Source organism: Paramormyrops kingsleyae, chromosome 12 (genome assembly GCF_048594095.1).
Source record: "Paramormyrops kingsleyae isolate MSU_618 chromosome 12, PKINGS_0.4, whole genome shotgun sequence".
Taxonomy (NCBI): Eukaryota; Metazoa; Chordata; class Actinopteri; order Osteoglossiformes; family Mormyridae; genus Paramormyrops; species Paramormyrops kingsleyae.
In genome coordinates this window covers 3097968-3170056 of record NC_132808.1, presented here as the reverse complement: position 1 = coordinate 3170056, position 72089 = coordinate 3097968, and the positions used below count along the sequence as shown (strand labels likewise).

Below are 72089 nucleotides of genomic sequence, written 5' to 3'. Positions count from 1 at the left end.
ATAGAACAAAAATACACATAAATATAATGCGGATTAAAGACACACACTTGGTACATGTTAATCATGATTTAGGAGAATGTTGTTTGGTATATGAGGACAAGTTTAACATAGCTGCTATTAAGTGTATAGAGACAATTGGATTAAAGGCAGACACACACAGCTGACATGTTAATCATGAATTAAGTGGTCAGGAATATTACTCTTTGTGCATGAGGCTCACATATTTAAGACATGATTATAATTTAACCCATGTATTTCTTGCATTCTACTTACCAAAGTTAATCTAAATACTGACAGCTGCTTTTCAAACCTACTCAAATATGTTTCCAATACATTTTTAGGTCAAGTATACTGGTTCAATCAACATAATTTTCAGTTATGTGTCAACAAATTTTTATCTTTGTCTTGTACTAAGGGTGATGCCCTCCTCTCAGTTTCCAATGAACTTGCCGGAAGTTCCATGACACCTGAAAGTATTGACCAGGTATGCATATGTGTGCTACATTATGAAGATTTAAACTATTTTTGTAGAGTACAGACTTCAGGTATGTAGTCTTATCATATGTGATCCAGTTCAACAGATTGTATAATATAATGCTAAAGAGAACTTGCACTGTGTCATTTCAGTTGACATTTAGTTAGAAATTTTATGTAGTTTACCTGTATGCATTTCTAGTTTAAGTACACAGGACCTGCTATAGGACAACACACTACGAAACACAATGTACTTAAAATGTGCTTAACTCTACCTTAATTTACCCCTGAAAACACACCAAACCCCTTAATTTGAATTAAGTGGGCGTTAATTTGTGAAACAGACCTCTTAATTTTACCTTAAAATTAGATTTAAGACATGACTGTGAAATCCCTTAATCTTAAATTTAAGGTGTTAATTCAGGGTGTTGTATTACTAAGGGGTAATTAAGGACACTATTAAGTAGAGTTAATTCTTAAAGTGTGAAACTATGCTTGTAAAGATTCAGGTGTAATACTCCAAGTTTCATATTTCATATTTTTGTGCTGACATTAAGTGTCATAATAAAGGTTATTTATATGGTTTATAATCTAAACTGATATGCATAATTATGAACTTTGATACAGTGCCAAATGGAGATTATTGTAAAATTACTGAAATATTGTATTAGAGTTATTTCTTTAAAAATAATGTCTTACTAGTCACTGGGTATAAAAGTTAGTAAATTGGGAAGGTTATATTTACACTACTTCACTTAGAAACCATTTTTAGTGCCATTTTTCCATCTACCAAGTGCTCCGCATATGTACGACTTTTGCAGCATTCTGTGTGTAAATAAATAGAAAGTAAATATTGAAGTATTATAAATACAACATCTGACACAAAATTGTCAGAGTGCAAAATTCTCCAAATTCAATGAATAGTTGATTGCATGATCCAGTCTATTTTTTATTTTCATTTTCATTCAGCAATGAAACTATAATTTTCATTTTAATGACCACCATTTCATTTTAAATGTCTGATTTTTCATGTAAATTTTATATGTCTGCATGCATTTCATATTATGTAGTAAATGTTCATTCATAAAACATGAGTGTCCTTTGAAGGTCATCACCATTTTCTTAGATTTTTTCTGAAATTTTTATTGCACATTTGATTTTGCAAAATAACACTGACTTCCAGCTTTAGACAGATGACAAATTGATTAAATGGTTAAGAACAGATGCTATTTGACTACAACCAATCATAATTAGGTGCTGATAACTGTAATTTTCCATCAACAATTCTTAAGTATACAGTGTACTATGAACAGTGTAATTGTCAGGTCCGGTGCACGAACGGGTAGCGGGGAAGGAGATTCGGGAGACGTGAATCCAAAAATGAGGTTTTATTTATAGAACGTGGAGCAGCACAAGACAAACGTCAATGACAGACCTGGGGAAACAGACTTGAACGCAGACTGAAATACACAAGATAAGCCGAAATAACAGGAAACAGGTGATCACAATTGGGGCAGTACAAGTGGATAATGAGGGGGCGTGGCACACACGAGGATCGTACGAGCAGGTCATGACAGTAATATATACAAAGCAGTAACAAATTCAAACATGACAAAATTGAAAATGAGCACATATTTGACTGCATACTGTACTTATATTTTCGAAACATTAGACAGTTAACCTATTTACAGACATGTGACTCCAGCCACTGTGGCTTCCCAGGGACAGGCACATTCAGGAAATAAATTTTGTCATCCTCAAATGCTACGAACAAAGGTGCTGACAATGATGACATTTGGATAAAATCCTGTCCCACCTTTTCCCTTTTGCAGAAGTACATGTGTACTTCTTCATCAATTTCTGGAGTTGGGAAAATGTCTACCACAGCAAATGTGTTATTTGTGTGTGCTACAAAATACTGAATTTCACCAAATGTTGCCTCTGAAACCTGCACATAGCAAGATTTCTTATTATATTTGGCCTTGTGCCGTGCTGCAGAGAACAGTAGAGGCTGATTGCAGCCCTTCTTCTGCACTCGGAAGGTCTTGTGGCACACCATGATTTCCATCTTCTCATTGCTGTCTGGCAGAAATTTGGTCAAGAGCATTAACTGATTTGGACTTGGATGTTGTTTTGTCCAGGTCTGGGTATTCAGGGATAGTCCATGATGATCCTCATTATGGACTGTTTCTGAACTGTAGGCAAACAATGTAAAGTCCAGGACCTAAAAATGAAAATAGATTTTTCCTACGTTTGTGCATATTCACATTTTTCCCAGTTACACCAAGCTACAATTTCATGGCTTGTAAAGTTGTACAGTGATTTGTCTGGTACACAATGGTGCTGAAAAAACACTAAGAGGGTTTACTACTAAGGCAACACTCACTATTATGAGTATATCTGTACTTTAAATCAATTAGGAATAAAATTATTTCTGCTAAATGAGCAAATGCATGAATAAAGCATGTTTTTCATATACTAGAATTATAACCTTAAGCTTACATATGACCTTCTTGCAAATACAAATACATATAATTTACCTGGCAAGTCCGCATTATTGTACTCGCCATGTCACGCTTATTGAGTGCACGCCTCACAACCCAGCTGTTTGCCCTCTCAAATGGAAACATCCATGTAGACACAAGAGGTCCATTCTCTCTTACTGATTGGGGCAGGTGTAGTAGGAGGTGGGTCGTGATGTTCTATTGTTAAAACACAAAAGACACAAAACACAAAAATTAAATGGCAAAATAGAGTAATATGACAATGACAAATAGGACCTTAGTACAACTAACAATATTAATATTATATCATATTGTTCAAAGCATTGTATTCACCTGAAATGAAAGAGGCCAATCCCTCTCCATGAGGGCACAAGCTAAAGGTACAATTTCATCAAGATTCTCAAGGTCCACTTCAGTAAATGATTCAGCATAGCAACACTGAATCGCTTTCAGCCACATGAAAAGGCTACGCCGCTGTTGTTGCTCAAGCATTCCTTTCAGGCACCATTGGAAAACCCCAGAAATCTGAAACTGAAAAGCAAGAAAAAGAAAACACTCCATAAAATGTTACTACAATTTACAACATGTTTTTGCCTTGGTAGCATCAATATTCTACATACAGTAGTTTTAAATTCAGTGTTGGCAGAGACATATCAAACCGCAAGAAACAGAAAAAAGGAGGTTATAAAATGTAAGAATTATGTTGCGGAAGTTACATACCTCATGGATAGCCGATGTGTTGGGCAGATTCTGGGAGAAGACTGGTCCAGCATTGAAACTCGACCCCACTGGAGCAATGACACCAGTTGCTCTTAGATTTGCCTCCTTAAGCTCCCTTTCTGTAAGAGCAAACCTTTGAGGTGGAATTACCCGGTGGACATGGTCTGCCATCTGCCAAGAACTAATAACCTTCTTTGAATCACACAGGAAGTCCTTGAGATGGGAGAATGACTGTTTGATGACATGCATACCATCTGGGTGCGATTGTCTGACCTCATTGTGATATGGCAGAGACTGCATTGGATATGGACCAAATACTCCTTCTTCTTTGGCTAACTGTGCCCTTTCAAGTTTCGTGGGTCCATTTTGATATTTAGCCCTTTGGAATACCCTCTCTTCATAGGTAGTGTTTCCAGGATGCTCTCTGGATTCTGACAGCATTGCAATCATCCCACATCTTGGATTGCACTCAGTGGTTGGGAACAGCTCCTTTTGAGATTGCAAAGGATGTGCTGTCTCCAAAAATCTCCGATTTCCAGGAAAGACTGTTTTCCCAAGGCACCTGCATTTGAATCCTTGTAATTTGCACCAAGGACATGCCCTTAGCCCCATTGGTCCAACGCAATGTAGCAGTTTGCATCTGCCCATGAAATCTGTAATGAACCGTACTATTGCCACACGTAGAGGAAAATATTCATGATGGAAGGCATCATATGTAAGTCTGCCATTTGAGGAGTGAAGCTCTTGCACTAGCACTTCCATATATGGGTCAAGGCTTGGAGGCTCTTTTTTTCCCTCTCCTTCTATTACCCCACACAACATCAGATGTCCCATTTCATTCCGCATACACGTGGGCAAATTGAAAATCTTTATGTACATGGGCCAGATGCTACACTCTTTCCCAATTGTTTTACAAGGATTTACTCCATCAGTTGCAAAACCAATTGCAATTCCTCTCTGGTCACCCTGAAACATTCCCCCAGAAGAAAACCACCTCCGCCACTCACATGTGTTTTGTATATCTATGATTACTTCAGGTTCTTCCAAACAGTGTGATTGTAGAAGTTCAGCTATTTTGGGGCTTGAATACAACCTAACTATACGAGGGATTACTGGCAGATAGCTGAATGTTTTTATTGGTAAATTCCGATCATTCAGTCGTTTGTTGCCACAAGCTGGACACTGTGCAAGGCATTTATCTTCATCCCTGAAGTAAACATAGTCACCCTTTGGGCAGACATGGTAGACAGAGAGGGGTATGAGGAAGGGATTAATGACTGAAATCATTTCACTATATGAGGAGGGCATCTTATTACCCACTGGCAACAAGAATGATTGCTCTGTGGCCAAAACTGAATTGAGTGCAGCCTTTGACATTCCAGGGTGCTCTACGAATGTCTTGAGGTGGCGACATACAGCTTGGAGGACAGTGGTACTGGATCCTTCATAAATGTTTGTTTTGTATGACCAGTGAGATGTTATAAGACTACAGTCATATGATGGGGTCACCTGGAAACAGTTTGAGGTGGAGCTCTGGGAGAAGTCTTCTGAGGTAAACTCCTGGGAGAGTTCTATTGAGTTGGCTACCTGAGAGACTTCTTCTGAAGTAGATACTGGGGAGAGCTCTTGTGAAATGGACACTTGGAAGACCTCTTTAGAACCAGACTCATGCGTGACCTCTTCAGAGTAACATGACTTAGAAACTTCTCCAGACAAAGACATGTGGAAATCCTGTTCAGACACTTGATTGGTAACTTCAGGGATGGAATCCTGTGAGTAAACCTCTTCTTCAGATGTTGAATGCTCCTCTGAGGATTCAGAATACTAGAAAAACATTAAACGAAAAAAAAAAGTGTTACACACAAATTCATTCCTTAATGTTGCAGATTTTTGCTGTTGTTAATGTTTAATTGATATTGGTAAATGTTATAATTTGGAAAATTATAGTTTTGCTAATTTTCTGTTTTTGATCAATATCTGGGTAGAATTTCCAAAAAGAGAAAAAAATCTAGCAAAAACTGAAAAGAGAAGAGACACAGGATCGGGGAAAGAGGACTTTAATCGGGAGAGGTATACAAGGCAAAACAGGACTTCAAACAACGCTAAGACGTTAAGACCAAGAATTTGAATTGTCTATACATACTGTGATGTGGACTTAAATACACAGGACTTAATAAAACAACAAGAAACAGCTGATAACATCGGGGTTTCACATGAGGTTAACGAGGGGGGCGTGGTTAACGAGGGGGGCGTGGCACACAGGAGGATCGTCCAAGCCGGGCGTGACAATACTTACTTGATGTATTGTAAAGCCCATCTCATGTAGAACAGAAATGTAGTTAGCCAAGGATACAATCTGAAGATAAAAAGCAGCATGAATGCTTCTGTTTGTGTGATGCATGGCCAAAATGAAAAGTGTAAAAACTTATAAGAACATTTTTTTATCTTAGTAAAATCACAGATAAATTAGACTGTACGGATGAATCAGGTCATAAACCTACCTTTCTATTCTCTTTTTTAAAGTGAGCCTTTATTGTCCTGAAAAAATACATTCTTTTTCCTCCACAGACAGAACAAACACACTGGAGTCTTGACTTCTGGTGTCTCCTGTAAATTAAAATGTTTTTGTGGTCACATTTATGGCAATGTAGCTACTTAAAATTTAATTATATTAAATTTTTAACTATATTAATTATATTTTTGGAGATGTAGTGGCAAAAGTGGTAGTGCAATTTTGTGCAGGGTTTTCATTTTACAGAAATTGCTTGTAAGAGTAAATATATTAATTGGTTGTAGTTGTTATTATAGTATGTCCCCAACCATCACCTGGAATCATTTGCAGGTATCTCCAGATTTTAAAACCACCAGCTGGGATTCATACAGCTGCGGTCAGTTACAGATGTCATTACAGATGCTTTGTGGAACTGATCCGCCATAAAATTAAGAAATTTTTTGAAAAATTAAGATCCTAAGTCTTTTATTTCCTTTTGAGGAACTTGTTGGTCTTCTTCAAACCATATGTCAGTTGGACGTTTAAAATTAATAACAAAATAACATTTAAATCTGAGTTTAAAGTGGGGAAATTGGTTAACCAAAAATTCATGTTTACTAAAAACTAATATCAAGATCATGTTTAACATAAACAATAACATGGATATTGACTTGTATTAATTGTATTTTAGTACATTTAGTGGAAATAGAAAATTCATTCTTACCGTCGTTTTAATTTTGATGAGTCCATTTTTGGAGAGTGTCTTGCTTGTCTTACTGATGCAGACACAAAAGTACATAAGTCTTACATAAGTCTTGCAGAATCTCTAAGGTATCTGCTCCACAGCAACCGCAGTACCAATCAGTACCACTTTACAGATTTTATTGGTTGGCATCTGTGTCGTGATTAGTTGGAGATATTGTGCTATAGCAACAGCAGTAATATCTCCAACCAATCAAATCCCTTTGTGCCAACCAATGAAATCTGGTTATGCAAGAAGCAGCCAATCAATGTCTACGGAAATATACGGAGTAAGCCAGAAATGTTAAGTGTTGCTATCAGAAACGGCACCAAAGACACCAATAGGAATTAGACCCGCCCACTCAATCCTTCGTCAAAGCGGCGATGACACGAAGAGACGATGGAGAGGTATGTTCACTCATTTCCACGGTCCACTAAAAATTACAGAAAAACAAAACCAAGAATTTGAATTGTCTATAACTATCAATATATGGCCATAGTTTATGAATTAAGATATGAAGTTTACTTACATGGAGCTACATGCTAAAGTTAATTAGCAACCCTGACTTACTTGAATTAGTAAATCTCTGTGGTAATTTTCCTTCCAAGAGCTTTTTATTAACCCCAAACATGACTTAAACCCTTTCAATATCCTTCATTTTGTTTTTAAGTAAGGTCTAAATATTAAAATTATTTTTGAACATTTGCCTGAAGTGCCGATTTTGCCCGCCCATTTCCATAACTTTCACTGGTGTCGCGCGGCTGTAGGATCGCCTCGCAAATGTGTATGTGGAGCCGTACATTTACCTTAGGTCAGGGGTCGGCAACCTTTTTAAAGCAGAGTCATTTTTTCCTAAATATCTGAACCAATATTTACAATGAGCCGCAATGGTTAGAGAAGGGGGTTTGAGATACGATTTTTTTTATGTGATAGGGGCACATATGCATTTAACACAAAAACACAAGTTCAAGTTCAAGTACTTACAAAAAATAAAGAAAACCAGTTTCGGGGGGCATGTCAGTTTTAAATCACTCGGACGCGTAACAGCGCAAAGGTGACTAATATTACAACATTGTTCAGTTCTGTAGCGATAGTCTTCACCCTCATCCCTTCTTTCGTTCGGCTCTGCAGTAGTCTGCCCTTCACTCTCCTTCACTACTGCTGTGCTGACGAGCAGTGCAAATGTAATCACAACTGATCAGCTGGCTATTATATGTAAATCGGAGAAAATATAATATTTTTTTACGAAGATCTGGGAAGGCGTGGTGACGATTTACTACAAAAAAGTATTTGAAAGAATTAGGAATCCCAATAAATGTTGAAGCGTACATCCAATCTCCAGGTGCTTAAGAAAACTCCGGAAAGCATGCTATTTAACCAGAGAAGTAATCTCGTTTTGGTGAATGACTTTGAGGAAGATGTAAATTATGCAGTTAAGAAGCGGACTGTCTCATTCACATATAGTTAAAGAAATATCTAAATGAAAAATAATATTAACCCATATATAATACTGTCGTAAATAAATTATTTATCATAATTATGTTAAGACATAAAAATGCGAATGCCGCTATCATTCTGAGAAGAGCCACAGTGACGTGGTCAAAGAGCTGTATGTGGCTCGCGAGCCGCAGGTTGCAGACTCCTGCCCTAGGTTGTCCGACATGTTGGTTTTTCGGCGCACAAAGTGGGCATGTCGGAAAGTATGCAAACGTGCAGCGTTGCGCATTTGTAATGTAGCGTCGTGCTCCCTGACCATCGCGTGAATCGACCCAGGGCGTGAATTACAGAGTGGCTGACGGGAGACCTTTTATTTCAGGAACCTTACATAAAATAAGATGTGAACAAATTACAAGAGAGCTCCCCTGTAATCCAAACCATGGCCTTCAAACTACTTGATAAAATATTGTTAGCTAGCACTAGTATTCTTTTTAAAAAATGGTTTGTGTGTTCACAGCAACCAGATTTATGCAGGAATGTCAGCGGAGGAACTCTGCCAAAACATTGGCAGAATGAACCAAGAGCTGGCTCATGAACTATATGGTAATGTTAAATTGATAGCTCCTACCAGTGTTGTGTTTAGGATAAATATGCTAAATTTGGTGATGCAGTCTTCTCAGTTGCCCCTTTGTCCGCCTTACTTACTGTTGCTTTGCCTGCTAAATGCTCACTCTGCGTGCCTTAATTATATTATGGTGCTTTATTATTAATTTATTCATGATCATTGTTATTTTTTCAATCTCTGTGTGGCCATAATGTTTTGGGTCTTATAGTTACAATCATGTGGATTAATCTATTTTCTCTGTGTTTTACCATGAAGAACAAGGCGTGACAGGGGATGATTTTGTGGATATTGGGGAGCAAGATGTTTACATTTTGTTCCCCAAAAACTTCAGGCTGCGGAAATCTCTAATTTCCATTTTAAAACTAAAGGCAAGTAAACGGTTTGATAGCAAGCACTGTATTTTTTTCCTTGTGGTTTCACAGACTTACTGCTGTCAAGTCATGGTTACAGAATATATCATATTTAGTTTCATGATCTTTCCCTCAAGCAATCTGGAGTGGAAGCAGAAGACTTCCTTAAAAATAAGAAGGGGAAATCAGCAGCAACAACCGAACAAAAGAGATTCAGTGTAAGTATTACACAGTCCTGGAAATAGAAAATAAAGTGGACAGAGCTGTTAGAATACAGACAGTGCAGGTAGAAATAGAATCAGTAGAATAAGTGGTTATCACATCAGAAATACTACTACCATTTATTCTGCTGATTCTATTTCTACCTGTACTCCTCTGTATTCTAACATTTTTGGTGCAAAACTGATATCTTTCTTATTTCTACACATCACCAGGCTGTTGTAAGGTCATCCCTGGGTGCATCGAAAATGTGGACCACTGCCTGCAAGGGAGCTGAAATTGATTGGGACCCTGTCATAAGCAAAGTTTGTACCTCATAAATTTGTTTAAAATCAATGTGTCTAATCAAATAGTTTCATTTCTGTATCTTACTTATATACCACATAAAGCACAATGAGTGCTTAAAATTTCGATTCACAAGATAAAACATCAAATAAAGTGTTTTAACAGAATATTTCATGTAATTTCAAGGTCACAGCAGAGTTGCCCTGCCTCATCGGCAAAGAACAAGAAATTCGTCAAAAAGCATTAAAAATGCTCCAAAACAGGAGGGAGTACCTCCGAAGGTCAGGAAAGGTAATACATACTGTACATGGGTAACTTGCAAGCAAGTTAAAATTATTCAAGCCTCTTACAATCCGATTAAATCATCAATCCAGCATACAGACCTAGTCAGCCAAGGCTGAAAAATTTTCCTGTTCATGTTCTTCTTCACTTCTCATGTCATGGCATAACTTCATTTCTATTGATTGCATTGTCTAGAAGACAGGGAGGACTTCAACTTCACTTGAACAGTATGTAGCTTTTTCTGTATTTGTATCTTATGATTGTGTAAGATAGTAATACATTTCATAATTTAGCTTCTTAAATATTCTGCAGTTCGACAGCCCAACTGATATTTTTGCAATCTTAAACCTATCAGGATCAATACAGTATATGTGCATACATATTTTATGTGTTTACAGGCATGTAAGACTACTGAAAAAAGATGGGAGAACAGTAGCCCTTGGCAAAGTTGTTGGAGGTAAAATGTGTTTTTACATTTTCCCAATCCTGTTGCTTGATTCACTGTACTGCACAGTTTCAGGTTTTGAACTTAATTTTGAATAATGTTTCAAACTGCTACATACCTGAAATGTTTGTGGTTTCTTGTAGAAAGAACAGAAGCACTTGAGGTATGCCTCCAGGACATCACACCTCCATTTAAGCACCTTTACAAAGTAAGTAATTTCCTTGAAATATCATCAAAGTATATTTTTTTTCTGGGCAGCTCTTAGACTGGGTTTCCATGGGACATTATAAGGATTAGAAGTAATTAAACCAATTTGGTGAAAATTATGGTCTTACATAGCATTAAAAATAGTTTAATTGACAAATAAGAGTCCTCACACCTGGGTTTGAACAGCTGACCTACAGGTTATCCCAAAAATCTGCATACACACCGGCCCTTTGCGGGTAAGATTGGCTACCTCTGCTCTATACCATTGTGAGTCCAAATCACAAGTACTCACCCAGCATTTACTGACACAAGTTGATGTAAATGTAACGAGTGGGACTTTAGGACCCAGGAGTGAGTGAGTAGAGTGTATATATGACGGTAATTCCGGTCGGTCAAAGGCGTTTCGATTCAGCTGTAGGCAGGGGCAGTTGGAGGGAGTGAAGCCGCGGCAGGTCTGTGTGGATCCGGGGTTAGTGTGCGGCTGGTGTGTGTGATTGACGCGGAGTTAATTCTGGTGTCGTTGCTGTACGGCGAAGGCCAACGTGGGCATTACATGCCTGGGTGGATCTCCAGTAGAGTGGGGGACTACATTGGGCTGCAGGTGCCGGAGGCCACATAAAGAAAAATAAACTGGTTTCAGGGAGCACATTTTAACATGGCCGCTATTCCATTTTTAGTAAATACCTTATGTATAGAACATTATGGATTTGCTGACACCTACAAAAACCCCGTAAGAACAAGCATAAGGCTATATAAACTTTTTGACTAGCTGTTTCATTTTAATTTCATACATCTTACTGACTGATCCGAAAGTTAATACATTTTGATGTACAAGTTGTAGTAATTGCATGTTTGGACAAGCTCTATCCTCCTAATATTTTTTCTTCTTTACCATTATAGGCAGGGGAAAAAGTGAAATGGAGGAAAAAATACATAGATGGGCTAAGTAAGCAGCAGAAGCAAGGAGCAGAAGACAAAGATAGAGGCGAGAAGACAGATGAGGAGAGAAAAGAAGTGGAAGAAGGAAGCAACAAATTTAAAGGAGGAAGAGGCTATGAATATGTTACTTATAGCCCACCAAAGGCTTTTCAACCCCAAGGAGGCAAGCGGCCTGTAAAAAAAAGAAAGCTTTTTTCGTTGTAATTCATTTATGCATAATAATAAACAATATTTTATCATATTGGTTTGTCATTTATTATGCTTTATTTTTTACCTAAACATTTCAGCACACAATTAAAATTAAGTGATATTTTTATAAGGATATTTTAAGTGCTTAAGAACTTAAAACTGTCTTAAATAACCCCTTAATTAATAAAAAATAATGGGCAAAATAAAGAATTTTAAGGGTTTACGGACCCTTATAATACTACTGAACTATCCCTTAATTTATTAGAATTAAGGGGAGATGTAAGTCATTTTAAGTAGTAAAGGAACCTTACAGTACTCTTAAACTGCCCCTTAATACTCAGAATTAAAGGGCAATGTTATGTTGAAACAATCTTAAATTGCCCCATAATTCATAAAAAATTAAGGGATGAAATAAGGATTTTTTAAATGTAAATTTAAGGGGCAAATTTGAAAAAGTAAGGGGAAAATTCAGTAGTTTTACACCTTAATTGGCCTTAATCTGTGCACTTTTTCCCTTAATTTCTCTTAATTTCACATATAGCAGTAATTAAGGTAATTTTAAGGGGTAAAAATTAAGGGGTTTGATTTCGTAGTGACAGGTTAACATAGTTATAGCTAAATGTGTGTACAGAAAATTTGGATTAAAGACACTTACACCTGGTGCATATTAGTCATCTAATATAGTTCCTTATATAACTGAATTCAGTCTGCCAATTGATCTGTGGTAATAATGGTTTAGGAGGATGTGGTATTGTATGATGACAGTTTAAGATGTGTATAGGCAATTGGATTAAAAGACAAGATTACATTATTACTTGCGCCTGTAGCCTACAGGATAGACTCTGGACCCCCCCCCCCTCAATCCTGAATAGGACAAGTGGTTTCAGAAAATGGATGGACATTATCTTGATTTTTTTTTTTATGTTTGTTCAGTTTGCATTCATACAGTCTAAGAAAGTAATTGAGTGGAAAGCTGATTGATACATAATTGTGCAAGATTGAAATTATAAAAAGCTGACTTGCCCTAAATTATTTTTTTTTCCCCCTCACCAGGAAAACAGCCATATGTCACACCACTCACCCAGGAGCACGTCAGAGTCTGTTAATTTGAACAGCTGTATTGGTTAGTATGTTTTATGTTCTCTCTCAAAGTGAAATGATTTGTAATAGAGTTTCAGATAGTAATACATTACTGTGCAAATGTTTTAGGCACTTTTTAAGAAAATTATTTTCTTTTTTTTGTTGCTTTAAAACTGTCTGTCAGTGTGTGTCATTAGCCATTTCAGAACCTCTCCTAAAATTACCCCAGCATTTGCAGGAACCATCCAATATCCCCTTGTTGTTTTTTTTTGACTGAACCACTACCCCACCTCGTACAGCTAATCAATACCTCAACTATGTTTTGAAACTATTTTAATTAATTTGAAAAATCAAGGACATTCTTGTGAGTCTTTGTTGTGATACTGTTAATTTTCATATGGTCTAATATTATGTTTTTTGTTCTGAGCCCATAAATCCTTAGTATTCCCGTAAATAGCTTCAAGCATTTCCTGTAACTGCCTAAGACTTTTGCACAGTACTACATGTTATACTTATGGTATAATTTAGTTTTAACTATAATAATTAAAACATAGCTTTAGTGCCATATGAGTGTACATTAAAGATAACGAGAATGTGTATGTATTTTAAATACATTGGTTTAAAAAAATAAATACACAAGGGATTGAATATCAGCAAGGGAGATGTAAGTCCAAAGAAGAAATTTAGACATGCTAATGGTCAGATTTTGTATTTATAATGCCATGAGCGGAGTCTTGTTTTAGAAATAAATTTTTAAAAAATTTAGCCGAAAGTTAAATGTAAAGAATGCTAATGTAAGCTTATGGCGATTTAATCATATTTTTTATGAAAATATAAATGTGATATTTATAATTTTACTAACATTTGTTTTCTTTAAGAAACATCATAGTTTGGAGTAAGAGTTTTGTCCATAATATAATTTTGTTTTCATCTTTATCAGATTGCAAGGAGCATTTTGTTGTTCAGGAGGAGATGTCAGGTTTGGAGAAGTGCTTCCTGTGTCATGGGCCATTTTCTATGGTGGCCCCTAGAGACAAAACACACACAAAAGAAAAAGCAGAAACAAAATGAAAATGTGCAGCAAATTAAAAAAACACACGCAAAAGAAAAAGTAGAAACAAAATGAAAATGCACAGCAAATTAAAAAAACACACGCAAAAGAAAAAGCAGAAACAAAATGAAAATGCGCAGCAAATTTAAAAAACACACGCAAAAAAAAGCAGAAACAAAATGAAAATGTGCTGCAAATTAAAAAAACACACGCAAAAGAAAAAGCAGAAACCAAATGAAAATGCGCAGCAAATTAAAAAAACACACGCAAGTGTGGTGGAGCACTTTCGTTTTGGGATTGTCTACTTGCTGCGCATTTTCATTTTGTTTCTGCTTTTTCTTTTGCGTGTGTTTTTTTAATTTGCTGTGCATTTTCATTTTGTTTCTACTTTTTCTTTTGCGTGTGTTTTTTTAATTTGCTGCGCATTTTAATTTTGTTTCTGCTTTTTCTTTTGCGTGTTTTGTCTCTAGGGGCCACCGTAATTTTCAGCATTAAAATGGAGAGGGTTGAGATGTAAAGGTTAGTACCAATCTACTTCCAATTTATTCATATGCTATTTGAATTGTAATATTTTTGATGCAGTCACTACAGAATAGTATTCATCATTAGAGACGGCTCACATTTGCAATTAAAAAAATAAAATCCTTGTTGTGTTGATAACCTTGCTTGTATTTTGTACTTTAACACAGTATTATAGGTGTTGATCCTAATCAGTGTTTTCATGTAATAAAAATTATATTTACCATTTTCATTGAAAACCATTATGGAACAGTGTGAAGGGGACATGGACCATATGAGAAACTGTTCCTTAAAAACTGTACTCTTGTAACAGTGATCATTATAACAGTGTGATAGTGAACATTTGTTATTTTTTTTAGGTTGCTCAAATGTGTGGCATTCATACTGCTTGCAAAGACAAACAGTAAGTAAATTCCATTCACAGCTACTGAGTAAATAACTGTGGGGGGAAAAAAAGTGTTTTGCAAGTGAATCAAATCTGACTCATTGTACTTGTATGTTGAATAGGGTATTTCTGATGAGGAAAGAAGAATACGTCGGGAGAAGAATACGTCCCAGGTTCAGCATCAGATTCTGAAACTGTAGTTCTGAACAAGTACCCGTTACTGAGGCAAACGCAAAATGTTACTCCGTCAATACTTCAGACCTAGCAGTTGATACAGCCACTGATTATTTGGACTGCCAGATTGGTAACTCTCCAGTTACCAATCAGAGCTAGATAAGATTTAAATAACTGTAAGCTATTAGTTGAGTTCTCCCCAAACGAGCTTGATGGGCTGAATGGCTTCCTCTCATTTGTAAATTTCTTATGTTTCTAATTGTTACTAAATGTACATGTTCTATGAAATGTGAATGTATTTAACTTAATTTCATAGAACATAAAAATGTAAATTTTATGTTTATTAGAATTTTCTTGCAATTGTTTAATTGCTTTTTAGTTTTTATAGCAGTACCAACATTTCTTTTCACTTTTATAATACCCTTCTCATCTCACTATGTGTCTGCAGCATTGGCCAGACTTCTGTGTATAAATGTATATATGTTTTTCAATGTGGAATTAAATAGTTTGTGCCTTCAACAGGGTCATTATAATACATTCTGTCTCTCTAACATTTTAACCTTGTAAAATAATCTTGTACCAGGTGAGTCCTTAAAAACCAGAATATAACTAGATGTGTGTATCATATGTAAACAGTTCTCATATTCCGAATTAACCACTATTCTTTGATGGTCTCATAAACCCCTCCAGTGTCAGATGCTGAATATAACAAGGAACACTACAAGAATATGGCAATATTAAGTGAGATGTATGTTATTCAGATCACATTAGATTTTTCATTGTAAGTTTCTAGTTGGTAGTATGCTTGGAAAGGTGTGTCCGTATAAACCAGGGATTTTTCAGGGTGTCCTCATATGTACTGTATACCTGTGTGTGTGTGTGTGTGGGGGGGGGGGGGTCTGTCTTTCTGTCTGTGTGGTTTATGGGGACATTTCACCTGAATACGTACCGACACTCTGAGGACATTTGGGTTTATGAGGACAAAGTCAATGTCCTCATAATTCTGACAGTGTGGATCCATCCTAATGACTCCAAGTTACCACCCCCTGCTTTTTTAGACAGTCCTGATAGACCCCCAAACCTGTTTTTCAGTGTATTCCAGTGTGTCCGGCTTCCCAGGTTTGGCACCCCTGTAGCCGGGTTATGTTACTGCAGAAAGATACACATTATCCGTTCACTTACACACAAATTTGGCGGGCTGGGTCCTCATTGGCTAAAATGAGCGCATGCGCAATTGTATGTCCTGTTAAACCACGTGTTAGTTGGTGCGCCATCCCTTCGTCTCCATTTGGATGAGGTCATTTCTAGAAGACCTACTAATGAAGATGCCGAAAATTGGTAAGAAATTGCATTTAATTCTTCATACAGCATTTCTATTTTATTATGTTCATATCTTAAGTTTAGTTCCTGTTACTGGTGCCATGTTTTGCTTTCTTGCTGGCTAATTAATCGCAGCATAGTTTAGTAAGACCTAACTAAAGAGCTGCGTATTTACTATGGACGAACATATGTATACTTCGGAAGATTATTATTAAGGCCACCTGAAAGGGAAAAAATAAAACGTGTTTAGATTAAAGTCGAAATAAATTAAGAGGTTATAATGGAAATAACCTCGAAAGCTACCTTATCTTGACTATATAATAATTAAAGTTTATTTTGATATCAAAACTTTCAAGTTTAATCTCAAAACGTATAGTACATTTTTTTTCCCCTTTTAAGGTGCCCCTAATGCTCTTTCGTAGTATTAAAAAAAATCTAAGTTTTATATACACGTATATAGCTTTAATGTCGCTGAAACAGCATTCTGGTTCCACTTGTTTACCACTTAGCTTGCCCATTACTTGTGTTTACATTTGTTTGCTAATTAGCCTAGCTAACATATTTCACATCAGACGCTTGTAAATCTAATGACGTGTAAAGGTAGCTGGAGGACTTGTGTGCTAGAATATTCTTTCATGCGTAATGACGTTTTAGATGTATGTCCACGGTCACTATTATTGACCGTGCCAGCTAGTTAAGTGGCTAGGATGATATGTTGTATAAACCAGCTATCTAAACAAGTGTAAACATTAGCTATACTGCCCAGTACCCCCTCTCTTTTCTCCCCTCCCCCTGTCCTGTACATGAGCATCAGCGACCCCTCTTGCTGATTTGGCTGGAGCAGTGTTGTGTGGCTTGGACCGAGCCACTTTTTTCCAAGTTTACAGAGCTGGGGCTGTATAGAAACACACTTATTTTTCAGCACACAGACAGAATGGACAGCTAGCAGACTGTGGAGAAATTTACTGAACTTGACAAAGTGTATCGGGTTAAAATTGCACACCCTGCCTTTAAGCCAGACTATTGCATTTTAATGGTGATCAGTTTAAATCTCTTGCATTCCTGCATTGATGTATTTCAATATGATGGTGTGACTGAGTCGGCCTTAACTGTTTTTTTGTTCTCTGTAGCTTGTTCTGGTGTCTGGCACAAATCTTGCCTTCCACACAAATTTAAAACAATTCCCAGTAAGTTATCTACGACCATGTACTTTTGGTTACTTGAAATTTCACATTTGAACGTATTCATGTGTTTTTTGTGCTGAATTGGATAATAAGAACAAAGGGTGCCACTTTACAGTAAGGCTACCCATATAAAGGGTTTATGAATGCTTTATAATCTGGTTATTTATTAGGTTGTAACACTTTGTAAATTATTAATAGACAATATTAAACGAGTTATAACACCAGGTTTCTTTTTATTAATGAGTTACTACCATTTACAAGTGGCAAAAGGGAGCCTTATTGTAAAGTGGTACATTCTTTGCCAACTACAGTCTTTGGAACCCTGAATTCTGCATAGTTGTTTTCTCTGCTAAGGCACATGATTCTGTTACAATCCTGTCTGATAGATCCTGGCTGACCCTGAATGTCTGCTTAATGTGCAGTAGGCCTGAGCAGTATAATAAGTATTGCTATCGTGTTACGAACATTTCACCTTGTCGTTACACTTATTATGATACTAATATATTAGCAATATACTTAAGCCCAAGTACAGTGAATGAAAACATACAATATTTGTTCCACAGTTCCATGAATACAAATGTTATGATATATTAACCGAGTGTCCTGTTTCACTGGGTCCTGCAAATTAATGTATATTGTATTGCGAGGGTACCTGAAATAATTTTAAGGCACCTGCACACTGCCAATTTTAGGGCTAGCGGAGTTTGTCAGGGTGTCGGTAGGTTCACCTCTTGTCTGTCTTACTGTTTCCTTTTTCCATTTCTACTTCAGGAGTTAAGTGGTGATTCCAGCTCTGCAGAAGACCCTCAAACTTCAGATTTAGATGAGGACTTTGTACCACACTCGGAATCAGACGATGATTCTAGCTCTTCAGAAGCCAAAGTCCTCAAGGTCCAAGTTCATCAGCCCCTCAGAGTAGAAGATGTAATGGGAATATCAGTATGTTCTGATGATTCTAGGAATCCTACCAAAGCTTCATCAGAGAATCAAAATCCAAGGCCAAATGAACGGTGCAGTCAATCACAAAAACTTTTGTTTACTGTAAGCAATAAAAAGAACTACTGCTATGTTTGTGGAAAACCCAAATCTAAAATTGCCCGCCACTTAGAAACTCACAAAACTGAACCTGAAATTGCTGAAGCCCTTTCATTCCCTATGCACTCAAAAGATCGAAAAAGATTATTAGAAACATTGAGGAACAGGGGAAATTACCAACATAATTCAGATGTTTTAAAAAGTGGGGAAGGATAAAAAAAGGTTATGTGGCAGTTTGGGCGGAGCTTTAAGCTCTCCCCCATCTATGACATCATAAGTGGGATGTGGGTGTATCCTTTGTTCTGATTGTTCGGGGAGAGGGGATTTTGGCCAAATGGTATCATACATGCTTATGCCATGTGTTGCCGATGGGGGGCCGTATGGTTTCGGGAGATAAGGGTTGTCGTTAAACTTTAATAGAATAAAAATACATTACATGTATTTTATTAATGTGTTGTTTTTAATTACGTTTTTAAGGAATAATAAAACATATAGCAGGATGAACGTAAGCTAGGGCAAAACATTAGTGTTACATTTAAAAAGAAAGAAAAGCAGGCGGAATTTAAACAAGTACAAACATGCCCGAGCGAAACACCGTATTTTAAACAAACGACACAAGTTCCAAACTTTAACTTTTAAAAAGAAAGAAAAGCAGACGGAATTTAAACAAGTAGAGACATGCCCCGAGCGAAACACTGTCAAGATAAAACACCGTATTTTAAGCACAAACGACACAAGTCCCAAACTTTTAACTTTTAAACAAACGAAACAAGCACAAAAGAGCAAATGCGAAACAAGCACAAACATTTTAGCACAAGTTTTTAAAAACGAGAAAAGCCGTAATCAGTTTAACAGTTTATTTCAATGTAAAAGAGAAAAAGCATTTTCACCAAACGCAAAGATCCATCGATAGCGGCTCTGGGTTCCGTCAGTGTAGCAAGGCGGCCATTATCCCGCAACGGAGTGAAGCCGGCATGCTGCCGACATGTTCAAAACTAGCGCGACAAATGAAGAATGGTGGGGGGAATCCGAAGCTTGCGCATGCGCCCTGACGCAGACACACGTTCAAATGGCGACCTAGATGCATTTACTTGTATTTTGTTAGTTTTACTTTAAACAAGATGCCCCGATTTTAGTTAAATACATTTAATCGCTGTAGGAGCTAGTGAACGGTATTTAGCAACATACCGTGTTAGAATAATGCAATGGGTATATTATTTTGTGGTTAAAGCCGGCATGCCACTAGTTTTAAACTAGAAATAATTCTCTTTAACATGAACGTGCTTTTTTTAATACAATGTTTAATACAATGTATGTGAACAGCCTAGACGATAAGTTTTAAGGAATGAATCTATGTGTTTTTAACATAAATTTAGAAGCATGGGTGTGGTACGGTCTCAGCACATACCGCAAGGTGGGGCTGTCTACTCTTCTTTTTTTGTTAACGGGGTTCACAGCAGGGGTCAGTGAAACAGCGGGAGGTCGCGCACCTGTTGACAACTAGCTTGAGATAGACCGGGTCCCAAAGTTATTGATCATTTATCGCAAATGGAAGGGGGTGATCAGGGTGTCATAAACCGTCGCTAATGTTTTTCCCAAAACCGTACATCAAACAAAGAATATTGATTGGTAAACCAGATGCCAAGTATATAAACATTTACGACAAAAATAATCAACGAATAACGCTGGTAATCCTTGTTAAAATGAGCGTACGGCATTACCCGACAGGGGTGGTTAAAAGCCGGCATGCCACTAGTTTTTAAACTAGAAATAATTCGGCAGAATCAAACAGGCCACAGGCTATGAAATAGACTGATCATCCATTCACAAGTTATTACATAGAGTTTAACTCCAGGGGCCTCATGTATAAATGGTGCTTACGCACAAAAATGTTGCGCACGCCCGTTTCCACGCTCACGTCGAGATGTATAAAACCTAAACTTGGCGTACCGCCACGCACATTCTCACGGCAACCCCAGACAAGGCGTACGCAAGTTTCTGCTTGATTTGGCAAAATGGTGGCACCTACTGCCAAAAGAGTGCTACTGCAGTTTCACTGTGTCAGACTCGCATTCATGACACAGTCTGCATGAAATACACCGAAATTAATTGGCCATCGGTCACCTGCATTGTTAGAGGACACTGCAAATGGAAGAGTCAGAAGAGAGCGCGTATTCAGGGATCACAGTGATTTCTTGGCTCATGATGATGACTGGCTACTAAGTCGATTCAGATTTCCAAGAGCTATCCTCTTGGAGCTGTGTGCTGAACTGGAGCCAGCTTTACGGAGGAAGACTGCAAGAAATTGCGCCTTACCGGTACCTGTACAAGTTCTCTCCACCCTCGGATTTTTAGCCACAGGTGCTTTTCAGCGTGAACTTGCGGACCGATCAGGCATTTCTCAGTCATCACTGAGTCGTGCCATGCCAGCTGTATGGGATGGCATAATCCGCTTGTCATCGAGATATATAAATTTTCCCTACACTGTGGGTGAACAGGCAAACATTAAAGCGCAATTCGCAGCGATGTCCGGTTTTCCAAATGTAGTCGAATTATCTCACTACATACTCACAATCGCCCCCTTGAACTACGCGTTTCAGCTCGCGCAATTTGGCCCGTACATTAATTTGGCCTTTAAGTTCAGAAACTAACACATCAATTGATGCATGTATTTTTACAGGCGCGGTGTGAGGGTGAAACATCGCGACTGCATTCGTGATGATATGTTTAAACCATGGTCTATACAGCTTTTTGAGCAGCTTTTCAAAATTGTTAAAGAAGTAAAACGGTTCAGGATCATAGAGACACGTGTGCTGAAGCTGGCTAGGGTGTTTCACAGAACAGCAGACACAGTTCGCCTTCAAGTCATCTTCAATAATCCGATCCAGAATAAAGGCAAGTGACCCTTTGATTATCATCATGGCAGAGTCGGTGATGCAGCCATCCACAGAATCTTCAGATAATGATGGAGCCGCAAAACGATCGCGGAAATCATCCAACATCGAAGCAGTAAGCTGCGATGTATCCATTAGGTCAGAGTCCACATGCGGAGGTTGTTGTGATCCCTGCCACAAACCCCAGGGTGGGGTAGAAGGGTGCGGTTGTGACTGGAACAGAACCCCATACGGGCCCCATGATGCGGTCTGCCGCGGGGTGTGTTGAGGAAGCTCTGGTGGCGGGGTATCCATTCGCTGACCAAAAGTATAGGGGGTCATGGATGGGGATCGCTGAGGGTTAAGTTGAGGAGAAGACTTGTTGCGCAGTATCGCCCCAAAAGTAAATTCAGATGGGGCACCGCAAATCGATCTGTTGATGGAGGCATGATGCTGAAAGTTCGCAAGCCATTGCGGTCTGGGGGTGTGTCTCGTCCAGGTGATGATACCCAATGAGATGAAAGAAGGCCGTGCTTAACCATTTTGAAAGCGTATTGGCAATTATAACATTTATAAAATAATGTTAAAATGACAGTGTATCATACCTCCAGTTTAGCTTCTCCATCTTCGGTTTGAAAAGTTGTTCGTGGTGTTCGTAGCTTCAAGCTTTCAAGCGGCGGTTGGTGTCTTGCTCTGATGTCTCTCGCACTTAATAAACCCTGGGCTGTTGCGGTTTATGGCTCTCGACAACGGGACAAATGTTCGGTGCCCCGGGGATTGTCTCGCTGTACCCATATTTGGAGTTTCCGCCGACGGGGGTGAACTTGCTTGCAATACCTCTCACTAGCTCCTACAGCTACTTAATTATAGTTACCTGAATGATTTACATCACACTCGCACTACTTAAAATTTTCGTTACAACAAAAGTGAAGTTAAGGTATACACTAATTTAAATTAACACATAATTATTAATTACTTATATGATATGTAGTGTCTATATATATATATATATATATATATATATATATATATATATATATATATATATATATATATAGATAGATAGATATATTTATGTGTATATATATACACTAACCTAAAGGATTATTAGGAAACCTGTTCAATTTCTCATTAATGCAATTATCTAATCAACCAATCACATGGCAGTTGCTTCAATGCATTTAGGGGTGTGGTCCTGGTCAAGACAATCTCCTGAACTCCAAACTGAATGTCAGAATGGGAAAGAAAGGTGATTTAAGCAATTTTGAGCGTGGCATGGTTGTTGGTGCCAGACGGGCCGGTCTGAGTATTTCACAATCTGCTCAGTTACTGGGATTTTCACGCACAACCATTTCTAGGGTTTACAAAGAATGGTGTGCAAAGGGAAAAACATCCAGTATGCGGCAGTCCTGTGGGCGAAAATGCCTTGTTGATGCTAGAGGTCAGAGGAGAATGGGCCGACTGATTCAAGCTGATAGAAGAGCAACTTTGACTGAAATAACCACTCGTTACAACCGAGGTATGCAGCAAAGCATTTGTGAAGCCACAACACACACAACCTTGAGGCGGATGGGCTACAACAGCAGAAGACCCCACCGGGTACCACTCATCTCCACTACAAATAGGAAAAAGAGGCTACAATTTGCACGAGCTCACCAAAATTGGACAGTTGAAGACTGGAAAAATGTTGCCTGGTCTGATGAGTCTCGATTTCTGTTGAGACATTCAAATGGTAGAGTCAGAATTTGGCATAAACAGAATGAGAACATGGATCCATCATGCCTTGTTACCACTGTGCAGGCTGGTGGTGGTGGTGTAATGGTGTGGGGGATGTTTTCTTGGCACACTTTAGGCCCCTTAGTGCCAATTGTGCATCGTTTAAATGCCACGGCCTACCTGAGCATTGTTCCTGACCATGTCCATCCCTTTATGACCACCATGTACCCATCCTCTGATGGCTACTTCCAGCAGGATAATGCACCGTTTCACAAAGCTCAAATCATTTCAAATTGGTTTCTTGAACATGACAATGAGTTCACTGTACTAAAATGGCCCCCACAATCATCAGATCTCAACCCAATAGAGCATCTTTGGGATGTGGTGGAACGGGAGCTTCGTGCCCTGGATGTGCATCACACAAATCTCCATCAACTGCAAGATGCTATCCTATCAATATGGGCCAACATTTCTAAAGAATGCTTTCAGCACCTTGTTGAATCAATGTCACGTAGAATTAAGGCAGTTCTGAAGGCGAAAGGGGGTCAAACACCGTATTAGTATGGTGTTCCTAATAATCCTTTAGGTGAGTGTATATATAATGTTTTTCACCTTTAAACATTAACCCTCTGGGGTCTAGGGGTAGGAAACACACTTTCACTGACTAGTGCATGATCATACATTTCTTCAAATATCATAAACAATTCATGTCAAATAAATTATTTCTTATATATTTGTTTTGCCATTACACTCATCTTTATTTTAATGTATATTGTGAATATGTCAGATTTTTGTTAAGCTTGTAAATTGACATCAAAGTATAGACATTGCAAAATGCAGTTTGGAACACTTGCAGAAACATTATAAAAGTACATAGTAAGCAATGCTGGCACTTTGTTTTGATCCCAGATATCTGATCACCAAAGTCTTGGCTACATGAAGATGACTAAATGGTGTAGTTGCAATATTCATTTGGATAAATAAATAAGAAAAACCTAAGTCATGTCACTATTTCTGGCTCCTTTCATTGAATATGTAGCAACTTTCATGTGTATGAATGAGCCATTGTCACCTGGCTACATCCCTCCGCCCCCTTTTATGGCGCTGAAGGGGATGTATCTGGATTGCATTTCACTGTTGCGCTGTTCATCAAATTACCATGCGAATGCAATTTGAATACGCACTAATGCGGCTATTTAGAATGTGAATAGCGATCTTCGGGTGACAGCGGTACTACACGCCCCTGATGCAAGTAAAACAAAGTAAGATGACATAGTTAACTTTTTTGCCGATTTAACCTAATTTTAAAAACTTTAATACTTCCGACAATGGACGTTTTGAAAAGAAGACCGATTACGGATTTAGCCAGCGTTTTTTTCATGATTCTACATTAAGATTTCAGCGAGATATAAACTGAAATAAACGCGAACAGTACGCGATGTCGCCGACGACAAAACAGTTAATGTTTTTTCTTTAGAATTTACAAGTATATTTCTGTCTGGTTTTTTGCAATGAGTTGCGTGAACGACTAAGTTAATGTGTTATGGTGCTTGGACACACATCGCTGTCCTATACTTTGACGACCCTGAAATTAAACTCTAAAGTACCGATAACAAAATACAACTAAATACGTCTTTTAAGCTATTACTAGTTTGATTAGCCATCCGTTGGTGAAATTAGCTAAATGTCGCTAAACGACCCGATGTATGGTGTTAGAGATCGACTTTATTTAAATTAGAAATATGTTATTTTATATTATTTACAAATAAGTCAGATTAACAAATACAGTTAATGCGCATTCTGTCAGGATTAAAAAGAAAAATAACGCCAGAGGGTAAACGGGGGCATTATAGTCAATCTGTAGTCTCGCTGCATAGTGGATGACTGCTAGCACTGTTGAATGTGGCCTATGTTTCATTAACTATCAAGCAGGCTGCATCTCAGTTACCATTGTCAACTTAACATGCTACTCCAACACGCATCTCAAATCAAGCTTGTAGATGATATAAGCTGGTACTGTGGGGTCATCTTGTAGGCTGTCTGACATTTACTGAAAAATGTCTTTATTAAAATAGCTAAGGCATTATTCTTTAAAGTTTATAATGTGATATTTGATGCGTGATGCTAAATGCAGCTTACTAGTTCCTATAAAATGTAATTAAATAACTATGCCCACCTTCTTTAAAATGGCAAAAATATATCCTGAATTCTTACACACTTGCCTGATTCCGCAGTTCCTCTAAAGGCCACTTCTTTAAATTTCAAAGCAAAATACCAAAATAACAGTTACTGCTAAACTGTTTTATTCCTTGTTTGAATCATCAGTGGCTATGCCCTGCTCATTTTCAAAGAGAGAGGCATGTCACCTCTTGATTAAACTTTTGTGAAGCAAAGCTAATTCTTGACCGTTCCCCGTACCTCCCCCCCCCAACCCATCCTTGACTCGTGCTAAAACTTCACACTTCTGCATGCCTGGGTTGCCTTGCAACGGCTATAGTGTGAATCAGTATCCTGTAATGTGTTGTAAAACAAAACTATCACATATAATTTCACCGCAAAACATGATGACAGTGTTTTTACCATTAGAAAATAATGCATTATTATATAAAATAGCACGTTGACAAGTACTGACTTATATCACACTCATACTAATTTAAACTTATGCTATAACAAAACGATCCTTATGCATTTTAAGAAAAACGTAAACTATATGTCTGGTGTTTTTTTTTTTTATATAAGGCGCGTGAAGTTGTGGCTGTTAGGAGCCCTGTAATACCCATTTTGTTAAGGCGTGCCTACTGTCGGCTTGAGAAAATTACAACTGTGTTTCGCCGGGGCTACCCTTGAGTTGCGCACTTGTGAGTGTACCCGTGGTTTTGCGGCACTTGTGGGTTGTTTGCCTTATTTCTGTAGTTAAGGCTGAATTTTTATACCGATTTAACAAAATACAGCTAAAGTTTTATATACCTTTAAACATGAACAAAAACAATTAATGTCTTAACTCCCTGGGGTCGGCGGTCCCGCCGGCGGGATCTGACAGAAATTTCGCAAAACCGTTTAAATAACTCCGTAAGTTTTTGTCATATACACATTTTAAAAATACCATCAGAAACCTTGTACGGTCTACTTTTCAAATATATATAGGTAGAAGCTAAATATATTTTTACAGCTTCGTGATACGAATAGAAAGAACAAGAGTGACTGACTTAAGCGTCTGCGTCTCGAAGCGGCTCTGATCACCCACCCACTTGCAAATCGCGCTATTCGCATGATAATCTGACAGTTAGTATTGGGTGAAGAAATATGTGAATACGCCCATTGTGACCAAAATAAACAAGAGCACATGTCTGGGTAGTGTTTACACTGATCGGCTACAATATAGCACACGTCTCTGCCGCTGAAGCTTTACGCCAGTGTTGCCACTTTCAGCAGCGAAGCTTATACCTGTGTTCATGGCTCAGTGGGCTAAGCCTGTGTGCCTGCACTCACGTGGTCGCCGATTCAAACGCAGCGTATTTAGAACGTGAATAGCGATCTTCAGCTGAGAGCGGTCCTACACGCTCCCGATACAAGTAAAACAAAGAAAGGTGACACGATTTGCTTTTTTGCCTATTTAGCCTAATTTTAAAAACTTTAATACTTCCGACAATGGAAGTTTTGAAAAGAAGACATAACGGATTTAGTCAGTGTTTTTTTCATGATTCTACATAATGATTTCAGCGAGACATAAACTGAAATACACGAGAAAGATACATGGTCGACGATGCCCTCGTCCCCAGAGCGTTAATAATAGTCACTGCATCATATTTATCGCTTTCTATATTTATATAGTCACAGTTTTTCATTTTTCATTCCATCTACCAATAAACTATGAAAGGGATTTTATTGTTGCTACTTTTCTTGCTTTTCAAACTACCTTTCCAAAGTGATGGGTGTGGGGTGCGGTGACATTCCAGACTGATGGGCCATTGACAGTATGCAAACTACTACAGGTGTGAGGACACCTATCTCATCAATATTCATTGTGAAGGCCACTGACTTTGAGAAAAAGAGTGTCACTCTAAAGTGCTAACACTTTAGTAATCAAACCACATAAAATTTCAGAATGTCACTTTCACCTATGTGTAGCCAACCCCTGTGTCTATAAGCTTCAGAGCTCAAACGTCTTACCTAGAGATGTCTATGTGATTTTTTACAATTTCTCAGCATGTCTGAAAATAGGTTTTTGAAAAGTATATGTTTAAAGTTGATTTTAACAAAAAATAGAATAATAACATTGTAAGAGGTCTCAGATTATTGGTGCTGAGTTTGTGCTGAATAAAAGCAAATGTACCAGTTTGGGATAAATGTTTTTTAGATAGGTGAAATATTTTAAAATGTCAAGGCATGTCAAACTACCCCGAAAGTGGAAAAGAGGCCTCAGACCCCAGGGGGTTAAAACCGCCAGACCCTCTTTCGTCTCTAGCTAGAAAAGATCGATGCGCCCAGAGCACCGTTACAAGCACGCTGATAAATGCTATTACCCTTAAAATGCATTTAAAATGATTCGTTAATAAACACCTGTAATATATTTTATTCTTTTAAAGACTGTTGGCCCGATTTGGGGCCTCCTTTAAAATGTACATGTGGTGAGCCAATTTGTACCCATTTATGAATGACAGCTAAAGTTTTTTATACCTTTAAACATTAACAAAATCAGTTAATATCTTTTCTTTAAATTTTACAAGTCTATTTCTTTCGCGATAAGTTGCGTGAACGCCTAAGTTGGTGTGCTTTGGGTCTGCATACACGTCGTTCTCCTGACAAATAATTACGCCTGATTTCACAGACCTGGAGTTAAACTCTATGTAATTTAGGGTGTTCACAATGGAGAACACAAGTAACTTACCACCAATTAATACGAATACTGCATCGTCTATGACCAATATATGTATAACTGAGGTTGATGTGATACTAAGCCTAGCTAAACTCAAAATAAATAAATCGCAGGGGCCTGATGGCATCTTACCTTTAGTCTTGAAAGAGATGAGGGATATTATTAGCCAACCTTTGACTTTAATATTCCAGAAATCGTTATCTGCGGGTGTGGTACCATCAGATTGGAAGCATGCTAATATAACACCCATATTCAAAAAAGGGGATAGAAGTAATCCAGCAAACTATAGGCCAATCAGTTTAACTAGCATTACTGGAAAAATAATGGAAGCTATAATTCAAGTGAAAATGGTAGATTACCTAGATGCAAATAACATTATAAAGGATAGCCAACATGGATTTAGGAGAGGTAGATCCTAAGACTCTTTCACTGTCGCCGCCTAGTGGTTCGGACGCATACGTCCGGATTTTCAATAACAAAAAAAAATGACGTTCAATAAAAGAAACAAATGTATCAAATCAACCAAAAACGGCTTGTTACACTACAAAAAACCTTTCAGGTAATATCTGTAGAAAGTTGCGCAATTTTTGTGCCATGGTTTTTTTGTAACAAGTAAAAATAAAATGACCATGGTAGCCATCTTTAAACGGGTCGAGTGTCAGGAAGTAAAATATAAGTGTTAATAAAATGAAAACTAAGCACTTCAAACTATTTCTTTCACGGCCAATACTTCATAAACCGTCACAGTATTAAGACAAAACACGCATTTTTCCATAAATATGACTGTAATGCTCTCAAATAGCTTGCTCACTCATCGCGGAAAAATGTCAGTTGGCATTCTGTACATTCGTGCAATGTTTTTCATCTTCGGAGTTTTAGAAGAAAACCAATGAATACCCTCGTTTGAAAGCTTGATCTCTTATGTACATAAATCAATCACTGTAATCCTTCATTGTCAAGTATTTTTTCAGATATATGCTCTGCTTCCCTGCTAGCACATTATTTTTTACGCACTGAACCTTTGCCCATGGTTATGTTTCACCATAATAAACTTTTTACATGAACATCAAATTACAGTGTCATTTGCTTCATCCAATAGAGGTGTGTCTAAGGTTTGCAAAATGGTATGGGATGTGCTGATTGGGCATTGTTTTTCGCGCTGGGGACATGAATGCGCAACTTATTCTCTGTAGGTGCAGTATTTGTGGGAGTGTCTCGATTACGCATTGCGCACGTAGTCTCCATGAGTTTACCCAGTTATTTTCGGACAACAACTTTTTTGACTGAAGAAAAATGGCTCGGATGACTTTCACTGTTGAGAAAGCACAGAAGATGATTTTGAAGAGTGGTTCGGGGGAAGAAAGTGTCGCTTTTATCCATTGATTCGATGGAGGAGGACGCTTTTTTGCGCGGAGAGGATGCAACGCTCGACATAAGTACATTTATTTACAGTTTACATTTTACTCTTTTATTCTATAGATTTTTATAATTCCGTGAGTCAGCAAATTACAATTAACATTTGCTTTGGTAACACTTGTATTGTGGTACATTGGGAAAAGTTCCGCATCGCCTTTGTCAAGCTTTGAAGTGTGCAAAGTAATGCAGCGCTTTTGGCTTTCACTTGGGCAAAGTTACGCGGGGCTTTGTTTGGGCAAAGTTATGCGGGGCACTTGTCGGCCTTGTTTGAGCAAAGTTATGTACAGTACTTGTCGGCTTTGTTTGGGCAACATTATGTACGGTACTTGTCGGCTTTGTTTGGGCAAAGTTATGCGGGGCACTTGTCGGCTTTGTTTGGGCAAAGTTATGCGGGGCACTTGTCGGGCTTTGTTTGGGCACAGTTATGTGGGGCACTTGTCGGGCTTTGTTTGGGCACAGTTATGCAGGGCACAGTTATGCAGGGTTAGGGTTAGAAACAAAATGTTTCTTATGACCCATAAGTGGTAATGCATTTAGAAAGAAAGACGCTATCCCAAAACACTGCTAGTTACACTGCGGCCATTTTGGATAGGTTTTGGATAAGTTTGGCACAAGTCGTGTGAATAAAATATAGATTTTCCTACAAATGTGTGGTGATGATGTGTGACAAATTGTTACTTATGACCTATAAGTGGTAATGCATTTAGAAAGAAAGTTGCTATTGCCACTATTGCCATTTTGGATAAGTTTCAGATTAGTTTAGGTTAGGTTTTGGATAGGAAAAGCTCCCAGTTGCACCATTTGCTCTTTCCTCCGTAAAACCTGTTGGGCTGCATCAAATGATATGAAATTGGGCACACATGTAGAAAACAAGTTTGGGAACCAGATTTTTTAAATTGGACCTATTCCATCATGTAGTTTTTGAAATATTTACAAAAATCCAAGACACAAAGACAGATTTTGTATTTTTCCAGCTGTTTTTGTTATATTCGCATGTCCATAAATTATACACAGGTTATTCATTTCGTTATTGAACAATCAATTGTAAAGGGGTCAACTTTGATTTTAGGTATCAGGCATGTGTCTGTGACTTTTATATCTGAAGTTATAAGGTAACTATTCCAAAGAGGGAAGAAATGCCCCCCCATGCAAGGGGCCCCTGGTGCACTCCATAGGGTTAACGAATCTGCTTGAGTTCTTTGAGGAAGCTACAAGTGAAATTGATCACAAAAAGGCCTATGATGTGATTTACTTAGATTTCCAGAAAGCCTTTGATGTTGTCCCCCACAAACGGCTCTTGTTAAAGCTTAAAGCTGCAGGAATTTTAGGAACTGTGGCAGCTTGGATCAAAAACTGGCTAACTGATAGGAAGCAGCGAGTAGTTATTAGAGGCACTATGTCACAGTGGGCCTCCGTTTATAGTGGGGTACCGCAGGGTTCAATTTTGGGACCACTATTGTTCCTAATTTACATTAATGATATTGACACGAATACATACAGTAAACTGGTTAAATTTGCAGACGACACTAAGGTGGGCGGGGTAGCAGATACTAATCTAGCAGCAGAGAGGCTTCAACGGGATCTGGATTTAATTAGCGAATGGGCTGATACTTGGCAGATGAAATTTAACACAGATAAATGTAAGGTAATCCATGCAGGGAGCAGAAATATACAGTACAGATATTTTATGGGTTACACTGAAATAAAGGTAGCTGATTACGAGAAAGATCTCGGTATGTATGTTGATGCTTCCATGTCCCACTCTCGCCAATGTGGGGAAGCAATAAAAAAGGCGAACAGAATGTTGGGTTATATCTCTAGATGTGTGGAGTTTAAGTCAAGGGAGGTGATGTTACACTTATATAATTCCTTGGTAAGACCCCACCTAGAATACCGTGTGCAGGTTTGGTCACCATACCTCAAGAAGGACATTGCTGCCTTAGAAAAGGTGCAACAAAGAGCTACGAGAATGATTCCTGGTCTTAGAGGAATGTCTTACGAGGAGAGGTTAGCGGAACTGAATCTGTTCAGCCTTGAGCAAAGGAGACTAAGGGGAATATAATATATATATAAGAATATGATTCAGGTCTATAAGATTCTAACGGGTCTGGATGCTGTTCAGCCAAATGACTATTTCAATATTAGTCTAAATACTAGAACTCGTGGCCATAAGTGGAAGTTAGCGGGAGAACATTTTAAAACAAATTTGAGGAAGCACTTCTTTACACAGCGTGTAGTCAGAGTATGGAATAGTCTTCCTGCTATTGTAGTGGAAGCTAAAACCATGGGTTCCTTTAAATCAGAGCTAGATAAGATTTTAACAACTCTGAGCTATTAGCTAAGTTCTCCCCAAACGAGCTTGATGGGCCGAATGGCCTCCTCTCGTTTGTAAATTTCTTATGTTCTTATGTTCTTAATAACTTGTGAATGGATGATCAGTCTTTCTCATAGCCTGTGGTCTGTTTGATTCTGCCGAATTATTTCTAGTTTAAAAACTAGTGGCATGCCGGCTTTTAACCACCCCTGTCGGGTAATGCCGTACGCTCATTTTAACAAGGATTACCAGCGTTATTCGTTGATTCTTTTTGTCGTAAATGTTTATATACTTGGCATCTGGTTTACCAATCAATATTCTTTGTTTGATGTACGGTTTCGGGAAAAACATTAGCGACGGTTTATGACACCCTGATCACCCCCTTCCATTTGCGATAAATGATCAATAACCTTGGGACCTGGTGTATCTCAAGCCAGTTGTCAACAGGTGCGCGACCTCCCGCTGTTTCACTGACCCCTGCTGTGAACCCCGTTAACAAAAAATGAAGAGTAGACAGCCCCACCTTGTGTGCTGAGACCGTGCCACACCAATGCTTCTAAATTTATGTTAAAAACACATAGATTCATTCCCTAAAACTTATCGTCTAGGCTGTTCACATACATTGTATTAAACATTGTATTAAAAAAAGCACGTTCATGTTAAAGAGAATTATTTCTAGTTTAAAACTAGTGGCATGCTGGCTTTAACCACAAAATAATATACCCATTGCATTATTCTAACACGGTATGTTGCTAAATACCGTTGTTGCTAAATACTGTTCGTCAGGGCGCATGCGCAAGCTTCGGATTCCCCACACCATTCTTCATTTGTCGCGCTAGTTTTGAACAGGTCGGCAGCATGCCGGCTTCGCTCCGTTGCGGGACAATGGCCGCCTTGCTACACTGACGGAAATAATATTTTACGTTGAAATAAACTGTTAAACTGATTATGGCTTTTCTCGCTTTTAAAAACTTGTGCTAAAATGTTTGTGCTTGTTTCGCATTTGCTCTTTTGTGCTTGTTTCGTTTGTTTAAAAGTTAAAAGTTTGGGACTTGTGTCGTTTGTGCTTAAAATACGGTGTTTTATCTTGACAGTGTTTCGTTCGGGGCATGTCTCTACTTGTTTAAATTCCGTCTGCTTTTCTTTCTTTCTTTTTAAAAGTTAAAGTTTGGGACTTGTGTCGTTTGTTTAAAATACGGTGTTTCGCTCGGGCATGTTTGTACTTGTTTAAATTCCGCCTGCTTTTCTTTCTTTCTTTTTAAATGTAACACTAAAGTTTTGCCCTAGCTTACGTTCATCCTGCTATATGTTTTATTATTCCTTAAAAACATAATTAAAAATAACACATTATTAAATTACATGTAATGTATTTTTATTCTATTAAAGTTTAACGACAACCTTTATCTCCCCAAACCATACGGCCCCCTATTGGCAACACGTGGCATAAGCATGTATGATACCATTTGGCCAAAACCCCCTCCCCCCCAACCAATCAGAACAAAGGATACGCCACATCCTGCTTATGACGTCGCAGATGGGGGAGAGCTTTAACTCTTTACCTGTCCCCGCCTAGTGGTTCGGACGCATACGTCCTAATTTTCAATAACAAAAAAATTACGTTCAATAAAAGAAACAAATGATCAAATCAACCAAAAACGGCTTGTTACACTACAAAAAACCTTTCAGATAATATCTGTAGAAAGTTGCGCAATTTTTGTGCCATGGTTTTTTTGTAACAAGTAAAAATAAAATGACCATGGTAGCCATCTTTAAACGGGTCGAGTGTCAGGAAGTAAAATATAAGTGTTAATAAAATTAAAACTAAGCACTTCAAACTATTTCTTTCACGGCCAATAATTCATAAACCGTCACAGCATTAAGACAAAACACGCATTTCTCCATAAATATGACTGTAATGCTCTCAAATAGCTTGCTCACTCATCGCAGAAAAATGTCAGTCGGCATTCTGTACGTTCGTGCAATGTTTTTTATCTTCGGAATTTTAGAAGAAAACCAATGAATAAAATGACAAAGTTACCCTCGTTTGAAAGCTTGATCTCTTATGTACATAAATCAATCACTGTAATCCTTCATTGTCAAGTATTTTTTCAGATATATGCTCTGCTTCCCTGCTAGCACATTATTTTTTACGCACTGAACCTTTGCCCATGGTTATGTTTCACCATAATAAACTTTTTACATGAACATCAAATTACAGTGTCATTTGCTTCATCCAATAGAGGTGTGTCTAAGGTTTGCAAAATGTTATGGGATGTGCTGATTGGGCATTGTTTTTCGCGCTGGTGACATGAATGCGCAACTTATTCTCTGTAGGTGCAGTATTTGTGGGAGTGTCTCGATTACGCATTGCGCACGTAGTCTCCATGAGTTTACCCAGTTATTTTCGGACAACAACTTTTTTGACTGAAGAAAAATGGCTCGGATGACTTTCACTGTTGAGAAAGCACAGAAGATGATTTTGAAGAGTGGTTCGGGGGAAGAAAGTGTCGCTTTTATCCATTGATTCGATGGAGGAGGACGCTTTTTTGCGCGGAGAGGATGCAACGCTCGACATAAGTACATTTATTTACAGTTTACTCTTTTATTCTATAGATTTTTATAATTCCGTGATTCAGTAAATTACAATTAACATTTGCTTTGGTAACACTTGTATTGTGGTACATTGGGAAAAGTTCCGCATCGCCTTTGTCAAGCTTTGAAGTGTGCAAAGTAATGCAGCGCTTTTGGCTTTCACTTGGGCAAAGTTACGCGGGGCTTTGTTTGGGCAAAGTTATGCGGGGCACTTGTCGGCCTTGTTTGAGCAAAGTTATGTACAGTACTTGTCGGCTTTGTTTGGGCAACATTATGTACGGTACTTGTCGGCTTTGTTTGGGCAAAGTTATGTGGGGCACTTGTCGGCTTTGTTTGGGCAAAGTTATGCGGGGCACTTGTCGGGCTTTTTTTGGGCACAGTTATGCGGGGCACTTGTCGGGCAGTTATGCAGGGTTAGGGTTAGAAACAAAATGTTTCTTATGACCCATAAGTGGTAATGCATTTAGAAAGAAAGACGCTATCCCAAAACACTGCTAGTTACACTGCGGCCATTTTGGATAGGTTTTGGATATGTTTGGCACAAGTCGTGTGAATCAAATATAGATTTTCCTACAAATGTGTGGTGATGTTGTGTGACAAAATGTTACTTATGACCCATAAGTGGTAATGCATTTAGAAAGAAAGATGCTACCCCAAAAAACACTGCTAGTTACACTGTGGCAAGTTTGGATATGTTTTGGATAGGTTTGGCACAAGTCGTGTGAATAAAATATAGATTTTCCTACAAATGTGTGGTGATGATGTGTGACAAATTGTTACTTATGACCTATAAGTGGTAATGCATTTAGAAAGAAAGTTGCTACCCCGAAAAACACTGCTAGTTACACTATTGCCATTTTGGATAGGTTTCAGATTAGTTTAGGTTAGGTTTTGGATAGGAAAGGCTCCCAGTTGCACCATTTGCTCTTTCCTCCGTAAGACCTGTTGGGCTGCATCAAATGATATGAAATTGGGCACACATGTAGAAAACAAGTTTGGGAACCAGATTTTTAAAATTGGACCTATTCCATCATGTAGTTTTTGAAATATTTACAAAAATCCAAGACACAAAGACAGATTTTGTATTTTTCCAGCTGTTTTTGTTATATTCGCATGTCCATAAATTATACACAGGTTATTCATTTCATTATTGAACTTCCTACAATCAATTGTAAAGGGGTCAACTTTGATTTTAGGTATCAGGCATGTGTCTGTGACTTTTATATCTGAAGTTATAAGGTAATTATTCCAAAGAGGGAAGAAATGCCCCCCCATGCAAGGGGCCCCTGGTTCACTCCATAGGGTTAAGCTCCGCCCAATCTGCCACATAACCTTTTTTAAGGATCCCTTAAAGTGAAAAGGAAAACGAATGCTTAACAAGGACTTAAATTTGTGCACTGTGTTTACTGTAAAGCAATGTTTGTTCGAAAAGATCTGTGGAGACACAATCGTAGATGCCCCTCTAAGCCTGGGCAAGTAGGTGAAGAGATTGGCAGAACCAGGGTTTTGGGACTGGCTATCTCTACGGGTGTGTGGAAACTTCTTAATCCAATGAAACCTGATGAAATTACATCGCTTGTACGGAATGACTTTTGTGTCCTTCAACTTGCACAGTCATTCTACAATAAACATGGGCATGATTCTGCAAAATACGAGTATATAAGACAAAAGCTCAGGGAAATTGGCAGACTTTTGCTAGTTTTGCATAGTGAGTCATCAATATATAGCATAGAAGAAGCTGTTAAACCTGCAAATTTTCACAAAGTTGTTCAGGCAGTACATAAAGTATCAGGGTATAATGAAGAACACCATTGCTACAAAACACCCAGCCTTGCTTTGAAATTAGGCCATTCATTACAAAAATTGTGTGATATTATCCACTGTAGGGCACTTATGGTAGAAGATAATGAAAGAATGAAATCCACTGAAGCTTTTAAGAAACTCTGCTCGTGAAAATGGAGTGAATTAGTCTCTCACACTGCACTGACCACTCTTAGTGCAATGAAGTTTAATAAGCCATCTACCTTACCGTTTATGCAAGATGTCCAGCTGCTCCATGAACACCTTGAAAAAACATCTCGGAATGCCTTTAGCAGTTTAACGGAAAACGTATGCCCCACGCATTATGCTGTGCTTGCCAAAAGCACACTGGCACAAATAATCGTGTTTAACAGGAGGAGGTCTGGAGAAGTGTCTAAAATGCATCTTAAACATTTTTATGAAAGAGAGACCTTCACAAAGATGTTGCCATGGGGTTAACAAAATTTGAGCAAAAACTCTGTAATCATTTTAGCCAAATTGAGATAATGGGGAAAAGGGGGCGAAAGGTTGCGGTACTGCTTACACCAAGCATGGTGGAGGCATTGACATTACTTGTCAGCAAGAGAAGCGAGTGTGGTGTTGATGGTGCCAATGTCTTCTTGTTTGGAAGACCCAAATGTTTGAGTCACTACAGCGGACAAGACAGTTTGAGGATTCATGCAGGTCTCTGCGGAGCAAAAAATCCACAATTCCTCAGGTCCACACAGCTCAGAAAACACGTTGCTACATTGTCCCAAATTTTAAATTTGAAAAAAAAATGAACTTGATCAACTTGCTGACCACGATATTCGGGTACACCGAGACTACTACAGGCTTCCAGAAGCCACCACCCAGCTGGCCAAAATCTCAAAACTTCTTTTGGCTATGGAGAAAGGATGTCTTCCTGAACTCCAGGGAAAATCACTGGCTGACATTGAAATTAAAAAACAAGGTACATGCCTTCAATTTTAATTGGTAGAATCTGAACAGAGATTGAGATGGTGTAGTGGTGTAGTCTAATGTGTTGCTTGTAACTTTCCAGATCACATACAGCTGAGTAACCCCGAAGATGAATGTCGTGATAGTGATGGCGTTGAATCATCTGATTCCACTGAGTCAGCAGATGTCACAATAAATAATGAAGCTGAAGTCAGTACATCCATGGAGCGCATCACTGATGATGGAGGTCGGAATTCCTATCATTTATGTCAGTCCATTATTGTCAGAACCCTCGATATACCATATTAAATGTCTTTTCACAGGTCTTAGCTAGAATTTATTGACTAATAAGTATAAACCTAAATGATACAGATGTCCTATAAAGTGTGCTTTAAGCATTGGGGGACAATGCACCCCATATAACTTTTTTATGTGTTTTTATATGTATTGATTAGTAATTACATTGTGTCCACTGTGTCCTTTGGGTAATGTCTGGAAAAGTTCCTGGGTGGCAGTGCATGTTTGAAACACAGTACAAACACTAGGTGTAACGAACGTCAGGAGTGACAAAGGCCAAAGAAACAAACAAAAGCACATCTACCGAGTATCACCACAAGCTGAGCTACCTAAGCGAACACAAAGAAAATGGTGAAACGAAACAATGCCTAAATCTACCTCCCTGACCAAACAAACAATAATCCCCACGTTAACGAATAAACAAAAAGGCAGACCCTCCCTACACACCTAGTGAACACGAAACACAAAGCCAAAGCAAAGGTATCAAAAGGGAAGAACCGAGAGGCGAAGTCGAAAAACAGGCGAAAGTCCAAAACCAAGCAAGCAGTCAAAAACCAAGGCGAAAGTACAAATAAGGGCGAGGCGAAAATCGAATGTCAAGGGCAAAACAGTCATACACAATCAATCAAACAAAGTAAAGCGAACGGAGAGCGAGCTAGCAGGCGAGAAGCAAGTAGCGGGCAGACGAAGGGACGAAGCGGCAATCTCTTCAGCCGATGAACTGGAAACTGCTCCGAGGGCAAGGGAGGCGGGGTCAGGTCCAGAGGGCGGAGTGGAGAGAGCAGTTGACCAATCGGCAGCAAGAGGGCAGGAGGTCCGAGCAACTTACGGGCATCCTCCTACACTTACGGCACAAATTCCTTACGGCACGTAACCCGAACTTACGGCACGTAACAGAGCGAACATGGAGAATTACTTAGAGCACTATGAACAGGAGATCCCCAGGCAATTTGAAGGAGCTTGAATTTATAAAGTGAGATAAAGTTGGGATGATGGTAATAACTCCCAGAGACAGTCTATATGCAAGATTTTATTAATTTAATTTAAAGGAACATGTAACCTCATAGTTTGTCAAATGCAAGTTAAGGATAACTCAACTAAAATATTTATTAATCTTATAATGAATGCACAATAGCTATCAATCTTAAGGATTATTTTCTTTTACTGTTTATATTTTGATGTATATTTATGGAATTCCATGTGTTCTCTGGCAGTTTCTCTTGGTGGTGCTGAAAGGATTGAGACTCCGAAACGGATGACCAAAATTAAGTGGTCAAAAGCAGAGTTGCTGCCGTCATGAAGTACTTAAAAAGGCATATTGAAACTGGAAAGCTTGCAACCAAAGCTGAATGTGAACAGTGCAAGGTGGCTGAACACCCCCTTTTGGAAAACCGGTCTCTGCAAAATATCAGGGATTTCGTAAGAAACAGGGGGTTAACTGTAAAAAGGCGTACTCAAAAGTTAAATTAAACACTCCCATTCGCTTACCTTGTTATGCAGTGGGGCATTTTATTTTTTAATACTTATGCAAGTCTAAAAATTGTTAGAAAATATACCTTAAAAAAGGATGATATACCTTCAGGATGGCTCTTGGATTTTATGTGTAGTATGACATCAATGTCCTCTTAAATCATTTAGGTCCTAACATATATATGTGGGGGGAAAAATGTTTGAAAATTAAACTTTGTAAGTGAATATACTTTACTGTACTGGAAAAAGTGAGTTTTGCAAGATGCCTGTGTGGTACATATTTGTTAGTAACCATGCCCATCTTGAGTGCAGTCATGTGTCAGGTCAGTGTGACGTGAACGTTGCCATGCTGTGCTACCTTAAATACCACGGTAGACTATTTTATTTATTTTTATTTATTTTTTGTGAGATTTGTACATGCAGAAATTTCAGACCTCATCCTTTTTAAGTTCTGTACTTTTTGTTTTTAATTTAACTTGCTTTAAAAAATATTTATATATATGTAAGTTACATATTAGGATGAGACTTTGTTTCAAACTTTTAGTGATTATACCTTTGTATTAAAAAAATACAGTGTGTTCTGCAAGATGCCTGTGTGGTACATATTTGTTCTTATTAACCGTGTCTGTCTTCAGAGTGCAGTAGTTTGTCAGGCCCATGTTTAGTGTATAAATGCAAATGTAGTATGACATCACAGTGTCCTCATAAACCATTCAAGTCCTAATAAACCCTCTTTTAGTAGTTTTGCAGATGTCCTGACATACAACTACAAACTCAGGTTATAGTGTATTGTGTTCTGTAGGTGATAGATGTAAAATAAAGTCAGCTCTATGTAGTGGTGAATTGTAGAAACATTTTAATCTATCCCTCGTTGTTTTCTGACAATAGGAAAGGGTAGTACTCATAAACCACTGTGGAGACCGGTTTGGAATAAAAGTCCCTATTAACCACAAAATCCAGTATGTGTGTGTGTGTGTTAACTCTATGGAGGGAACCAGGGGCCCCTTGCATGGGGGGGCATTTCTTCCCTCTTTGGAATAATTACCTTATAACTTCAGATATAAAAGTCACAGACACATGCCTGATACCTAAAATCAAAGTTGACCCCTTTACTATTGATTGTAGGAAGTTCAATAACGAAATGAATAACCTGTATATAATTTATGGACATGCGAATATAACAAAAACAGCTGGAAAAATACAAAAACCTGTCTTTGTGTCTTGGATTTTTGTAAATATTTCAAAAACTACATGATGGAATAGGTCCAATTTTAAAAATCTGGTTCCCAAACTTGTTTTCTACATGTGTGCCCAATTTCATATCATTTGATGCAGCCCAACAGGTTTTACGGAGGAAAGAGCAAATGGTGCAACTGGGAGCCTTTCCTATCCAAAACCTAACCTAAACTAATCTGAAACTTATCCAAAATGGCAATAGTGTAACTAGCAGTGTTTTTTGGGGTAGCAACTTTCTTTCTAAATGCATTACCACTTATAGGTCATAAGTAACAATTTGTCACACATCATCACCACACATTTGTAGGAAAATCTATATTTTATTCACACGACTTGTGCCAAACTTATCCAAAACCTATCCAAAACCTATCCAAACTGGCCACAGTGTAACTAGCAGTGTTTTTTGGGGTAGCGTCTTTCTTTCTAAATGCATTACCACTTATGGGTCATAAGTAACATTTTGTCACACAAAATCACCACACATTTGTAGGAAAATCTATATTTTATTCACACGACTTGTGCCAAACCTATCCAAAACCTATCCAAAATGGCCGCAGTGTAACTAGCAGTGTTTTGGGATAGCGTCTTTCTTTCTAAATGCATTACCACTTATGGGTCATAAGAAACATTTTGTTTCTAACCCTAACCCTGCATAACTGTGCCCAAACAAAGCCCGACAAGTGCCGCATAACTGTGCCCAAACAAAGCCCGACAAGTGCCCCGCATAACTTTGCCCAAACAAAGCCCGACAAGTGCCCCGCATAACTTTGCCCAAACAAAGCCGACAAGTGCCCCGCATAACTTTGCCCAAACAAAGCCGACAAGTACCGTACATAATGTTGCCCAAACAAAGCCGACAAGTACTGTACATAACTTTGCTCAAACAAGGCCGACAAGTGCCCCGCATAACTTTGCCCAAACAAAGCCCCGCGTAACTTTGCCCAAGTGAAAGCCAAAAGCGCTGCATTACTTTGCACACTTCAAAGCTTGACAAAGGCGATGCGGAACTTTTCCCAATGTACCACAATACAAGTGTTACCAAAGCAAATGTTAATTGTAATTTACTGAATCACGGAATTATAAAAATCTATAGAATAAAAGAGTAAACTGTAAATAAATGTACTTATGTCGAGCGTTGCATCCTCTCCGCGCAAAAAAGCGTCCTCCTCCATCGAATCAATGGATAAAAGCGACACTTTCTTCCCCCGAACCACTCTTCAAAATCATCTTCTGTGCTTTCTCAACAGTGAAAGTCATCCGAGCCATTTTTCTTCAGTCAAAAAAGTTGTTGTCCGAAAATAACTGGGTAAACTCACGGAGACTACGTGCGCAATGCGTAATCGAGACACTCCCACAAATACTGCACCTGCAGATAATAAGTTGCGCATTCATGTCCCCAGCGCGAAAAACAATGCCCAATCAGCACATCCCATACCATTTTGCAAACCTTAGACACACCTCTATTGGATGAAGCAAATGACACTGTAATTTGATGTTCATGTAAAAAGTTTATTATGGTGAAACATAACCATGGGCAAAGGTTCAGTGCGTAAAAAATAATGTGCTAGCAGGGAAGCAGAGCATATATCTGAAAAAATACTTGACAATGAAGGATTACAGTGCTTGATTTATGTACATAAGAGATCAAGCTTTCAAACGAGGGTAACTTTGTCATTTTATTCATTGGTTTTCTTCTAAAACTCCGAAGATAAAAAACATTGCACGAATGTACAGAATGCCGACTGACATTTTTCCGCGATGAGTGAGCAAGCTATTTGAGAGCATTACAGTCATATTTATGGAAAAATGCGTGTTTTGTCTTAATACTGTGACGGTTTATGAAGTATTGGCCGTGAAAGAAATAGTTTGAAGTGCTTAGTTTTCATTTTATTAACACTTATATTTTACTTCCCGACACTCGACCCGTTTAAAGATGGCTACCATGGTCATTTTATTTTTACTTGTTACAAAAAAACCATGGCACAAAAATTGCGCAACTTTCTACAGATATTATCTGAAAGGTTTTTTGTAGTGTAACAAGCCGTTTTTGGTTGATTTGATACATTTGTTTCTTTTATTGAACGTCATTTTTTTTTGTTATTGAAAATTTGGACGTATGCGTCCGAACCACTAGGCGGCGACAATGAAAGAGTTAAGTTCCACTCTAGTTTCACTCCAAAAGGACACTCAGGGACAACTCTTGCTTTCACCTTTCATTAACTTTTCTTTTCCAACTTGTTGGTTTCAAGTTAATCAATGTTTGAAACATCAGGTTGATAACATTCAAAGCAGACAGAGGTTAACAATGTCATTTTGTGAAATATTCAAACAATACATGAGCTTTTTAATTAAATTAAGGTAAACAAATAAACCATTTCAGAAAATCTTTTTAAATTAAATATATGTAATCATTTAAGTATGAAAAAAAATAATCTAAGGAATTAAGTTAAATCAAATAATCAATTTCATTAGAATGGAATGCTCACTTCAAACAACTGAATAGTTAAAACACCAAGCTCTTTCCTTTTAGTCTTAACTTTTTACCATTGTAAAATACATCATGAATGAATGGTCTAAAAGCAATTAAACAAGATCCTTTCCAGGTACAAATTAAACATTGTTACTAATATAAACTAAATAACATTTACTGACCATTGGTGTCTTTGGAGTAAATACATGAGTAGAGCTTGCTGTGCTGTTCCTTTGCTTGATTGAAGACTGAGAGCTACCATTCCTGCTCAGGTGTTCTTACAGTATTAGCAATCGGCAGCCATTTTGCTGGTGCCTTCTGGGTAATGTAGTTCTCAATGGTGGTGGCAATATTAGACCTCCAATTGTTCAGTTATAACCCAACACCTCCCACTTGAGCTCATGGTTTCTCAAACCCAATGAGGTCACACCAGTCCTTCACTCTTGTTCTTCAATGGGAATTAGAATGACAAGGCGCCTGACATCTCTATGAAGGATTGTGGCCAGGATTTTGTGTTTAAGCCTGTTGGATCCTGTGGCCAGCTTCTTTCCAGCTGCATTTCTGATGGGAACAGGAGAGCTGGGACAGGTCTTCACAAGCACATCTCTTACAATGCCTTTGTTGTCAGTGTTCACACTGACAACTCTGGCCAGTCTGTACTGTACTCTCAGAGCATTTTGGTCAGCCAACCAGACCACATCTCCAACAGCAACATTTCGCTCTTTGGTGTGCCATTTGTTCCATACAAACAGGTTAGGTCCAGCCAATTGGCTCCACTTCTTCCAGAACTTGCTGACTTATGTTTGAATACTTTTAAGCCTTTTATATGGATAGCCATCGAACTGGAAGTCTCCAGGGTCTCCCTTTGGGTTTGCACGCCCTAGAAGCAGAGAATTTGGGGTGATGTACTCTACACAGTCTTCCCTGCTTTGAGTTCTGGCGTCAATAGGTCTTATGTTAGCAAGGTTGGCTGCCATGAAGAGAAAGGTTTGTAATTCACCCCAGGTGAAAACACCATTTCCACCAAGGTTGCTTAGAGCTCGCTTCACTATTCTGACAGCCGCCTCTGCTGCACCATTTCTATGCGGAGAACCTGAGGGGTGGATCTTCCAAGACCATTCTGTTCCATGCTTGGCAGATAGGTCTTCAACTTGAGACTTGTCCAGTTGGTCAAAGAATTTGTATAGCTTCTCCAGAGCAGGTTTGGCTCCAACAAAGTTAGTACCAGGGTCTGACCAAAGTTTCCTGGGGTGCCCTCTCAGTGACGTGAACCTTTGGTAGGCCCAGGGCTGTGGAGTCGGTAGATAAATGCTCCGACTCCGACTCAGTTTCTAAATCTTCCGACTCCGACTCCCCGACTCCGACTCCTCTGTATGTATATACTATGCTAATGTATTTTCTACATCCATTGAAGGAAAGGAAGGCAACATACATGTCATTTCACCACAGAACTACTGGCTAGGAAGCCAACACTCTACTATAATGCCAGATTAAAGACAAACACAATGAAAACAAGGTTTCAAGGGTAGCGCATAGCGAAAGGGAGCCGACGGAGCTGAGAACACACCAGATGATTTTTCAGGCGTTTGACGTGTGATGATTCGTTGAACGGCCGAAAAATCGGCAGTGCATCTGTAAATGTATGGGGGGCTTTAGGCTAGGTTCACAGTTCCCTGTAACAGTGGAACACGACACAATGGAAAGCGGTGCCGCACCTTACCTGTGCATTACATCCCATATAGTGACGCATACAGTCAATGAAAAGCATGCTTCATGGTTACTTGACATGTTCGTTTTGTGGTAACATTATGCACTGCATGCATTGGGCTTTATTCTTACAGCAGAGAAGTAGTTCATTATGACTGTTTGTGAATTGGGACATTCCAACTTACTTTTTTAATTCCCATTTAAATTTAGTAGGAATCGGAGTCGGTTAACTTTTTGCCGACTCCGACTCCACAGCCCTGGGTAGGCCTGCAGGAAACCTTCAGATGACTGGTCACTTACCACATCAGTGTGTATGGCATGGGAGGCCATGCAACAGAAGACGATTCCCCATACCTTAAGTTTGGTTCTTTTCTTGACTTCATCTTTCACTTCATATGGGCCAAAAAGGTCCAAGGTGGTGAATTCGAAAGGAGCAGCTGGGCCTGTTCGCTCCGGAGGCAAGTGTGCCATTATTTGTTGACACTGCTTCGCCCTGTTCTTCCTGCAGCTCAAACAACTGTCAACTACTTTCTTGGCAATTCTCTGGCCTTTTATTACCCAGGCTATCTTCCTCATCCGGAGAAGGGTTCCTGCTACACCCTCATGGTTAACTTCATGGGATTCTTGTGCCAGCAAAGTAGACACCTATGCTTCAAATGGCAGAATTGGTACGGCAGTCATCTCTTCATTGAACATCTGGATTCTACCTCCACAGAGTAGGAGCCCAGTGTTCACATCTTTGTATACTGCTAATCTGCTGAGAGTTGTTTCTGGAAAAGTTACACCGATTTGAGCTACTAGAAAGAGGTCGTCACATGCATCATCAAGCTCTTTGCTGGTCAACCCAGCCTGCTTGGGTGTTGTTGCCTCCCGCTTTGGCTGTTTTGGGTTTGAATTCCTCTTCAGCCACTGCTTGGCAGCTCGACGGATCCAGGCAATTACTCCCTTCAGTTTGGTCAGACTACTGAACAGTGTTATGTCCACGAGATATTTAACCCAGCCAGTGGGCCTCATTCTTGGCTGAGTGGATTTTGCTTCTGGACAAGGACTTTCCTGAGTGGTCAGTGGATCTTCTTTCTGTTGACTCATTTTGGCTTGAGCTCTGGTCAATGCAGCTGAAAATGCCTTCCTTTGAAGCTTGTTTACACTCTCCCTGGCCTGGGCTGCAACTTCTCCAGCTGAATGAATAGGCCACTCCTCCACTGGCCACTTCAGGAACTCTGGTCCATTTTGCCATGTGGAATTCTCCTTCAAATCGTCAGGAGTGCCTCCTCTTGTTATGATGTCAGCTATATTTAGATCACCACGGATCCACCACTTGCACTGGCCCACCCTTCTGGATTTCACCTACTCTGTTTGCGAAGAAGGTTTGGTATCCATAATTATCTCGTTGAATGGCTCCTAGGATTGTTTGACTATCCAATAGATGGAACCATCTCTCAATCTTCATCCGTGCATGCTTCTCTATATACTTCCTGATCCTAGCTGCAAAGACTGCACCACAGATTTCTGCCTTCACAGCATCTCCCTTTTGATCCAGAGGTGCGAGTTTGGCTTTGGCCTCCACTAACCGGACTTCAATGCCTTGTGTTGTCTTCCATCTTAAGTACATGACAGCTCCATAGGTTTCGTCACTGCCATCAGAGAATGTGATGCCCCAAGGTTTTCCTTTCCAGTCAGATGGTGTGAGGCTCCTGTGGAATTTTACTCGATCAAGCTGCACATATTCTTCGAAAACCTGTATAGCTTCTTCTCTGAAGCTGTGCGAGAGAGGTTGATCCCAGGTTTCTTGGGTCAGTTTGCCGCCCCCTCCTTCTTGGAATGCTTTACGAACAAGAATCGCTCCTTTCTGCTTGACCGGTGCAATTAGGCCAATTGGGTCATACAGTGCAGCAACTTGGCTTAAGAGAGCTCTCCTAGTCAATGGGTTAGGTGTTTCAGTTCTCACCTCCTCTTCAAGAAGATCTTTGCCAACTCGCATTTTCTTCTTCATTTTAGAAAAGTTCACTGCAGTCAGCATGTAGAGCTTGTCCTCATCCACTTGGTAGCCAATGCCCAGGGCTTTATTGTATTAGAAGAATTAAGGTTTTCCTTTGCTCCTGGCTTAGGACATCTGCTTCAGCTCCGTTCCTCCCACTTTGCCCTGACCGGACCCATGGTTTAAGGAAGAAGCCTCCAGCTTTTAGAATCTCTAACATTTGCTGTGATGTTGTCAAGTCTGTTCAGGTCATTGTGGGAGGTTAAGAGGTCATCCACATAACTGTCTTCTTCGATAACTCTTCGTTCATCCTCCAAGTGAGCGAATTTGGGCAGGTTTGCAGTCTCCCTCATAGCTAACTGTGCAATGCAACCAGCGGGTTTGTCACCGATGTTAACTCTGGTGATTGCGTATTCACAGATCTCCTTTTCTGGGCTGTCTCTCCACAGGAATCTGTGTAGATGCATCTCTCGCTCCTCCAACCAGACAGAGTTATACATCTTCTTTACGTCTCCTAGAGCTGCATGCACGCCTTCTCTAAATCTTAGTAAGACAGCTCTAATGGGATTAAGGACATCTGGTCCCTTCAGAAGAAGATCATTCATGCTTACACCTTTGTATTTCTGGCTACTGTTCCAGACAATGCGAACTGGTGTTGTCACTGAATGAGGGTTAGGCGCCACCAGGTGGCTGACATACCACACTGGTCCCGTCCACTTCTCCATAACTTCACTGGTGAGTTTCATGGCTACACCTCTTTTGAACATTTCATAGATTTGGGTTGCATAAGTGACTTTCCATTCTGGTTCCTGGCTTAGTTGCTTTTCCATCCTTAAGAAGCAAGCCTGGACTGCCCTTTTGTTTTTAGGGAGAGAAGTAGGACATTCAGTCCAAGGATACTTTGTATCCCAGTGTGGAGTAGTTGTGTGAGCATCCTTTTCCTTGTAGGTGAGGCCTCCTTTAATGATCTCAAGCTCCCTCTCCTCTGCTAAGGTCATGTCTCTTTCTCCTGGTGGGCAGTTTCCACATCGACACCCTCCACATCTTGGCTTGCATGCGGCTCCGATGCTGTCCCAGTGCCATCACTCAAGGAACTCACGGTTACTGGCAGATGTAAATTTGGACAGAGCCGCATCTTCCTGTAGTTGCCAGGCTGGTTTGGTTGTTGGAACTGTGATTTCCTGATTTCTGACAGCAGCGGTTCGCATGGAGCGAGCGAAATGGGTTCTTGATTCATATGCTGCTACCTCCACTTCTTCAAACAAGTCAGGATGGGCTCCGCCCACTGTTTTCCCCAATGGGCTATCCCACAAAACAAGATCTCCGATGACTTTGACTCTTTGAGGTGCAAGTCTTCCCTCTTGATGGCTTACGAGAAGCTCAACTTTGGCTTGTCTCTTCAGGTCTTCGAGCTGGACATCTGGGAAGAATCTTTTCAACTTCTAAGGCTGAATTGTTTGATATACCTTTGCAATTTCATCCAAGCCATAGCAGACTAGTTGATGTGCTCTTTCAGTCCCTTTTGGAGTCTTGACTGACTTTTAGGAGGTACCTTCTTGTATTGACTCGCATGGTCATTCCACCAACCCCATGTACGACCAGGGTTATCTCCTCACTCCTCAGGCCTAATCTTTCAGCAGCTTTGTGGGTTATGTAATTGGTGTCAGATGCTAGGTCAATGAGGGTACCAATCTTTTGACCTGCGTTCGCCGTCACTTGCATCAGCATCATGATCACTGGAAGTTCAATTAGCCCATTCTTCTTCAGTAGCTCAGACTGGCCTGCTGTTCTGAGTGTCACTGAGGATCTGTTGGTGAATGCCTTTCTATACTGCTCTGCTAATTCTGGGGAAAGTTGTGACAAGAACTTCTCCTGTTCCTCTGTAAACTTCCCTTTACCTCTTTCATCTTTTCCACCTTTGCCCCCTTCTCCTCTTCTGGATTCAGTTTTTGGGCACAGGAAATAATGGTGGTCTGGATCAGTTCCTCCCATTTTGCAGTCTGCATAAAAAAATTTCCCTGCAGTATCCGTCATCATCATGGTATTCTAAGCATTTGCTGCATGCTCCCAATTTCTTTAGAACAGACTTCTTTTCGGACAGTTTCAAAGCTTTAAATTTCTTGCAGAAGACGACTTTTTTGCCGTGTCCACAATCACCACAGACACCACAGCCCTCATCAACTTCTTTCTTTGTAGCTCTGGTTGATGTAGACTTTCTTTCATGCCTTTTCTCTGGCTTGTCCATCTTGTCCACAATTTTAAGTTGTTCAAGTCTCTCCAATATCTCTTCTTGATTCTTAAGGAATTTCAAGGTTCAGGGTTAACCAGGAACATTAGCCAGTCTCTTTTTATAAAGTCAGGTAACTTGCTTTCAATGGACTTAATGACTAATGGATTTTTCATGGCTCCCACATTCCCCAGCTCTGTCAGATTTGCCAGGGCTTTCTCCACAGATTGAATCAGGTCAATGACTTTTCTCGGCTGGTTCCCCTTCACTGGAGGCATATTGTCGAGTTCTTCGAGGATTTCAACTGTAATGGTGGACTTGTTGCCGTATCTATTGCCCAGGACTCTGAATATGTCAGCTGCCGTTGTATAGGTTGAAAGTCTTAGTTCTTTTGCAATGGTCTCACTCACACTCTCCAGGAGCTGAATCTTCAGAACTTCATGTGAGCCAGTGGGCTCCCCCTGCCTTTGCAGGCTCTCCCAGTCCTTTCTCCACCTGTGGAACTCTCTCATACTTCCCTGGAAGATAGGCAGAGTAGTTGGTTTCATCTTCATAACAGGTGGTGGTTTCCCAATTGTGCCTTGATCAGCCAGCCTCCTTGATATGGCAAATTCTGCTTTTCTCAATTTTAGCCTGTTGTGGGTCGCTCTCAGTTCTTTAACTCTCTGGGGTCGAGTATGTCGTCGGCGACATCGCGTACTTTTCGCGTCTATTTCAGTTTATATCTCGCTGAAATCTTAATGTATAATCATGAAAAAAACGCTGGCTAAATCCATAATCTGTCTTCTTTTCAAAACGTCCATTGTCGGAAGTATTAAAGTTTTTTTAATTAGGTTAAATCGGCAGAAAAGTAAACCATGTCATCTTACTTTGTTTTACCTGCATCGGGGGCGTGTAGTGCCGCTCTCACCTGAAGATCGCTATTCACATTCTAAATAGCCGCATTAGCGCGTATTCAAATCGCATTCGCATGGTAATTTGATTAACAGCGCAACGGTGAAACGCGATCCAGATACATCCCCTTCAGTGCCATTAAAAGGGGGTTGGGGACGTGGCCAGGTGACAATGGCTCATTCATACACATGAAAGTTGCTACATATTCAATGAAAGCAGCCAGAAATAGTGACATGAGGTAGGTTTTTCTTATTTATTTATCCAAATGAATGTTGCATCTACACCATTTAGTCATCTTCATGTAGCCAAGACTTTGGTGATCAGATATCTGGGATCAAAACAAACTGCCAGCATTGCTTACTATGTACTTTTATAATGTTTCTGCAAGTGTTCCAAACTGCATTTTGCAATGTCTATACTTTGATGTCAAATTTCAAACTTAACAAAAATCTGACATATTTACAATATATATTAAAATAAAGATGAGTGTAATGGCAAAACAAATATATAAGAAATAATTTATTTGCCATGAATTAAGTTTATGATATTTGAAGAAATGTGTGATCATGCCCCAGTCAGTGAAAGTGTGTTTCCTACCCCTAGACCCCAAAGGGTTAACTCTATGGAGTGAACCAGGGGCCCCTTGCATGGGGGGGGCATTTCTTCCCTCTTTGGAATAATTACCTTATAACTTCAGATATAAAAGTCACAGACACATGCCTGATACCTAAAATCAAAGTTGACCCCTTTACAATTGATTGTAGGAAGTTCAATAATGAAATGAATAACCTGTGTATAATTTATGGACATGCGAATATAACAAAAACAGCTGGAAAAATACAAAATCTGTCTTTGTGTCTTGGATTTTTGTAAATATTTCAAAAACTACATGATGGAATAGGTCCAATTTTAAAAATCTGGTTCCCAAACTTGTTTTCTACATGTGTGCCCAATTTCATATCATTTGATGCAGCCCAACAGGTCTTACGGAGGAAAGAGCAAATGGTGCAACTGGGAGCCTTTCCTATCCAAAACCTAACCTAAACTAATCTGAAACCTATCCAAACTGGCCACAGTGTAACTAGCAGTGTTTTTTGGGGTAGCGTCTTTCTTTCGAAATGCATTACCACTTATGGGTCATAAGTAACATTTTGTCACACAACATCACCACACATTTGTAGGAAAATCTATATTTTATTCACACGACTTGTGCCAAACCTATCCAAAACCTATCCAAAATGGCCGCAGTGTAACTAGCAGTGTTTTGGGATAGCGTCTTTCTTTCTAAATGCATTACCACTTATGGGTCATAAGAAACATTTTGTTTCTAACCATAACCCTGCATAACTGTGCCCAAACAAAGCCCGACAAGTGCCCCGCATAACTGTGCCCAAACAAAGCACGACAAGTGCCCCGCATAACTGTGCCCAAACAAAGCCGACAAGTGCCCCGCATAACTTTGCCCAAACAAAGCCGACAAGTACCGTACATAATGTTGCCCAAACAAAGCCGACAAGTACTGTACATAACTTTGCTCAAACAAGGCCGACAAGTGCCCCGCATAACTTTGCCCAAACAGAGCCCCGCGTAACTTTGCCCAAGTGAAAGCCAAAAGCGCTGCATTACTTTGCACACTTCAAAGCTTGACAAAGGCGATGCGGAACTTTTCCCAATGTACCACAATACAAGTGTTACCAAAGCAAATGTTAATTGTAATTTGCTGAATCACGGAATTATAAAAATCTATAGAATAAAAGAGTAAAATGTAAACTGTAAATAAATGTACTTATGTCGAGCGTTGCATCCTCTCCGCGCAAAAAAGCGTCCTCCTCCATCGAATCAATGGATAAAAGCGACTTTCTTCCCCCGAACCACTCTTCAAAATCATCTTCTGTGCTTTCTCAACAGTGAAAGTCATCCGAGCCATTTTTCTTCAGTCAAAAAAGTTGTTGTCCGAAAATAACTGGGTAAACTCACGGAGACTACGTGCGCAATGCGTACTCGAGACACTCCCACAAATACTGCACCTGCAGAGAATAAGTTGCGCATTCATGTCCCCAGCGCGAAAAACAATGCCCAATCAGCACATCCCATAACATTTTGCAAACCTTAGACACACCTCTATTGGATGAAGCAAATGACACTGTAATTTGATGTTCATGTAAAAAGTTTATTATGGTGAAACATAACCATGGGCAAAGGTTCAGTGCGTAAAAAATAATGTGCTAGCAGGGAAGCAGAGCATATATCTGAAAAAATACTTGACAATGAAGGATTACAGTGATTGATTTATGTACATAAGAGATCAAGCTTTCAAACGAGGGTAACTTTGTCATTTTATTCATTGGTTTTCTTCTAAAACTCCGAAGATAAAAAACATTGCACGAATGTACAGAATGCCGACTGACATTTTTCCGCGATGAGTGAGCAAGCTATTTGAGAGCATTACAGTCATATTTATGGAAAAATGCGTGTTTTGTCTTAATACTGTGACGGTTTATGAATTATTGGCCGTGAAAGAAATAGTTTGAAGTGCTTAGTTTTCATTTTATTAACACTTATATTTTACTTCCTGACACTCAACCCGTTTAAAGATGGCTACCATGGTCATTTTATTTTTACTTGTTACAAAAAAACCATGGCACAAAAATTGCGCAACTTTCTACAGATATTATCTGAAAGGTTTTTTGTAGTGTAACAAGCCGTTTTAGGTTGATTTGATACATTTGTTTATTTTATTGAAAGTAATTTTTTTTTGTTATTGAAAATTTGGACGTATGCGTCCGAACCACTAGGCGGCGACAGTGAAGCAGTTAAAACATCAAGCTCTTTCCTTTTAGTCTTTTAACTTTTTACCATTGTAAAATGCATCATGAATTAATGGTCTAAAAGCAATTATACTATGGAGGACTAGACATGACATAATTATAAATAAATAAATGTGTGAATAAATAAGTAAATACTGAAATAAATAAATAAATACATTAATACAGTTTGGCCATGAAAACTGCTAAATGGATTCCTATATTTGTTTATTAACGTATTTAAATATTTATGAATTTCCACATTTCGTCATTTATTTATTTATATATTTCCACATTTCTACATTTATTTATTTATGTATTTCCACATTTCTACATTTATTTATTACTGTATTTCCACATTTCTACATTTATTTATTTATGCATTTCTGTCTCTGTATGTTAATAAGGTGGGCGGGCCCAACCTTAGTCGAAAGCACGATTAGTCCGCGATTAGTCCACAGGGCGTCACAGTCAAAAGCAATCGATGTAATTGAGGCGACACATGCGCGTTTGAAAACTGATTAACTACGCAATGGCTTTCCCTGGCAGACCGTTAGCAAGCGTTCTGCGCGATTTAGCTGATCAGCTTGAAAACAGTAAGTTTCCTTTGTTCACTTCTGTCAAATAAACATTTAGAATTGTCCGGGTTTTTTCCAGCTACCTAAACGCCAATTCTAAACAAGGTTTTTTAAACGTTTGTTATGTAGGTCACGATGCAGTTAATCGACCAAGCCCAACTCCTCCATCTCATACCATTTCAACCAGACACCCAGTGGACGGTAAGTTGTAAAACGTAAATATGTTGAACCAAATAATTGAAAAACATATATGCATATATGCTTTACATACATATATGGTTGCATATGGTCTACCTGTTACTACATGTAACTGTTTTCCTGAATTTACGAGCGTTGATTCTGGCCTTTTCTCATCATTTGATCCTAGCTGAGGTTACTCGACTATTCGGACCGTATATGCAGGGAGGGAGAAGGTCGACAGGTCGGCGACATCTTGCTGTGCCCGCTCTGAGTTCTTACACTCATACCTTCTGCTGTCTCGATGAGAAAAATGTAGATGTAGTCCCCACTCGAAATGGCAAAGAAAGACTTGCTGCTGCAGGATTAGGAGAAAAACGTCTAACATTCAAAGGTATGCACATCACGATTACAACACACACACATTTTAAAAGGTTCCTAAGTGGTCTTAATGTGTATGTACGGATTTCCGTTCTTTCTGAAACTTATGTGTTGAGATTGAACAGCATCACTGATAAAATATTTGAAAAATACTTTAATTCAATATTTAACATGGATACCAGAGTATCCTGTTGTCACATGTTTTCTCTGTCTTCTTCAGGCAGTCAGACAAATCCACACGACTTCAGGGAATTCCTTTTTGCCTTATTTCCAAAACTCAGAGAAGGGGGTGGATTTGAATTGCTAAAAATATCTGGATCAACTCGCAGTCGGCAACTGAGCCTTATCCCCTGTCCCAATGAAGGCTACTATGTCAAACATCTGAAAGATGCTCAGACCCAACTTGGTCATGCTACAATCTTTATTCGACCACTTCAGAGGAACCTCTCTCTAGAGCCTGCTAGTTCTTCATTTAAAAACTGTTCTTCTCATCTGAAAAATGCAGACTTTGACTGTTACATTGATATTTCTTGTTTTGAATTTTAAAATGATTTCCTCTTTAGATATGTCAACCTGAATGCAGTAGTCAACTGATTGGACCACCTCAGAAATGTGTCACATGTGGAGAAGAATTCCCATTTTCGCACATTAAGGCTCATAGTGATGAATGCATAAGGTAATTATGTAGCTGCACTGCACATCAGACAGGTGGCATGAGGCAGTGTGAGTTCACCACTAGGCAGTAGCTGTATAGCAACTTGTTAGTGTGTGTCATAGGATAAACCTTGTAGCACTGAACATTTCTGCGCTCTTTGACCTATGTCTTGACCAGTCTTTGATAGTCTCTCATAATACATTCATCAAGAGTTTATCATCTATCATAATTAAATTGACCTTTTAAACTAATTGTAGTGGTTATAATACCTTAACACCTTTGTCTTAGACTATTGCAGAGCACTGTTGATGGCCAAATGGAGGCAGACACAGAAGGTGCCACAACCCCCCGAAGTGAAGATAGATATGAGAGCACATTGAGAAGACCACAGGAGAGTCTGACAGCAAGGAGTAGCAACACAGACATCTCTGTGCCAAATCAGGGGAATATGCCAGTTCCGGGAGCCTCTCAGGAACATTTGCCTAATTTTCCAATCATTGATTTGGACCAACTTGAGAAAGGTGGTCTATTTCATGTAAAATAAAGCATTGCATAGCGTATTTTATTAATGTCTGTCTATTTATAGTTTTTGCAGAAAAATTATTTTACGTTTTTTGTTTTAGATTGGAAAATTGAGAATGATCCCTCAGAGGCAGCAAAGAGATATAGAGAAGACCTTTTAAACAAACACGCTACTTTAAAACCACTAAACCTCACTGTGGATCTTGGAGACAGTGAGGAGGAAAGAGAAAGGACAATCATTTCTTTTTATAAGATTGCCCATGTTGAATGGGCTTCTCCTTTGAAATGCATATTGAAGGGTAAATTTCTTATACTAAAAAAACACCACTTACACCAATTTAATTTTTTTTTTTTAATTAATGGTTATATTAATCTCACCAGATCAATATAATAGAAAATAATATAATAGATCTTAGTAAAACTTGTGACAAGTAAGCAGAGAACTATTCTCATTAATATTCAAGTCACAAATAGGTAGATGTGTCTTTAGTTGGCATAGCACTTCCTAAATTTGCTGCACTATGTTCTGCTTACTGATTAAAGCAATTTGTTTGCTCAGGAGACCCAGCAATTGGTGATGGCGTGACTCGCCATTTATTTTCAACAATAATGTCCAAACTTCAGTATGGCTTTGATGCTTGTTTTGGTAAGTTAAAATTATGATTTTTTTTTACAGATAATTTGAGTTGATTATGCATTTTTGATTTTTTTAATTTTGCTGTATGGAAACATAATGTCTATGTACATTACCAACTGTGTGGTTTGTTCTTATTTTAAGTGCCAGGAGGAGCTCATCTTTTTGATGGTGAAACAGACCACTTGATTCCTTCCACTTCCCATTTCCTTTTGGAGAGTGACTTCTTTGTTGTTGCTGGTCGAATGATTGGTCACTCATTCTTACATGGTGGGCCATGCTTAAGTGGATTAAGCCCAGCAATCCTGCATGTGCTGTTTGATGGATCCCCAGAAGAAGCCACAATAGATATTAAGGATTGTGCTGATCTGGATATTCGTGAGACAATCAAACTGGTATGATCATTTTTTCAGTATAAATTGATGTTAGTGGCAACAGCAGGAGTGCTCCGGTATTATTGAAAATTATATACTTAAATAAAACTTCTTAAACAAGTATTGTGACAAATTTAATTGACATTGGTGAATTGGAATGGTTTTAACAAAGTATTGGTGGACTTACTGCATGTCTCTTAACTTAATAGATTTCCACAAAGTAAACATTTATATTCTCTAAATAACTTTTAACAGAATAGTTGACGCCCATTGTCTCTAGAAATATTTGGAAATTAGGTGTTAATCTTCTTTTCAATATCAGCTGGAAGGGACAACAGACCTATCGCCTGAAGAAAAGCATACCATTAACGAGCTGGCATTGTCCTGGGATTTGCCTCCAGTAATATCTGGGAACAGAAGATGGCTATTTGATAAACTACTCCTCCACGCTGTGAGTATTTTGTTCTTGATAGGTTATAGTAATGACGAAGGACTGGATTTTTTTCCCTGTTGGTGGTCCATGATAGGTTCATTATAACAATTATTAGTTCTGCAAACAATGTGTTGAAGATAAGGCTGATTGCCTTTTTGCTTTGATGTAAATATTTTGCAGGTCCTTGGAAGAACTTCCAGACAAGTCAAGCACTTACGGCGGGGTTTAAAAGAGACGCAGATCTGGCCTTTGCTAACCGAGAGAAAAGACATAATTCCACTTTTGTTTCCACGAGCATCTCAGATACAGTGTACATCACAGGTAAATGTGAAATCAAAAACACTTACCATTTCCATAGATATTAGTTATAGTGGCCTTAAAAATATCTTAGTCTTAAATATGGCTTCCTTAAACCTGCAGATACCCTGGAAAAAGGGACTTGACAACTATTTGTTCTGTTCTTTAGTCATGTTCCAGTTGAACATGTTTTAATCAGTCACTTTACAGCTTTACTAGTAATGTGGCATATTTTTCAGTTATGTCAACAGTGGTTTGTGCTTAATCTTCTCTTGGTGGTTTGCCAAAGTTGGTTTCACCTTATTGCTAACCATTGTTGTCAGATGGTCTTGGACAAGATAAAATGGCCAACACAGGATGAAGATGAAGACAAGGAGGTCTCTTTGGAAGATGCATGTAGGATCACAGGATTTCTTCGAACGTTTATTGAGAATGGTAAGTTAATTCTAAACTTAATTTGTTCCTACACTGTAATCCCGGATTAGTTGAGTTTATTAGAAATTTGTGTGGAAACCTGTTCCCCTAAACACCTTTAGTTTTTACTCATGCAGAAACTAAACAGATTAAGTTGTATTGACATGGACAATCATTAGTCTTTACTAAAAATTATTAGTTCACTTAACTAATTTTCTTTGCATCCCCAAGTAGTTTGAACTACCTATCTTAAGATAAACTTACATACACATTGTATTTATCACTACTTATAATCTTTTAATATATAAACAATTTCTTCAAATGTAATTAATACCATTTTGTTTTTGAATGTAATACTTTAAACATAATTGTATGGAAAAGCAATAAAACATTTAAATGTTCAGAAAACCTTTTTTTTTTTTTTACCAAAACAGTGCAAGATGACATTCTGCAGTATTGCTCAAACCAAACGACATTCCTTAAAATGGCATAGAAACTATTTCATTTGACTGAATAAAAATTAATTAAAAAAAACACAATATCTGTTATATCCTGAAAAATCAATATAGCTCCCATGTTTTAACCTGTAATGTTTTAACAGGTAACCCGTTTTCTCTGATACAAACTCACAATATTTACACTTCCATTGCATCTACACAAGAACCTGCAAAATAGAAAATGAGGAAACTATTAGCAACAAGCTGCAGTAATGCTAATCTGACTGACAAATGTAGTCGATAAATTATGAATTACCGTTGTTAAAACACGAGTAACATTACCATGGTAGCCCTGCTAACAGTCGCATCCTTTGCAAAGTTTGTTAACTACATTAACCACATGCAGCCACGCACGTTATTGTAAACACTAACTGAACCAACAAATAACCTTCTTAAGAGATAAGTGAGGTTAGTGTTTAGCTATCTGAACTGATCTTATGGGTCTATTATGTAAGGTGTAAAATTTAACACTTACCAACTTTCTTCAAATTCCTCTCCCAACAAACTCCTCAGCGTGGTTCGCAAACGAACGCAGGACTCAAGACGCATTGATTTTTGAGAAGAGCCCCGTCCCCTCTGACAGTAAAGAAACATGTTGAGTTATCTTTGCTAATCATGATTATTGCACTGCACAATGTTAAAAAGTACTACAAACAGCTTATTCTGGTTTAGTAATTGGACACTGTTTTTACAAAACACAAAATAATTAATCATTACTAGTTTATGTTGAAACAATATCCGGGGTTACAGTGTAATCACCCTAGTGGTGCTCCAATTCAACCTTTTACTATAAATATGACAATCAATTTGCATATGTGCCTGCACAAATGTAAATCATTATTGTAACTTATTCTTATAATGATTTCACTGAATACGAAAGAACATAAAATGACTTTTTCTCTTGTGGTAGCATCTCCAAGCCTCCTTGAAAAATTTGTGCAGTTCTGGGTAGGGTGGAATGTACTTCCCACACATCTTGATGTTGAAGTGGTAGAGAGCAGCTTCCCAAGATCTTCCACCTGCTTCTACCTGCTTAAACTCCCAGGGCATTATAAAGAATACAGTGTCTTTGAAAGAGACCTCCTTGCTGCTATTTGGAGTGTTGATACTGGATTTGGAATGGTCTAAGGACACTGAACGTTGTGGTGTTCTGTTAAACACATTTCACTTTTAACCTATACTGAATTTAGGTGTTCTGTTAAGTATGTTTCTCTTATGTGCAGTTGCATTCATTGACATTTTGACCTCAGAACAAAAAAAATACTGAAGACATTAGTTAAACAATCCTACAGTTGTCAATACAACCATGTGGGTACTGCATCAGTGGTCAGGCTCAATTAGACACTTTATAAAATTATATTTTTTTATTTTTGTATTGCAGAACAAAAAAAAGTTCAGGTTTTATTTAACAAACACTGGATGTTCTGCCAGACAACTGTGCTAATTTCTTCCAAACAATAAGAAAAATGTTTTATGAAACTCAAATAAATCCCATTGTTACCACCACATGTCTTTGTTCTAAACATTTTGTATTGTACAGGCTGTATGAGAAATTTACTGGAGCATTTCTGATAAGTACTCCACAGTTTCTATATAGATTTCAATCACATGGTACAGTGGACCATCTGGCTTTGGTAGATTTTCTGCTTCTTGCTCAGTCAGGGGTCTCTGCAGCTGGACCTCGGGGACCATAACATCAGGCTGTCGATGACTAGACGGTGCGGTCCAATCAACTCCATACTCCATATGAACCTTTAAATAACAAAACATGCTGATGAATCCGAAATGAGTGACTCAAGATAATGTGGTGTTTGTCTTGATATAGACCTCAAGCCCATTTTCAATTACCTTATCTAGTTCTCTGTATTACACTAGTCACGTGGGCTTTACAATTCTCCCAGAACCATGTAGAATTAATGTAGATGAAAGGGTACAGTAACATTCACAAATTACTACTCAAAATACTGTAGCAAATTTAAATCTAGACAGAAATTCATCACTGAGTGCAACTAAAGCTTACATTATGCCCCTCTTAACAACTGAAACACTATTGTTGTGTAGTTCTAATCCTGAGATGTCAACCTCTGCCAATCTGGTGGTTAAATGTTGATATGTGTAGTTAAATTATTCTTAAAACCTGTATGGGGTCCTGCTGTGCTTCGAGCTCATTTTGACTCCACAGTTGAAGTGGGGTCTGGTTTCCCTCAGTGCGTAGTCGGTGGCAGTTCCAGCCACTTTGGAAGAAGTCAAGGTGTTTCTGAATGTGAGGTAGAAAGCACCAGTGCAGTGCATACAAGTGAACTTCACTGTCAGAATTCAGAAGGCCGCCTTCTTCAAGGTTGATAAAAATTGTGTAGAAGAGATCGAGTACTCCTGTGTAAACATCTCTCCAGAGCCTCTCTATTCTAATTGGAAAAACATAATGAAATTCTGTAACAAAACTGTGCGCACGTTACATCAGATATAAATTTCAAAATTTTATAGTTTACTCAACCAAATGTCAGTTTCACTTAAATTCACACATCATTGCATTTCTTTCAGTATAATTTGGAAGAACAATTATAGTATGCAAAATCTATTTCAGTGTGGGCACATAAGTTTTGCATGAAGACTGAGTAGAAAATTATGTATAAAAAAATAGTGGCAAATGTTGCCTATTTAACAAAAAAAAAAAAAAAGGTTGACTGACTTTGATTTAATTTTACCTTTGGTTATGCACACTCCTTCCAGCAATATGTGAATTCCTGTTGAGCCCTCTGTTTGCCACCATGTAGTGTGCGACATCAACATTTTCTCCACCTTTATCTGACCTCACTCGTGAGGGCATGCCATAAACTTCAACAGCTTCCAGAAAGCTTTGCAGTACTGTTGCTGCACGATTGTTGCAGGGCTTGACATTGGCACCCGCCCACCCGCCAAATGCGGGTAAAATTCAGCTGTGGCGGGTAATAACTTTAGTCTCACTAGCCACTTTGGCGGGTAGTTTATTCTTTGGTATGAAAATATATTTTTGTTATCGTTTTCTCTAAAGCAGCGGTTCCCAAACTAGGGTACGCGTACCCCCTGGGGTACGCAAGATGCTGTAGGGGGTACGCGAGGGAGCGGGGGAATCACGAATTCGAACAACGAGACAGTCAGTAATTCTCACAACAGCGGAGTTGGTGACCTCCAAAAAAGCCGTAAAACACAAAATACAGTCAAGTTTATGTCATATGTTTTTATGCTTATTAAATTTAAGTGTTTCCAAAGATTAATCCCACAACAGTAATAAAATAAATGTCTTTAACATAAATACTAAAAGAATAGATCGCTTTAATCGCTATTACAGTTGTGTATGGGCACGCGGTCTTATTTAGATAACATACAAAAAGAGACGCATATAATGTTTAATCATTCGTTAATTTGTATTTGTCCGGTCCAGGAGGTTAATTTTGGGGATCCACAAAGGGTTAAGGAGGGGGCTTGGCACACGGAAGGAGCGGACGATCGGGGCATGACACTCACTGGAGAGCTTTGTCACAGATAACTTAACTGTCTCTAACAGCGTCTAACCGCACATTAAATAAAGTCCTGCGTATTTTTCTATTCTGAAATTCTGCCATGGCATGCACCAGTATGATGCTGGTGCAACTTTCCCAGGACCCTAGTCAAAAATATCTGCCACTCTGGTCGCGGAAAACAAGCGCTAACGGAAATATGTGAAAAACACGGGAGCGGTAGAAGATTTTTTGAAATTTGACGGGAATGGGACGGTACGGGAATGACATCCCACGGGACTGAACGGGATGGGAATGGGTTTTGAAAATTTGGCGGTTAAATTGGATGGGAACGGAAACCCTCCAACGCGAATGAGATGGGAACCAAAAACCTTTTCCGTGCCCATCCCTACTGTGAAATTCTCCCACCGGATAGCAACAATCTATTACTAAAATATATTAATAAATTCATTTGGTGGTGAGAAATAATCGACTGTTCAGTATTTATTTTTATGCATGCGGTATTGCAATCTATTTATAGACACTAATTAAGAGTCGTTGGTAGCAGGGGGTACGTGGCTGAGGCTGACATGTCTCAAGGGGTACGTGGCTGGAAAAAGTTTGGGAACCACTGCTCTAAAGGCATCTGATATAATAAACGCATTGCAATGTAATATTACACGCATAAAACTCCCATGAGCACCTATATCAACATTCTGATACAACTTGTTTAGAATGTGCGTTAACGTCTCTGTTAGCAGTGATAACCTGCGGTAAGAAGCTGTAAAGTTACTCTCAACTGATAGGCCTACTTGGACAGTAGGCTATTATCAGTAAAAATCCTTATCTGAAGGTGTGGTACCTTCTGATTGGGAGCTATCTTAACAGTACTGAATACTTGACTACTACTATAGTGATACATTGTATGCTGTCATTCATAAGTAAATCTAGATCTAACAAACATTAACGTATCATGCTGAAGAAAAAACTGTGATTTTCTGGTAACAAAATTGTGGCTAGTAAAAAGGCTGAATGGCTAGTGACTCCGGAAATCCACTAGCCACATTGGCCAGTGAGCAAAAAAGTTAATGTCATGCCCTGGATTGTTGGTGGAAACCTTCAAGTATGTTATAAGACGACTAAAGCCATCAATACCAGCATGCACAACAATGCGCCATCTGAAATGGATATTTGCAAAGCTCAAGAACAATAAAATATAACTATAAAGTATAACTGTGTGCAATCTTAGGTGACTGCAATAACTGTCTTCAGATACCTTATCAATTTGTGATTGCCATCTATATGCCACAAACTGTTTGGAGCTGGTACAAAGTACTTCCTGCGTCTCCGTGGGGTCAACTGAAGGGTGCGCATCCAAACTCCATGAGGATCCACACGCTGCATGGATTCCTGTACACGCTGCCCTATTACATTTAAAGTTGAACACATAATTAGGTGTGACCAAGTTTTGCCTAACATAGTAAATTCACTAGCAGCCCAGAAAATAAAGCAATTTTCCCCACATTGTTTGTAGATCAGCAATTTAAAGGTTGGTAAATTAACCCGGAATTAAATTAAGGGGCCAATCACTTACTCTGTATACGGATGCCCTGCGCATTCAGGAACCCAATCATCATTTTATATCCACAATTGGGATGCTGCTGCAGAATTTGGGTCACCATTTCATCCAAAACATTGTCCTCCATTGGAGTTAATAGATCGTGTACTCTGGTCATCAACAACAGATTATAACATGGGAAAATATAAGTGAGAGAAATTGATCAGGTGAGCATCGGGGCTCACCAGGATGGTTTATACACAAGGCCCATTTCGTGCTACACTCCTGTGGATAAGTGTCACGGTTGTCATTTTTTGGAGTTATATTTTATGAACAAATGCTACAAAACAAAAATGTTATTTTTTTTACACCTTTGCAGTTAGTGATATTAACCTATTATATCGTTTTTTAGTGAAAATTCCGAAACGCTTACCTTATCCCATACTCTGCCATTCTCCGACGAACTGTTCGCTCGCAAACTCCAAAGAGCTGAGCAATGTCTCCAGCAGTGCGGCCCAGAAGTAGATGAGCCTCGATTATATTGGGGGGTAAAACGTAGCGTGGACGGCCAACGTTGCCTTCCTCTTTCTGTGCGAGGATATACAGTTGGCGAGCGACCTCTTGAAGACCGTCAAACACCGTCTGGTCAAGGTCAACATCCATCTCGGAATAAACCTGAACTATATAGTCCATTGATCTTTCGACTCGATATAAAACGTAGTCCGTTTCTGCGAGGTTCTCAATTTCATTCGCTATTGTTCGTAAGTCGTTAGCGACAGCTCGTACAAAACCCGCCATAACTACCAGACAGAAATCATTACAAGCCAAGGCATTACTAATTGAGTCGCAAGGAAGCTCGACTTTTAACCAATCATGCTTTTGGGATCGCCCACCTTATTAACATACAGAGACAGAAATGCAGAAATAAATAAATGTAGAAATGTGGAAATACATAAATAAATAAATGTAGAAATGTGGAAATACATAAATAAATAAATGACGAAATGTGGAAATTCATAAATATTTAAATACGTTAATAAACAAATATAGGAATCCATTTAGCAGTTTTCATGGCCAAACTGTATTTATGTATTTATTTATTTCAGTATTTACTTATTTATTCACACATTTATTTATTTATAATTATGTCATGTCTAGTCCTCCATATTAAACAAGATCCTTTCCAGGTACAAATTAAACATTGTAACTAATATAAGCTAAATAACATTTACTGACCATTGGTGTCTTTGGCGTAAATACATGAGTAGAGCTTGCTGTACTGTTCCTTTGCTTGATTGAAGACTGAGAGCTACCATTCCTGCTCAGGTGTTCTTATTAGCAATCGGCAGCCATTTTGCTGGTGCCTTCTGGGAAATGTAGTTCTCAATGGTGGTGGCAATATTAGACCTCCAATTGTTCAGTTTTAACCCAACAGTGTGTGTGTGTGTGTGTGTGTGGTTTAGAGGGACAATTTACCTGACATCTCACCAGCACAATGAGGACGTTTGGGATTATAAGGACCAAGTCAAGGTCCCCGTAATTCGGAGAGTGTTTCTACGTTTCTTATGTTGTAATTAACATATTCTCTCATTTTCTTTGAAAGTCCTTATAAATCACCCAACCTGATTTTGGGTGTATCCGAGTGTATAGGGGTGCGCGTGCTGTAGGCCGGTTGCAGTACTGCACTTCGATAGACATTTTCGATACACCAACCGAAATTCGCGGGCTTGCTCGTGAATGGCTGGTTTACCGTGCATGTCTGTTCTACTCTGACCACATGGCTAATTTGCATACCGCGTTCAGTATTCAGGCCAGCTACAGAACATACGACATAGAATGCGTCAGATCTATTAGTGAATGCGCCACGTTTTGCGTCTAAGAAGGAGCCTGGAAGAAGGGAAGGTTATTTTGGAAATTTCATTCGACCCCACTGGCACGAGCAAGCATCATTGTCAGGTAAGAAAATATGGTGCGAATGTTTATGTAGTTTGGTATGATACTGATCATTCCGTGTAAGTTAACATTAAAGTTGATTATATTCATGTAATTGTTGCACTAGTTATGTGAATTAAGTAATAAAAAATAACTTAAGTAATGACTTGAATTAAAAAACGATAGTTTCGTGTGCGTTTTAATGAAAGTTAATGGACAATTTTTGAAAAAAGTATCGTATATACGATATACACGTACATACGATAGCTTTAACTCTTTCATTGTCGCCGCCTAGTGGTTCGGACGCATACGTCCGAATTTTCAATAACAGAAAAAATGACGTTCAATAAAAGAAACAAATGTATCAAATCAACCAAAAACGGCTTGTTACACTACAAAAAACCTTTCAGATAATATCTGTAGAAAGTTGCGCAATTTTTGTGCCATGGTTTTTTTGTAACAAGTAAAAATAAAATGACCATGGTAGCCATCTTTAAACGGGTCGAGTGTCAGGAAGTAAAATATAAGTGTTAATAAAATGAAAACTAAGCACTTCAAACTATTTCTTTCACGGCCAATACTTCATAAACCGTCACAGTATTAAGACAAAACACGCATTTTTCCATAAATATGACTGTAATGCTCTCAAATAGCTTGCTCACTCATCGCGGAAAAATGTCAGTCGGCATTCTGTACATTCGTGCAATGTTTATTATCTTCGGAGTTTTAGAAGAAAACCAATGAATAAAATGACAAAGTTACCCTCGTTTGAAAGCTTGATCTCTTATGTACATAAATCAATCACTGTAATCCTTCATTGTCAAGTATTTTTTCAGATATACGCTCTGCTTCCCTGCTAGCACATTATTTTTTACGCACTGAACCTTTGCCCATGGTTATGTTTCACCATAATAAACTTTTTACATGAACATCAAATTACAGTGTCATTTGCTTCATCCAATAGAGGTGTGTCTAAGGTTTGCAAAATGGTATGGGATGTGCTGATTGGGCATTGTTTTTCGCGCTGGGGACATGAATGCGCAACTTATTATCTGCAGGTGCAGTATTTGTGGGAGTGTCTCGAGTACGCATTACGCACGTAGTCTCCCTGAGTTTACCCAGTTATTTTCGGACAACAACTTTTTTGACTGAAGAAAAATGGCTCGGATGACTTTCACTGTTGAGAAAGCACAGAAGATGATTTTGAAGAGTGGTTCGGGGGAAGAAAGTGTCGCTTTTATCCATTGATTCGATGGAGGAGGACGCTTTTTTGCGCGGAGAGGATGCAACGCTCGACATAAGTACATTTATTTACAGTTTACATTTTACTCTTTTATTCTATAGATTTTTATAATTCCGTGATTCAGCATATTACAATTAACATTTGCTTTGGTAACACTTGTATTGTGGTACATTGGGAAAAGTTCCGCATTGCCTTTGTCAAGCTTTGAAGTGTTCAAAGTAATGCAGTGCTTTCGGCTTTCACTTGGGCAAAGTTACGCGGGGCTCTGTTTGGGCAACGTTATGCGGGGCAATTGTCGGCCTTGTTTGAGCAAAGTTATGTACAGTACTTGTCGGCTTTGTTTGGGCAACATTATGTACGGTACTTGTCGGCTTTGTTTGGGCAAAGTTATGCGGGGCACTTGTCGGCTTTGTTTGGGCAAAGTTATGCGGGGCACTTGTCGGGCTTTGTTTGGGCACAGTTATGTGGGGCACTTGTCTGGCTTTGTTTGGGCACAGTTATGCAGGGCACTTGTCGGGCTTTGTTTGGGCACAGTTACGCAGGGTTAGGGTTAGAAACAAAATGTTTCTTATGACCCATAAGTGGTAATGCATTTAGAAAGAAAGACGCTATCCCAAAACACTGCTAGTTACACTGCGGCCATTTTGGATAGGTTTTGGATAAGTTTGGCACAAGTCGTGTGAATAAAATATAGATTTTCCTACAAATGTGTGGTGATGATGTGTGACAAATTGTTACTTATGACTTATAAGTGGTAATGCATTTAGAAAGAAAGTTGCTACCCCAAAAAACACTGCTAGTTACACTATTGCCATTTTGGATAAGTTTCAGATTAGTTTAGGTTAGGTTTTGGATAGGAAAGGCTCCCAGTTGCACCATTTGCTCTTTCCTCCGTAAAACCTGTTGGGCTGCATCAAATGATATGAAATTGGGCACACATGTAGAAAACAAGTTTGGGAACCAGATTTTTAAAATTGGACCTATTCCATCATGTAGTTTTTGAAATATTTACAAAAATCCAAGACACAAAGACAGGTTTTTGTATTTTTCCAGCTGTTTTTGTTATATTCGCATGTCCATAAATTATACACAGGTTATTCATTTCGTTATTGAACTTCCTACAATCAATTGTAAAGGGGTCAACTTTGCTTTTAGGTATCAGGCATGTGTCTGTGACTTTTATATCTGAAGTTATAAGGTAATTATTCCAAAGAGGGAAGAAATGCCCCCCCCATGCAAGGGGCCCCTGGTTCACTCCATAGGGTTAAATACGGCATTTCAAACTACTTTAAAAAAAAATGTCTATTAAGTTTCATTAAAACGCACATGGAACTAACATCGTTTTTTTATTCAAGTTATTACTTAAGTTATTTTTTTATACAGTAGGCTTTAATTTAGTCACTGGCCAACACACAGTTTGCGAGGCTGCAGGCCGCTCTCCGCTGGCCATACTCCGGCCTTGGCTTCTCAGCGTACCGCTGGGCTTTAATATTGTAATTAAACCATGCTTAGGTGTAGTTATTACAGGTTTTTGCTGTTGATCATTTTAATAACAAATTTTAGTAATATGTGTAATCGGTATATTTGCTCAATCTGTAGCACACTTTAGTGAGTTAAGTATCTGGTATATGTACAGTCATTGACAAAAGTCTTGTCACATAACCAACATAGTAACTTAAAAAGGCATATAACTTTATTTCTAATCAATCAATTGTTACAATGAATGGATCAATTTAATGCCAAGGGCTTTCACATTAATAACTGGGTGCAAAATGAAACAGTCAAAAAGTGTCCTGATGTTCACAGCTTGTTAAAGTCCATAACACCTGTTTTTGCAAGGACAAAAGTCTTGTCATGTCTTTTAATGATTCAACCAATCACAGATTTGAGGTTCACCTGTGACAAATACTGTAATTAACATAATCCCAGGTGTGTATAAAAAGATGCCCAGCAAACCAGACCTTCACTTGAAGTGCAACCTGACTTCTGACAACATGCCAAAGATTCAACCACAGACCAAGTCTGCTGAGGTGTCAGACGTCATTAATGTATCCAAACATCAAGTGGAGAGGATTAAAAAAAGATATGAAGAAACTGGTGATGTTCATGACAAGCCCAGGTCAGGCAGACCACGTAAGACAACTCTTTGAGAGGACCATTTGTTGCTTCAAAAGTCCAGGGCCAACCCTTTTTCAACTGCATCAGAGCGACATCAGAACTGGTCACCAGAAACCGGTGTCTACAAGAACAGTTTCTCGAATTCTCACACGCAGTGGTCTCCATGGCCGAATTAGTGCACAGAAACCAGCATTAATGAGAACACAACAAAAAAGGTGTGTTGAATTTGCCAAGGCCCACAGCTTGCAGCGTGGATGGACAGTGGCAAAGTGGCAGAAGGTTGATTTTTCTGACGAATCATCCATTGAACTGCATACCAAATGCTGCAAATACTGCAGGAGACCTGTTGGAACCCGCATGGACCCAAGATTCACCCAGAAAACAGTCAAGTTTGGTGGAGGAAAAAATCATGGTTTGGGGTTACAGTACATCCAGTATAGGGGTGTTCGAGAGATCTGCAGAATGGATGGCAACATCAACAGCCTGAAGTATCAAGACATTTTTGCTGCCCATTACATTCCAAACCATAAGAGGGGCAAATTCTGCAGCAGGATGGCGCTCCTTGTCATACTTCAGCCTCCACATTGAAGTTCATGAAACTAACGAGGATCAAGGTGCTCCAGGACTGGCCAGCCCAGTCACCAGACATGAACATTATTGAGCATGTCTGGGATAGGATGAAGGAGGAGGCTTGGAAGACGAAACCAAAGAATCTAGACCAACTCTGGTAGTCCTGCAAGACTGCTTTCTTTGCTATTTCCAGATGACTTCATCAACAAGTTATTTCAGTCATTGCCAAGACGTATGGATGCGGTCCTCCAAGCTCATGGAAGTCATACATGTTATTAATTCTTTCTTCCAAGGCACCATGACTTTATGTTCTGATGTTATTGTAGCATGTTTGTGTATTCTAAATAAAATATATGTATAATTTCTACATTATTTTTGTATATGACAAGACTTTTGTCCAGGCAAAAGTTGACCTTTCTGTCCTAATTACATGACAAAACTCAATGAATGATGAAAAACTTTATTTTGGTATAATAAGCATAATCTAGAGGGCTTTGCCTTTCTTAAAAGCCATTTCTGATTCCAACTGATTAACTGCAGGTCAAGTTATTATTTGTTGTTCCTACAACTTGGTTAAGTGACAAGACTTTTGTCAGGCACTGTATATTTATTTCTATGTTGGTTACAGTATGTGATCTTTTTTAAACATATTTGGTCAAGGTTTAGGCAAACCATGTTTGGTATCACTAGATGAGTGAGTAGTTACTGAAAACATAATCTTTCTATATAGCCCCGTTTTCGGTATAAGCTTCTACAAAAAAAAAAAAAGTAATTTACATAGACATATAGGTGTATTTCTGGCAGCGTGCTATAGGCATGTGAACCAGTTTGCCATTTTCAGTCAGAGGTGCTTAACTACTGTTTGACTCATTTACAAGTGTCTGTCACACTGTCCTTTCTGTGTGCAACAAAGAGTTTACCAATGTCAAAATATAAACAGCAAAATGTACATATTTTGCAGTTATGAGCACTTCTAACTGCCATGCCAACTTTGCCAAGTTACAGTTTATACTGTGATGTTGGATCTTATTCCAACATGGAGTCATTATCTAACCTGATTGGATCATAACAGCGGTAATCTGTAGTTTTTTGTTGGTAATTCAGACAGGTCTGCATCAGGAAATAGGAAATGCCCCGGAAAAGACACATGAACCCTAAAGATGAAGCAAAATTTCATGTCACTAAAGGGACAGATAAAGTGGGACTGGTTGTTAAATACATCAATCCTATTAAAGGTGAGTGAAATCCTTTGTGTGACTGATCATGATTACAAGCCTTATTACTGTGTAGGATCACACATGCACATATCACAGGGCCTAAATTCCAGGTGGCCTGAGACAAGGCCGAGCCTGGTACGAGAGGCACCAAAGGGGGGTTACACACATAAACACACACACACAGATAACAAGGGAGGCCAGCACTGCAACTTTTATTGCCCAAAGATTTAGGTACCTACAGACAAGCAGAGTGGACTTCACGGACAGGGGTCCCTCGACTTGGCACACAACCCCCTCCCCATACATTCTGCCTTACATCTCACTCACCCAACAGACGAACACCCTAAAGGAAATTTCATTTAATTTGGCTTTTGTATACCCTGTATATTGATTTACCCACGACTACTAGTCTCAATATACAGATAGGTTATGTTTGTATGTGTCCTTAGACAATCTTAGTGTTTTGTGTGCCACCCTTATAACCATGTTCACGGAGTATCACCTATTTTACCCCTTTGCACTTGAACACATATAAATTTAACCCTCAATGGGTCCTTGTCAGAAAGTTACGTTCCAGGTCCTTGGGGTTCAAGTTGCACCCCTATCCATTGGCATATATAATTCAATGGTACCAAGCTCAAATTCAATTAACTAAAGTTAAAATACATTTATTAGTTAACTGCATGATGCTTGCACAGCTTACGCAGTGAGATAGTGCAGTTAAAGGGGTTGCGGGCGTTGGGGGTTGGGGGGTGGGGCAGCAGAGGGGACTGGTCATATAATGCACATTCCGACTGTATCCTCTTGCAGAATGTGTCGAAGAGCTTCAGCTGTGGAATACCTAGCCATGGTGTTATATCTTTTCTAACAGTTGAAATGTAAACAAAACAAAATGGCTGACTTTTTTTAATATCCGAAAATGTTCTAGAATATAATAACATAAAAAATTATAGTAGCAATTATCACTAATTAACTGAATTTGTCGATCATATCAATGTCATAAATTAACCCTAAAAAGGGTTATGTAATAGCAACTGGACTTTGTTTTTCATAGAAGACGTTTTGCACTCCATCCAGAGTGCTTTCTCAATTCTGACTGACTGGCATAGCAGGTTGATGAACCCTGTGGAATCCTCAAGTTGTTAGCACTAGATGGTCACCTGTGGGTTGTTGTTGTTCCTCCTGGCTTTCATGTGTTTCACTGATACCACCTGAGGCCGAGCGTGAACGACTTTGGAAGCGTCTTGGCAAAGTTGAAAGAACTGCATTGTAGGTGGACCGGGAGGACAACTGCTTCAAATGAACTACTGTCGTTGAACAGAGGAGGTGGCCTAAGACGTCTATCACCTACCTACAATGCAGTTCTTTCAACTTTGCCCAGACGCTTCCACAGTCGTTCATGCTCAGCCTCAGGTGGTATCAGTGAAACACATGAAAGCCAGGGGGAACAACAACAACCCACAGGTGACCATCTAGTGCTAACGACTTGAGGATTCTACAGGGTTCATCAACCTGCTATGCCAACCAGTCAGTCAGAATTGAGAAAGCACTCTGGATGGAGTGCAACACTTCTTCTATGAAAAACAAAGTCCAGTTGCTATTGCATAACCCTTTTTTAGGATAACCATGACCTGGATAACTGAGAATCTCCACAGACATCTGTCATAAATTAAGTTTTTTTTTGGGGTGCATTTTGCACCCCCGAAGAAAGTATGCCAGCGATAATTGACGTCAACACTTTTTCTATCATTTTCTGCATGACCGTATGTAAAACTGGTGCACTTACAATGTCCTAGAGGATAACTGCTGTAATTTTAATAACAACATGGTAGTAGCCATAGAAATGGGCAGGGGGTGCAGAACGCACCCCAAGGAACCATTGAGGGTTAAATAAATAGATAGGTATAGCTACCATTGTATATATGTTCTCATGGTATACCAGAAGAATCTGGAAAGTGAGTGTAACCAATGTGTCCTAAGTTTTAGAGAGTCTTCTTTGTTAAACCCCCCCCCTTCTCTTCCAACATTCCTTTGTGGTCCTTATCTGATCTTGGTGGACCGTTACCAAGTTTCTGTGTTCTAACATACTATATTAAAAAGAACTGAATTAAGGTGTACATTATCCATTTTGGAGAAGATCAATTAGAATAAGCCACACCAACCAAGATATGTTGTGTCCAGATGTGCAACTTATATTGATATTACCACAAACTAATGGCCACGCCTATCTATGGATAAGATGTGCTGTTTGTAATATGAATATTTGATGTAATGTCTGCACAAAGTGTAACATCTGTTGAGGTGCAACCCAAAACCCCTGTATCCTATACTGATGTGAATCAGTCACGTAGATAAAATAATTAATTGTTTAATCAATTAATACAGATGGTAGGAGGTATGTACCTGTGAAGCTGGTATGGCATGTTTGGTGTCAAACTGATTGTTAATCACCCCTGATTCCAAATCTGGTCAGTGATTACCATAAAAGTGGATGTATCAAAAGTTATAACAGCTTAATGAAAATCATCAGTAAAGGGAGAATCAGTCGGGCCATAAATCCCAAAAGGACTGATACAGACCCCCTTCCGAAAGCCCGCCAAATGGATGGCCAGCCATTGGGCCAGGAGTCGAATTCCTGGTCATCCCTATTCATGAACTATAGACCATAAAAATCTAGCACCTCAGAACAAAGGGGCGCAGAGAATAACCGCCAGCCCGAAGGAGAACATCAGCCGGGGCAAACAGAT

General features: G+C 38.9%; 2 protein-coding genes and 3 long non-coding RNA genes across 6 annotated transcripts; 2 read left to right on the top strand and 3 right to left on the bottom strand.

Moving 5' to 3' along the window:
- Positions 1 to 5994: 5994 nt before the first annotated feature.
- On the bottom strand, positions 5995 to 7158 carry LOC140593491 (uncharacterized). Its single transcript, XR_011993893.1, has 3 exons — positions 6914 to 7158; positions 6200 to 6305; positions 5995 to 6054 (listed from the first exon to the last, which is right to left on the bottom strand). It is a non-coding gene; the product is annotated as an uncharacterized lncRNA (long non-coding RNA).
- A 46024-nt stretch (positions 7159 to 53182) lies between these two features.
- LOC140593598 (uncharacterized) lies at positions 53183 to 54068 on the top strand. Its single transcript, XR_011994004.1, has 3 exons — positions 53183 to 53415; positions 53623 to 53861; positions 53966 to 54068. It is a non-coding gene; the product is annotated as an uncharacterized lncRNA (long non-coding RNA).
- Positions 54069 to 55151: 1083 nt separating this feature from the next.
- Positions 55152 to 58723, top strand: LOC140593489 (G2/M phase-specific E3 ubiquitin-protein ligase-like). Of its 2 annotated transcripts, XM_072718427.1 has the most exons (7): positions 55152 to 55225; positions 55358 to 55608; positions 55910 to 56038; positions 56201 to 56341; positions 56641 to 56752; positions 57742 to 57822; positions 58139 to 58723. In XM_072718427.1, exons 1-7 carry the CDS (start codon positions 55189 to 55191, stop codon positions 58354 to 58356), a joined length of 969 nt encoding a protein of 322 aa, XP_072574528.1. In that variant the 5' UTR covers positions 55152 to 55188; the 3' UTR covers positions 58357 to 58723. The 2 variants fall into 2 exon arrangements, with proteins under 2 accessions (XP_072574528.1, XP_072574529.1); XM_072718428.1 differs by lacking the exon at positions 57742 to 57822.
- LOC140593490 (uncharacterized) lies at positions 58650 to 60100 on the bottom strand. Its single transcript, XR_011993892.1, has 3 exons — positions 59934 to 60100; positions 59366 to 59633; positions 58650 to 58980 (listed from the first exon to the last, which is right to left on the bottom strand). It is a non-coding gene; the product is annotated as an uncharacterized lncRNA (long non-coding RNA).
- A 1640-nt stretch (positions 60101 to 61740) lies between these two features.
- On the bottom strand, positions 61741 to 63060 carry LOC140577738 (uncharacterized). The gene is made up of 4 exons (XM_072698030.1): positions 62696 to 63060; positions 62299 to 62432; positions 61981 to 62128; positions 61741 to 61882 (listed from the first exon to the last, which is right to left on the bottom strand). The coding sequence occupies exons 1-4, from the start codon at positions 63058 to 63060 to the stop codon at positions 61741 to 61743; spliced, it is 789 nt and encodes a 262-aa protein (XP_072554131.1).
- Between the last annotated feature and the right edge of the window lie 9029 nt (positions 63061 to 72089).

What these genes read in the sequence shown, in the direction of transcription:
- LOC140593489 (XM_072718427.1), top strand. Translation starts at nt 55,189, where the DNA reads ATGTCCAAACTTCAGTATGGCTTTGATGCTTGTTTTG. An exon ending in TGGCTTTGATGCTTGTTTTG is followed by an intron (nt 55,226 to 55,357) that starts GTAAGTTAAAAT and finishes TCTTATTTTAAG; the next exon opens with TGCCAGGAGGAGCTCATCTT. An exon ending in CTCTGACAGTAAAGAAACAT is followed by an intron (nt 57,823 to 58,138) that starts GTTGAGTTATCT and finishes CTCTTGTGGTAG; the next exon opens with CATCTCCAAGCCTCCTTGAA.
- LOC140577738 (XM_072698030.1), bottom strand. Translation starts at nt 63,060, where the DNA reads ATGGCGGGTTTTGTACGAGCTGTCGCTAACGACTTACGAACAATAGCG. An exon ending in ATGGCAGAGTATGGGATAAG is followed by an intron (nt 62,433 to 62,695) that starts GTAAGCGTTTCG and finishes GTTGATGACCAG; the next exon opens with AGTACACGATCTATTAACTC. An exon ending in GGCAATCACAAATTGATAAG is followed by an intron (nt 61,883 to 61,980) that starts GTATCTGAAGAC and finishes TATCCATTTCAG; the next exon opens with ATGGCGCATTGTTGTGCATG.